Source organism: Lutra lutra, chromosome 16 (genome assembly GCF_902655055.1).
Source record: "Lutra lutra chromosome 16, mLutLut1.2, whole genome shotgun sequence".
NCBI classification, from domain to species: Eukaryota; Metazoa; Chordata; class Mammalia; order Carnivora; family Mustelidae; genus Lutra; species Lutra lutra.
The window spans coordinates 48,559,768-48,623,347 of NC_062293.1; the positions used below are offsets into that span (position 1 = coordinate 48,559,768).

Sequence of the window (63,580 nt, forward strand, 5' to 3'; positions counted from 1 at the left end):
GCAGGCAGAGAGAGAGGGGGAAGCAGGCTCCCTGCTGAGCAGAGAGCCCCATGCGGGGCTTGATCCCAGGACCCTGAGATCATGACCTGAGCCAAAGGCAGAGACTTAACCCACTAAGCCACCCAGGCGCCCCTGCAAACTGGAGCCTTAAGGAGCTTGCTGGCCAGTCCCCTCACCTTACAGGAGGCCTAGACAGGGGAAGAGATCTCCCCCCCCCCCCCCGCCCCCGTGAGTTAAGGCTCACCACAATTGAGAATAGATTTTTGTCCTGAGGTCCTCCTTACAACTCTCTCCAGGGACCCCTCCCCATCTCAGCCCTGAGCATTGTCTCCTGACCCTGATCAGCTAGTGTCCATATCATCTGCATCCCTGGACATTTTCTGTTACCTTGTGCCCCCACACAGCTGACTTGCCAGCTCCTGTCTTAGTTTGGGACCAGGCTAGGGGCTGTTTGTACCCTTAGGACGTATTCCAGGGTATGGTCCACTCACAGCCTCACAAACCGATCCTGTTTGTTTTACCTGGCCACTTGCCGTTCCACATTGGTGAGAGAATACAGAGATGAAGAGCTTATTAGTAGCTATAAAGTCTCCTTTTTTCTCCAGTAAGTATTCCCCAGGACTCTCTGGCAGCTTATTTCTGGGGAAAATGCCACCTGACATCCCCATCAGTTAGCTGGTCTGGAAGGAGAGTATATTAGTTTTCTGCGGGCTGTAACAAAGTACTAAAATTTGGTGACTTCAAACACAAGTTAATCCCCCTGAGAATATTTCTGGAGACCAGAAGTCTGAAGTGGGTTTCACCGGGCTACAGCCAGGGTGTTGGCAGGGCAGGCTCTTTCTAGAGGCTCTAGGTGGGAATTTGTGTCCTTGCTTTTCAGCTTCTAATAACCGACTGCATCCTTTGGCTCATGGCCCGTTCTCATCATCACCATTTCTTCCAATACTATCTCCTACTATTATCTGACCCTCCTGCTTCCCCCTTAAAGGACTCTGGTGAGTCCTAGACTCACCTGGATATCCAGAATCCTCTTCCATCTCAAGGCCCTGCAGATTGAAATATGAATATCTTTGGGGGTTATTATTCACCTCATCATTCTGGTGCACTTTGGAGTTCCAGGAACTAGTGAGAATTCTTGCCCTTTTCTTATTACCTTGCGTTCTGAACTCTTTCTTTGAAAGGGAGACAAATAATACCTATAATTTCATTAAATAAAATTAAGTGAGATGATATCTATAAATACCCAGTCCAGTATCTGGCACACATCAGACCCTGACACATATCGGGTTTCCTTCATCTCCACATCCTTTTGTTGGCTTCCAAACTGACCACTTCCCCAAGCTTACAGCCTATTTCCCAGTGTGGGAGACAGCCTGATGATGCCATTAGTACTGGCCTCACCTGGCGATCCCTGGTGTCTTAGCAGGGCTCTGCACACAGGAAGGCACTATTTTTGTTTGTTGAATCAAACTTCAAGTAGAAAGGCTGGGAAGATGGCAGAGTAGGAGGACCCTAAGTTTGCCTCATCCCATGAACACAAGCAGATAACACTCACTGCAAAAATAGCCCAGAAAATGAACTAAAGAACAAATTCTATAACCGAAGATAGAAAAGAGACCACATTGAAGAAAGTAGGAGGGGGAACGATGTGGTTTGAGAGTTGAAAGGACCTTGACTGTGCATTATCAGGAGAGAGCAAGTGTCATGGAGAAAGGCAAGAAACAGACTATCACACTGGGGAGCCTGCACAGGAAAAATGAATCCCTGTAATATATGGATTTGAAAGCAAGAGGGGCCAAATCTTCTGAGGGGGCTTAAACCCTGGAATTTAAAAAATCAGCAGGGTTGCCTGTGGGAGAGCTGGGAGGGCATTAGGAAGCTGAGTCCCTGCCCTTAAAGTGACAGCACAACAAACAGCCTGTGGAGATAAAGCATGGAAGCAGTAGTTTGAAAAATGCCTGTGGCCCATGGGAGGGATAATGATTTACTCATCTCAGAGTGTGGCCTAGAGAGGCAGGAATCATGGAGAGAACCTTCCAGGAACAAAGGAGCTGGCAGGCACCATTTCCCTCCCCAACCACTCAGCATAAACAGCCAGCTACCTGCAGAACCAGCAGTGCCAGGACTCGCTAACTAACTCATTTATATAAACCAACCCCATGGGATGGGCAGATCTGTCCTTTCTACTCAAGTTTGTCTAAGGCATAAAGTTGCAGGCCCCCACCCCAAGAAGACCTGCAAACCCCATCAACACCTTGTCTCTTGACCCATGCCTTTTGTGGTGCCTCCCTCTGGCAGTGACAGTGCCAGGTCTTATTTTGAAAGCAGACCAGTTCATACCCTGTTAAAAGACACCCCACCCGGGCAGGGAGTAAACACTGCCTAAAATAGCAAAGAGAACCTCTCAGAAAACTGGATTATAAGAAAAAGCAGCCAGGACTCAACAGCAGGGCACATGTACACACACAGGAGACACTCTCTATGTGTGTCTCCTACACAGGTCCTGGGGCAGAGGGGACACTGCACTGCAGGGCCCTACAAGACCTCTTCTTCATAACATCATTACCTTCGAGAGGAGGAGATGTAACTGACTTTTCTAACACTGAGAAACAGACACAGAGAATTAGACAGAAGAATATGTTCCAAATGAAAGAACAGGACAAAACCACAGCAAGAGACCTAACTGGAATGCATATAAGTGATATGCTGGATAAAGAATTTAAAGTAATGATCATAAACATACTCACTGGACTTTAGAAAAGAGTAGAGGACATCATGAGAGCCTTAACAAAGAGATTTTTAAAAAAAAGAACCAATCAGAGATGAAGAACACAATAAATGAAATTAGAAATGCACTCAATGGAATAAATGTCAGGCTAGAGGAAGCAGAAGAATGAATTAACGACCCAGAATACAGAGTAGTGGCAAGTAATCAAGCTGAGCAAAAGAAAGAAAAAAGAATTAGGCAAAATAACAACAGACTTAGAGAATTCAACAACATCATCAAGCTTAAAAACATTTGCATTATAGGGATCCCAGATGAAGAAAAAGAAAGAGAAAGGGAGGGGCGCCTGGGTGACTCAGTGGGTTAAGCCTCTGCCTTCGGCTCAGGTCATGATCCCAGGGTCCTGGGATCGAGCCCCACATCAGACTCTCTGCTCAGTGGGGAGCCTGCTTCCCCCTCTCTCTCTGCCTGCCTCTCTGGCTACTTGTGATCTCTGTCTGTCAAATAAATGGATAAAATCTTAAAAAAATATGATCTCCCTGATATGAGGGAGAGGAGATACAACATGGGGGGTTAAGGGGGTAGGAGAAGAGTAAATGAAACAAGATGGGATTGGGAGGGAGACAAACCATAAGTGACTCTCAATCTCACAAAACAAACTGAGGGTTGATGGGGGGAGGGGGGTTGGAAGGGGGGGTGGGGTTATGGACATTGGGGAGGGTATGTGCTATGGTGAGTGCTGTGAAGTGTGTAAACCTGGCGATTCACAGACCTGTACTCCTGGGGATAAAAATATATTATATGTTTATAAAAAATAATAAAAAATAAAAAAGTAAAAAAAAATCTTAAAAAAAAGATTTAGTTCTAAAAAAAAAAAAGAAAGAAAGAAAGAGAAATGGGTAGAAATTGATTTGAAGAAATAAGAGGTGAAAAATTCCCTAATCTGAGGAAGAAAACAGATATTCAGAACCAGGAGGCACAGATATTCCCCCTCCCCCAAATTAACCAAAGGATGCCCACACCAAGACACATAGCAAGTAAAAGAACAAAAAGTAGTGATTTAAAAAAAATTTTTAAAGCAGAAAGAGAAAAGAAGACAGTTACATATAAGAGAAACTCCATAAGGCTGGCAGTGGATTTTTCAGCAGAAACCCTGCAGGTGTGAAGAGAGTGGCACGATATTTTCAAAGAGCTGAGTGGGAAAACTCGTAGTCAAGAATACTTTACCTAGCAAAGCTATTTTTCAGAATAGACAGAGAGATAAAGAGTTTCCCAGACAAACAAGAACTAAAGGAATTCATTACAACTAAACCAGCCCTACAACAAATGTTTTTTTGTTTTGTTTTGTTTTGTTTTTCCTACAACAAATGTCTAAGGAGACTCTTTGAGTGGAAAGGAAAGACCATAAATGAGAGTATAAAAAGTTGGAAGCACAAAAGCAGTAAAAATAAGTATATCTGTGACATAGAAGGGAGAGGAACAAAGAATGGGTTCAAACCTAAGGAACCATCAACTTAATATATACTGCTATATGCAGAAGATATTGTATATAGATGTAATGGTTAACCACAGATCAAAACCCAGTAATAGATATGCAAAGAACGCCAACAAACCATGAAAAAGAACAAGAGAAGAAAGGATCAGAGAAAATCTATAGAAACTACTATAAAACACATAATAAAATGGCAATAAATATACATCTACCAACAATTACTTTGAGTATAAGTGAATTAACACTCCAATCCAAAGACATAGGGTGGCAGAGTGGATAAAAAAACAAGATCCATCTGTATGTCTGCCTATAAGAGACTCAAATCAGACCTAAAGACACTTTGCAGACTGAAAGTGAGGGAATGGAGTAGCATGTATTATGCAAGTAGATGTCAAAAGAAAGCAGAGTAGCAATACTTACACCAGACAGAATGGACTTCAAAACACGCAGTAACAAAAGACGAAGAAGGACACTACATAATAGTAAAGGGGATAATCTAACAAGAAGATATAACAATTGTAAATATTTATACAACTAACATGAGAGCACCCAAATGCATAAAACAGTTAATAATACACATAAAGGATATAATATTCTACTATTAGTAGGATAATAATAGTAGGGGATTTAACATCCCAAATAACATCAATGGACAGATCATCGGACAGAAAATCAATAAGAAAACAGGGATTTTAAAGGATACTCCGCACTAGATGGACTTAACATATTCAGAACATTCCATCCTAAAACAGCAGAATACACATTCTTTACAACTGCACACGAAACATTCTTCAGAACAGATCACATATAAGCCCTGAAGCAAGTTTCAACAAATTAAAAAGATCAAAGTCATACCATGCATATTTTCTGACCACAATGCTATGAAACTAGAACTCAACGACAGGAAAGATCTGGAAAGAAGACAAATACATGGACGTTAAATCATATGCTACCAATAATGAATGCATCAGTGAAGAAATAAAAAGTTACATGGAAACGAATGAAATGAAAACATAACAATCCAAAATCTGCAGGATGCAGCAAAAGCAGTTCTAGGAAGAAAGTTTATAGCAATAAAGTCTACCTCAAGAAGTAAGAAAAATATCAAATAAACAACTTAACCCTACACCTGAACAAGCTAGAAAAAGAACAAACGATACCCAAAACCAGTAGAGGGAAGGAAATAATACAGATTAGAGCAGACATAAATGATATAGAAACTATTAAAAAACAACAAAACAGATCAATGAAACCGAGAGCTGATTCTTTGAAAAGATCAACAAAATTGATAACCCTTTAATCAGACTTGAAACAAAACTGAGGAGGACTCAAGTAAACAAAATCACAAATGAAAGAGGAGAAATAACAACCAACACCGTAAGAGAATATTATGAAAAATTATATACCAACAGCTTGGACAACATAGGAGGAGTGGATAAATGCCTGGAAAGAGATAACCTCCCAAAACTAAATCCAGAAGAAATAGAAAATTTGGACAGATTGATTATCAGTAATGACGTTGAATCAGTCATCAAAAAACTCCTAACAGGGGGCGCCTGGGTGGCTCAGTGGGTTAAGGCCTCTGCCTTTGGTTCGGGTCGTGATCCCAGGGTCCTGGGATCGAGCCCCACATCGGGCTCTCTGCTTAGCAGGGAGCCTGCTTCCTCCTCTCTCTCTCTGCCTGCCTCTCTGCCTACTTGTGATCTCTGTCTGTCAAATAAATAAATAAAATCTTAAAAAAAAAAAAAAAAAACTCCTAACAGAAATAAAGTCCAGGACCAAACAGCTTCACAGGTGAAATCTAGCAAACATTTAAAGAAGAGTTAATACCTAGTCTTCTTAAACTATTCCAAAAATAGACGAGGAAAGAAAACTTCCAAATTCATTCTATGAGGCCAGCATTACCCTGGTACCAAAACTACATAAAGACACCACAAAAGGGGCGCCTGGGTGGCTCAGTGGGTTAAGCCGCTGCCTTCGGCTCAGGTCATGATCCCAGGTCCTGGGTTCGAGCCCCACATCGGGCTTTCTGCTCAGCAGGGAGCCTGCTTCCTCCTCTCTCTCTGCCTGCCTCTCTGCCTACTTGTGATTTTTCTCTGTCAAATAAATAAATAAAATCTTTAAAAAAAAAAAAAGACACCACAAAAAAAGAGAATTACGGGCCGATATCTTTGAAGAACACAGAGGCAAAAATCCTCAACAAAATACTAGAAACGGAATCCAACAGTACATTAAAGTAATCACTCACCTTTTAGTCAGAAGGGCTAAAATAAACCCAAGAAACAAAGGAGTTGGAGAGGATGTGGAGAAAAAGGAACTCTCTTGCACTGTTGATGGGAATGTAAATTGGTGCAGCCACTCTGGAAAACAGTATGGAAGTTCCTCAAGAAGTTGAAAATAGGGGCACCTGGGTGGCTCTGCCTTCAGCCTGAAGGCCTCTGCCTTCAGCAGCTCAGGTCATGATCCCGGGGTCCTGGGTTCAAGCCCTGAATCCAGTCCTGGGATCGAACCCTGCATCAGGCTCTCTGCTCAGCAGGGAGCCTGCTTCCTTCTTTCTCTCTGCCTGCCTCTCTGCTTACTTGTGATCTCTGTCAAATAAATAAAATCTTAAAAAAAAAAAAAGAAGTTGAAAATAGAACTACCTTATGATCCAGTAATCACACTACTGGGTAGTTACAAAAAAAAAAAAAAATCAAACACTAGGAATACCTGGGTGGCTCAGTCGGTTAAACACCTGCCTTGGGCTCAGTTCGTGATCCCAGGGTTCTGGGATCAACTCCAACATCGGATTTCTTGCTCAGCAGGCAGTCTGCTTCTCTCTCTGCCTGCCATTCCCCCTGCTTGTGCTCTCTCTCACAAATAAATAAAACTGGAAAAAAAATCAAAAACACTAATTCAAAGGGATACATGCACCCCTACATTTACTGCATTATTTACAATAGGCAAATTATGGAAGCAGCCCTAGTGTCCTTCAATAGACAAATGAATAAAGAAGATGTGGTGTATGTACAATGGAAAAAAAATTATTCAGCCATAAGAAGAATGAAATCTTGCCATTTGCAAAAACGTGGATGGAGCTAGAGAGTAGAATGCTAAGTGGAATGTCAGAGAAAGACAAATAGCATAGGATTTCACTCATATGCAGAATTTAAGAAACAAATGAGCGAAGGAAAAAGAGAGACAGAGAGACAACCAAGAAATAGACTCTTAACTGTAGACAACAGACTGACCGGTGACCAGAGGGGAAGTGGGTGGGGGGATGGGTGAAGCAGGTGATGGGGACTGAGGACACTTAGCACGATGAGCACTGAGTAATGTAGAGAAATATTAAATCACTATATCATACACCCTAAACTCATGTAACACGGCATGTTAAGTATGCCAGAATTAGAATGAAAAACTTAATAAAAATAGTGTACCTTTAAAAAATAAATAAAAATAATGAAAAAATTTTCAAAAGTTTTAAGAATGAACAACAGTCATGCATTCATTCAACAAACATTATCTAAGGTCTATGAATTAGCAGGTATAGGTGCTTTTGAACCACAGTGACATATTAAGATGATTTGAGGCGCTTAAAAAATATATGCATGCCTCTTCCTTGCCCCAGAACGACTAAAAGGAGTTTGAAGGGCACGGGGTGGGGACGTGAGTCCTTCATTAAAAAGTTCCCTGGTGATCTTGAAGAGAAGCGGGAGCTGCAGACGGCTGGTCTGCACCAGGACTCCCACTCCGTGCTCTCCTACCCTCACAGAAGGGGACACGGACCTTGAGAAAAGATCTGGTGCTAGGAACAAAATGAAGCAGGGCACCATGCTGGGTGTCTGCGGGGGGCAGAGTGGCTTGTGCCACATGAGGTGTGACTGCTGAGTGCCCATCTGAGGGATAGTAAAAATGGAGGGGTGTGGCGAGGAGGGGTAGGGGGAGGAGCTAGTGCCGCTCCCTTGAGGCGGGAGTGAGGCAGGCAGGGGTCACCGAGGACCCCCCAAAGGGCGTGGTTAAGGCGTTTGGATTTTATTCCAAGGGCAACAGAAACTAATGGAGAGATGTGATCTGATTTGTACATATCCAGGATCGCTCATAATGGGAGCAAGAGGCTGGGTCACTGGCAGGAGAGAACTCAGGACTGGGTGTTGGATGTGGAAGGGAAGAAAATAGATTTTTCTTTGAGGGAAGAGTGAGAAGGGCTTAATGATAGACAAAAAGGAAGAGGCACATGAAAGCACAGGGTGGGCTCCTCAGGCCCAAAGAAGAGCAGGGCAGGGGTCGGGAGGAGGAGGGGTCACAGGACAGGGAGAGAGGGTGCAAAGGGGAGGGGTGGGCAGGCCGGCTGCTGGGCAAGTGTAGTGATACAGGCACAAGTATTTCTGAGTGTTGGGCACGGGTTAGGTCCTGGGTACACATCAGTTTAAAAAAAAAAAAAATCTTACCTGCAAGGAGCTTGCATCCTGGTACAGGGAGAGAGGAAAATCAACGTGATAAAAAAAAAATAATGTGATATGCAAAACTATAAAACAGACTAAGAAGCATCTGAAATGCCGAGTGAGGAGATGTTTGCAATTTTAAGTAGAACAATCAAGAACTGCTCACTGACCAAGACTGGGTGAGGGAGCCAGCCATATCTGGAGAAGAACTGTCCAGGACTTCAACAGCAGGTGCAAAGGTCCTGAGGCAGAAGTACTCCTGGTGTGTTAGAGGGCCTGGAAGGAGCTGAGGGTGGCTGGGGCGGAAGGGCAAGAAGACAGCAGGAGGAAAGAGCTGTGGAGGGATGACACGTGGAAAAGATTTAATTTGTTTTCTTGCGTGTGTGGTAAAACACACAAAACATACCATTTATCACTTTAGCCACTTTTATTATCTTGATGTAACATTTTAAAAATGTTTTATCAAGACGAAACTCACATAACATAGAAATTAACCATTTAAAGTGTACCATTCAGCAACATGATGTGCATGCATACTGTCATGCAATAACCATCCCCATCTAGTTCCAGAACATTTTTGCTGTGCCAAACGGAAACCCCATTCCCCAAACCCCAGGAAGCAGTCACTCTCGGTTCTTCCCTCCTTGAAGCCCCTGGCAAGCACTGATCTACTTTCTATCTCTATGGGTTTACCTCTTCTGGACATTTCACAGAAATGGAATCATATGATATGCGGTCTTTTGTGTCTGGCCTTTCTCCCTTAGCATAAAACTTCAGGCTTCATGAATGTTTTAACATTTAGAATGTTTTAGAATTCAGGCCTTTCTATAGCTGAGCAATAGGCCATTGGGTAGACGTACCACAATTTTTTGACTGGACCATTGCTCTGTTATTGGACTTTGGTTGTTTCAAGGACCAAGCTTTGCTTCTGAGTGAGGTGCCAGCCACTGCTCTGAGCAGAGGACAGGACCCGGTTTCTGTTCTGACAGGATCTCTTTGACTGCTAGAGGAGAGCAGACAGGGAGGGACACCTGTTGGGGTTCGGAGCCATCAACCAGGGAAGAGAGGGTGGTGGGTTGGCCCAGAGTGCTAGCAGTAGAGGTGCTGCTGCACCACCCCCGACCCCACCACCACCTGCACCGCCTTCTGGAAGCCACAAAGGGCAGGAGGATAGAGGGCAGGGTGAGCACCCTGCTGACAAGCCCTTTCACACTCTCTGTGAGGCCTCTGTCAGTGGCCAGCTTTGCTCGCTGTCCTGCTAGGTGTCTAAAGCACCAGAAGGCCACCTGGGTGTGCAGGAGAGATCGTCTTCAAACAATAGGGAGCAGTGGAAGACAAATGAAGGACAGAGCCCTTTATCAACCAAGCAAGAAAACTCAGTGCCCTGAAAAGCACCTGTGCAGAAGAGAGATAAGAACCACGGGCTCCAGCCCCCATCCCAGAATTACCTGACTTGAGTGTTAAGGGGTGGCCAAGGGGTGTTCCTCCTCCTCCCGGCTCTGCAGCTGCCACCTGGACTGCGATGACCCTGAAAGCATCTATCACAGCCACCACGGCTTGGCTTTTATCATCCTTGGGGCTCAGGCATCCCAATGCCACAAGGACAGGCACTCCATGTAGCGCTCTGCCTTTGGGGATCCCAGCAGAAGTGAGCAGAGAGCTGTCTTCCCATCTCGTCGGCACTCCTAGGTCCCTTGGAAAAACTTACAGCCCAGCACACAAAGGTGTCACAGGATGGCTGGATCCTGCTTCCCGCTGAGCAGCACTTCTCCGTGTCCCACTATCCAAGTGTCAAGGACACATTGAGAAGGACTGCAGGGTGGACCAGGGATTGATTTCTAATTTCCCGCCCGGTTGCCACTCATGGGGCTAGAGCCCAGGGAAGTGTGCGGTTTGCTGAATTTGGCCTTGATAGACACATTCTTCCTCTATTCCTAGCCCTCCACACTTCTCGGTTGGACAGGCAGCCACTCCTTCCTTCTCCCTCTCTTACCAGAAGCTGATGGGGTTAGTATGCTTAACGCAATCCCTATTTGTTTTATTGTGGGACAATAACAGAATTAACAGGAAGAATGAAAATCAGAGCGAGACTCCACTTGTGGTCCACTATGTGGACGTTGCTGCAGGGCACCACGGGAAGTGAGGAGAGAATAATGAGAGGCACTAAACATTTTAAACATTTAAACCAAACACTTTAATTCAGCTCAAACCATTTTTTGGGTTGAGGAACCCCTTCCCAAACCACAAGTATGGTATAGACTGCCCAGTGCGGGCCGGTGGGGGGTGCACAACGCAATGGCCCAATAGGAGCCGGGTCCCACGATCCCCAGGGTCAGGGCATAAGTTAGGGGCTATGAAAGAATGTCACCCTCTGACTCCCCTTTCTGCACCTGGCAATCACCAGCCCAAACATCCTGCTCCTCCCTCATCCCATGACCCACCCCTGCTGTGCCTGCACGTAGGGGGAGAATGCAAGCCTGCTGTGAGATAGTTGCCATCCCTTTGTGCTCCTTTCCCACGCTTGGAGGCATCTGTTCTTGCTTTTCTGATAAAACAAGAAACAAAACACAAAACACAAAAGTGATGTGCAGTGTTCAACTGCTGCTGTGCTCCCAGGCAGCCCTGCTCGGCCGCTCAGAGGAGCGTCTGAGGACTTTGTTTCACTGCATAATGACAGGAAGAATTCGCCTTGGGGATTGGATGGCATGTGACCTTGGGCAGGTGACGAAACTTGTCTAGTCCCAAGCCCTTCCATCCCAAAAGGGGGTTAAGAGCACCTCCCTCATATGACCAGGATGATGCCCAGCGCACAGTAGGTATGTAATCAACGCATTAGTAATGATGTCCTTCGCTTCTATGCAATCCCACCTGGTCTGTGTCTCTGTGCTTCCAGATGGTTGAGCCAAATGCTGGCTCAAGTTTACCACGTTCTGGGCATAGTCCTAAATTCTTCACTCATTTATTTAATCCTCACAACAGGTCTTTGAGGTGGATGCTGTTGTCATCCCTGTGTTACAAATGAGGAAACTGAGGCACGATTAATTTGCTGGAAATCACACACCCATAAGGACTGGAGACGGGGTTGAACCTAGGTGGTCTGGCTCCAGACCTATGCCCTTACCCTCTGTGCTCTGCCACCTCTGCTCAGGATAGAGTGGGAAGTGGGGACAGAAAAAAGATCAGGTGAAAGCCCAGAGGGTAAGCAGCAACGTGATAGGGACAGTAAAAGGAGACAAGGATTTTCTGGCTCACGCATTCAGTGACCTGTATGTAAATGTGCCTTGGTGTACACACACACACACACACACACACACACACACACACGTATCTCCTTTCTTGGAAGGGGGCAGGGGAGCCTTAGGCACTTGGGGAAGAAGACAAGGCTAGCCCAGCGCTGAGCTGTCCTTCCCTCCCTGGCTGCAAGGCTTCATCGGTTTTCAAAAATGCCAGCCCCTCGCTTGTGAGGGACCATAGAGATAACATGGAGACAGGAGTACAGAACAGAAGAGAGAAAGGCAAAGAGGAGAGAGAGAGCGAGAGAGAGGAGGGGCTGGCTGCCTTATGAAGGAAGAGCCATTGTTCCTCTGCCATCTCTTGGCAAAGGACAAGGACACTGTTGCTAGGCGACGGGGCGTCCAGCCTAGCGCGCTGCGTGTTCAGACTGGTAAAGGGGTCACAGCCCTGGGCAGAGGCAGGTCATGACACAGCACAGGGTGGTCCCGTCACCAGAGCCTGGAGACCAGCCAGGAACTACAATTTGCTTTTTGGAGTCTCTAGCAGGCTGGTGAGCGACAGACCACAGTGGTGAAAAAGAACTTCTCACTAAGGAGATAAACATACATCAAGTTCTGAATCGGTGGCTGCAATTTCTGACACAGACTGTCATATTTTGCCCCTTTTAGAGATGTACACTCCCAGCTATTTTTTAAAAAAAGATTTTATTTCTTTATTTGAGAGAGAGAGAGAGAGCATGACCGGGGGTGGGGGTAGGTGGGTAGGTGGTGGGGGTGGGGAGAGACAGAGGGAGAGGGAGAAGCAGACCCCCACCCCCCACAGCAGACTCAATCCTTTTTTTTTTTTTTTTTAACTTCTTTTCAGCGTAACAGTATTCATTGTTTTTGCACCACATCCAGGGCTCCATGCAATACGTGCCCTCTCTAGTACCCACCACCTGGTTCCCCCAACCTCCCACCCCCCACCCCTTCAAAACCCTCAGGTTGTTTTTCAGAGTCCATAGTCTCTCATGGTTCATCTCCCCTTCCAATTTCCCTCAACTCCCTTCTCCTCTTCATCTCCCCATGTCCTCCATGTTATTTGTTATGCTCCACAAATAAGTGAAACCATGTGATACTTGACTCTCTCTGTTTGACTTATTTCACTCAGCATAATCTCTTCCAGTCCCGTCCACGTTGCTACAAAAGTTGGGTATTCATCCTTTCTGATGGAGGCATAATACTCCATAGTGTATATGGACCACATCTTCCTTATCCATTTGTCCGTTGAAGGGCATCTTGGTTCGTTCCACAGTTTGGTGACTGTGGCCATTGCTGCTATAAACATTGGGGTACAGATGGCTCTTCTTTTCACTACATCTGTATCTTTGGGGCAAATACCCAGTAACGCAATTGCAGGGTCATAGCGAAGCTCTATTTTTAATTTCTTGAGGAATCTACACACTGTTCTCCAAAGTGGCTGCACCAACTTGCATTCCTACCAACAGTATAAGAGGGTTCCCCTTTCTCCACATCCTCTCCAACACATGTTGTTTCCTGTCTTGCTAATTTTGGCCATTCTAACTGGCGTAAGGTGGTATCTCAATGTGGTTTTAATTTGAATCTCTCTGATGGCTAGTGATGATGAAGACATACAAATGGCTATCAGACACATGAAAAAATGTTCATCATCACTAGCAGACTCAATCCTGAGAACCCTGGGATCAAGACCGGAGCCGAAGGCAGAGGCTTAACCAACTGAGCCACCCGTGTGCTCCTACTCCTGGCTATTTTAGAAAAAAAAAAAAAAAAAAAAAAAAAAAAAAAAAAAAAAAAAAACTTTCTTCTGCCCTTTCTTCTATACAGAGGAGATTTTAATAGCCAAGGTATTTCAAGAGGTCCCAGTTTGCTAGGACAAATGAGCAAGATTTTCATTTTGTGAAACCGAATAAGCAACAAAACAACAAAGATGACAAGAGGCTATGAGGCAGCAAGGCTGTGGCCAGAGCCACGTCCTCACTGACTTCAGGACTCCTTCAAATTTCATTCCATGCAAATGACACACTCCACATTCACTGTGACCTTGAGGAAGTGACTTAAGTTCCCTGAGGCTCAGGTTACTTAATTCTAAGAAAATGAGATAAAACCACACTATCTCATAGGCTAATGACAAGGTCAAATGAGACGATACCTGTAGAAGCCCTTTGAAATCTATAAAGGATAACACAGAAGGTTGGTAATATTTCTCTTCACTGCTTTTTTCCTGTTACTAGAAATTATTATCCCAAGTGATATAGACCAATCTCTAATTTGGCAATTTGGATGACTCACTGCAGAAGAAATGATCTAACAATACATTTGTGTGATCAGAAATATTATTCAAAGCTTAGAAACAAAGTGAAGGGGGCACCTGGGTGGCTTAGTCAGTTACGCGTCGGATTCTTGATTTCAGGGAAGGTCGTGATCTCAGGATTGTGAGATTGAGCCCTGCGTAAGATTCTCTCTCTCCCTCTCCTTCTGACCCTAAACACCCCCGCCCTTAGGTCTCACTCCAGACCTAAGAATCACAAACTCTAGAAGAGAAGCCCAGCATCCCAGGTTTCCTCTGTCGTATGCTCCAGTTTGAGAACCATTGCTCTAGGACATTAACCAAGTTTTAAAGTAATAATTAGAAAACCTTAACTCATTGTTCCCTTTTCTCCCACTGACCAAAAAAATCCCATTTTCCCATGTGATCTTTTGTCTTTTCTATATCTTCCTGTTGTTCCCTTGTTAATAAGTTAAATAAAACCTTACTGTGTGCTATTTTTATTGTCGTTAAATTGACATATTTGACATATAACCTTAATTTTCAGTGTATAATAAAATGATTTGGTGTAAGTATATATTGCAGAATGAGTATGATAATATGTTTCATGAATATCTATCACCATAAAAATTTGTCAATCCTCCATCCCCGATTCTGGTAAGTACCAATCTAATCTCTGTATCTGTGAGTTTTTTGTTTTTGTTTTTTTTAATTTTCTGGTTTTTTTTTTCATACCCCTATAAATGAGATCATATGATATTTGTCCTTTCTGATTTATTTCACTTAGCATAATGCCCTCAGGGTCCATCCATGTTTTTGTAGATGACAGGATTTCCTTTTTAAGGGCTGAATAGTATTCCATTGAACACAGCAAAAATGTGGCGCATCTCTACAAATATAATGGAATATTATTCAGCCATAAAAAAGAAATCCTGGGGCAGCTGGGTGGCTCAGTCAGTTAAGCATCTGGCTCTTGGCTTCAGTTCAGGTCATGATCTCATGGGTCATGGGATCCAGCCCTGGGACCCACGAGTCTCCTCGAGAGTCTCAACCTTTGCCCTCCCCCACTTGGGTGCATGCTCTCTATCTAATAAATAAATAAATATTTTCTAAAAAAAAAAAAAAAGAAATCCTGACTTTTGCAATACTTAAGTGTCTTTCGGTACTTTTTTTCAATGTTGTTCCACTGTCTTCTGGCTTCCAAGTTTTCCAATTTAAAAAATACATCATTGTTCTCCTGTATATAATGTCTTATTTTTCTCAGATGCTATCAAGATTTCCTCTTTATTATTTGTTTTTAGTAAATTGTGTTGTGCCTCATCATGTTTTCTTCACATTTATTTTTTTGTTTCTATTTTATTTTTCTTTTAAGATTTTATTTATTTATTTGAGAGAGAGAGAGTGAGAGAGAGCACGAGAAGGGAGGAGGTCAGAGGGAGAAGCAGACACTCTGCCGAGCAGGGAGCCAGAAGTGGGGCTCGATCCCAGGACTGGACCTGAGCTGAAGGCAGACACTTAACTGACTGAGCCACCCAGGTGCCCCTTCACATTTATTTTACTTGGGATTCAATAGGGGTTTTGAATCTGTACATTTATATCCTTCATCAAACTGGGGAAAATTTCTGCCATGATTTCTTCAAATATATTTTCACTCTCATATTCTCCCACCTCTCCTTCTGGGACTTAAATCACACATACTTCAGGCCTTTTGATATTGTCTCACAGGTGTGTGAAGCTCTGATCAGTTTTTCAATATTTTTCTTTGTTTTGATTAGATCATTTCAATTGATCTATTTTCAAGTTTACTTAATAGTTCACTGCTGCTGTTTCCTGTCTTTTCGTTCATTTCAAGGATATCGTCCTTTACTTCACCAAGGACAGTTATCATAGCCACTTTGAAGTCCTCACCTGCTAATATTATTTTTATTTTTTAAAAGATTTTATTTATTTATTTGACGGAGAGAGAGATCACAAGTAGGCAGAGAGGCAGGCAGAGAGACAAGGAAGCAGGCTTCCTGCTGAGCAGAGAGCCCAAAGCAACACAGGGCTTGATTCCAAGACCCTGAGATCATGACCTGAGCTGAAGGCAGAGGCTTAATCCTCTGAGCTACCCAGGCCCCCCAACACCTGCTAATTTTAACACCTCATGCTTCTTAGGGTTGTTCACCACTGACTGTCTTATCTCTTGGCAATGAATCATATATTCACATTTTTCTTCATATGTCAAATAATTTTGGATCATAACTTGAATGTTATAAATGTTCTATTTCTTAATTATGGGTTTTGTTAAATACCTCCAAAGAGAGTTGATATTTTTGTTTTTAAAAGGCACTAACTTAGACTTTAACTCTTTCTTGGGCAGCAGCTTTAATCTCTGCTCACTTCTTTTGGTTCTACTTGGGTGGCTTGGAATTAGTCATGACTGGCTAAGTGGTCAAAGTGTAGTTCATGCATAGACTCTGGGGCCCCCCTTCTCTCTCCTCACTTTTCAGTGATTTATTCTGTACTCTTCTTCTGCTTCCTCAGTCCAGAAAGGGGAGGGGGTCTTTTGTTAGAGTTTTAGTCTCCCTACATGGGTTTCTCCAAATGTAGCCTGTCCTCAGTCCATAAGCCATAAAAAGTAGGTTACTTCCTTTGGGCAAATCCTGTCTTCCAAGGGTCTGCTCCCTCCTGAATCTGCTTGATTTGGTTTATTCTCCGATGTTTTCAGGTGTTTATTTTTGTATCCTGTACAGAGATCATAGTTGTTATCAGAGGGAGAATTCACGTAGGCTATTACTTGACCATCTTGGAAGCACAACTCCATGGGTGTTTTAAATTCCTTTAAGCTGGAAAACAAAAATTTAAAAAAATAGAGAGAGACTAACATTTTAGACTATGTTAGTCCCATGGATGGTGGGAAATATGGCTTAAGGCAAATCCCTCACCATGTCAATTATTTTTGAAAATTGGCCAACTCCTACTCATCGTTTTATGCTTATGTAAGGCATACTAAACATTTCTGGATCCCCTCCACTATGACTTCCAGGCAGGGTTAGGGTGAATGTGTCTTGGAATGTTTTCATGTTACCTGGACTTTCCTTTATCTCTGCAATCTCATATTACTGTAATTGCCTGCTACTGTTCGTACTTACCCCACTACTTTGTGGGATTTTTTTTTCATTCAAGCAGAGTTGACACGCAATGTTACATTAGTTTCAGGCATACAACATAATGATTCCACAACTCTATCCATTATGCCATGGTCACCACTAGTGTAGCTACCCTCTGCCACTATACTGACCCTATTACAATACCATTAACTGTTCCCTATGCTGTAACTTTCATCCCCATAACTGGAAGCCTGTACCTCCCATTTCCATTCACCCCTTTTTGCACTTCCCCTCCCATCTCCCACTCTCTTCTGGCGACCCCTAGATTGTTGTCTGTGTTTATGGGTCTGTTTCTTTGTCTATTCATTTTGTTTTTTAGATTCCACAAATAAGTGAAATCATATAGTATTTGTCTTTCTGTCTGACTTACTTCACTTAGCCTAATACCTTCTTGGTCCATCCATGCTGTCCCAAATGGCAAGCTCTTATGCTTTTTTTTTTTTTTCTAAGATTTTATTTTATTTATTTGACAGAGACACAGCAAGAAAGGGAACATAAGCAGGGGGAGTGGGAGTGGACAAAGCAGGCTTCCCGCTGATCAGGCAGCCCATGTGGGGCTCGATGGCAGGATCTTGGGATCGTGACCTGAGCCAAAAGCGGAGGCTTAAGGACTGAGCCACCCAGGTGTCCTCTAACTCTTCTTTATGGCCGTAATACTCTATTGTGTATATATACCACATCTTTACCCAGTCATCATTCATCTTTATCCAATCAAGTATTGATTGACTTCTAGGTTGCTTCTTATCATGTCTATTATAAATAATGCTACAATAAACAGAGGGGTGCATATATCCCTGAGTTAGTGTTATTTTCTTCCGGTAGATACCCAGTAGTGGGATTACTGGCTCATGTGGTATTTCTATTTTTAATGTTTGAGGTACCTCCATACTGTTTTCCACAGTGACTGCATCAACTGACATTCCACTCTGGGATTTTTTTCTTATTGAAGTATAATTAACATAAAATGTTATATTAGGGGGCACCTGGGTGTCTCAGTGGATTAAGCCTCTGCCTTCCGCTCAGGTCATGATCTCAGGGTCCTCTGATCGAGTCCTGCGTGGGCCTCTCCGCTCGGCAGGGAGCCTGCTTCCTCCCTTCTCTCTCTCTGCCTGCCTCTCTGCCTACTTGTGATCTCTGTGAAATAAATAAAATCTTTTTAAAAATGTTATATTAGTTTCACATGTACAATCCAATTACTCAACAATTCTATACATTTCTCAGTGCTCATCAGTTTAAGTATATTCTTATTCCCTTTTATTTCACCCAAGCACCCAACCTACCCTCCCTCGGGCACCTGCCAGTTTTTTCTAAGAGTCTGGGGTTTTGGGGTTTGTGGGGTTCCCCCCCCCACCCCTTTGTTCATTTGTTTCTTCAATTCTGAGTGAGCGAAATCATATGGCATCCATTCTGGATTCCTCACAGTAGAATATGGTCGTAATCATTTCCATGCTCAGCAACTCCCAGACAGGCCATAAACATGGGAGAGGCCTGCAGAGCCCCAGATGAGGGACTCCCGTCGCCAACAAAACTGACTGCGAGCCAGCACAGCATCGCCTGGGGTGGGAAAGCCCAGGTTAGGGCTCAGCACGGATCCGGAGGCCCAGAGAGACTGCACGGATTTGCAAGGCCCCGCCCGTTGCTCCGCCTCTCTGCGGCAGAGCTCAGGCCAGTGCAAACCGGTTCAGTGCCCCGACGGACAGTCCGCGTCGCCCAATCCTCGGCTGCCCCCCGCCTCCGCAGTTCTCCGAGGGGACCGGGAAGGACAAGTGGCCAGCTTCCCGGGAGGCCTCTCTGAACCCGGCGGCCCGTACTGACAGCTAACGAACCCCGCTGGCCTAAGCGCGGGGGCGGGCCCCGGCCGTCTGCACTCCCTCGCCCTGCGCTCGGCGCGGATCGCCCCGCAGCCTGCGGGCGCCAGGTGTCGGGGGCGGGGGGGCGGACGGCGGGGCGGGCCCGGGAGCGGCTAGAGCCTGCGCAGTGCGGCGCCCGCGGCCGGCCGGGGATGACGTAACCTCCGCCTGCGGCCTCCGCGCCCCGCCCCGCGCCGCGCTCCGCGAACCGCGCGAGCGCTGCGCGGGCGGCGCCTGGATCGCCGCCGCCTCCCCTTGGGCGTCCGCGCAGCCGGGTCTTTGTCCGCCGGCCCGGCGGCCGCCCGCGCTTTGTTCCCCGCGCTCGTGGGCTGGGGCGCGCCGCCGAGCAGCCCCCCGCGCAGCGCTGGCGTCGTCCTCGTCCCCCTCGCCGCCCCCCGCGCGCGGCCGGGCCTTGCCCCCCATGGTCTCCCGGCCCGAGCCGGAGACCGAGGCCATGGACGCGGAGCTGGTGGTGACGCCGCCGGGCTGCTCGCACCTGAGCAGCTTCAAGGTGGACAACTGGAAGCAGAACCTGCGGGCCATCTATCAGTGCTTCGTGTGGAGCGGCACGGCGGAGGCTCGCAAGCGCAAGGTGCGACCCCCTCTCTCCCCGGGAAACTGCGAGCTGACCTAGGAGCCGGGGAGCAGCTCTTTTGCAGCGTTGCCCAGCAAGTGGGGGGGGGGGGGCTTCTGGGCCCTGTTGGGGGCGAGGAGAAGGAAGGGAGGGCTTGTTAGCCTCCTGCGTACCCTCCTCGGGCTGCGCTCGCTGGCGGTGGGGGCGGGGGGGGCCGCCGAGAGGGCTCTTCTCCTTTCTTATTCCCTGCCCTCTTTCCCCCTCCCCCTTCCTTTACCCCTCCTCCTCCCCTTCGCCGCCGCCTCGGTGCTCCCGCGGCCTCTCCTCCCCTCCCCCGTCTTCCTCCCCCGCTCCACTGTGGGGGTGGGGACGGAGCAGGGGCGGGGTTTGGGGCGGGTCCAGTTCTGGAGGTGGGCAAGGGCAGCTCTAGGAAGGGGGCGGTTTTCTCCTCCGGGTGGCGGTGGAAACCTGGTACGGAGGACGAAGGTGTCCGAGGTTCCAGCACTAGCCCTTACCCAGGAACCCTCCGGCGCGGGGGAGGGTTCGGCGGGGGGCAGGGAATGGGGGCAATGAGAAGACTTGGGACAGAGAAAAGGGACAAAGACTCCGGGGCATGTTGGGTGGTTTGCTGTGGGTCCGTCCCCTGCCACCATACTGAGCACCCATTAATGTGGAGTGTGAATGAAGGCTTACCTGCGTCAGGGAAACGGAACCGTGTGTCTCGGCCGGGAGTTGTTAGGGTGAAGCTACAACTGTGTGGTGCTTGGGCAGAGCACACCACGGGCTCCAGGGTCTGCAGGAGCAAATGCAGCGAGATGGCATCGCCCCGCCCCATTTCAGATCCGGACGTAGGTGGAGGGGTGAGAAGTGCTGAGTGGTTGGAAAGAGAGCAAGTCGAGCCACCTGTATCTGGGAAAGCCATTTCGTTACCAGCACGATGTGTTTTTGGAGAATTGCTTGTAGCTACGGAGGAGTGGATTTTTAACCCATTGAGCCACCCAGGCGCCCCATGGAGGAGTGGGTTTTTAAAAGATCGGTTTGATGGAAAGGTTGGACAGTGGCGTGCCTTCTCCGTTAAGAGGCTTTACTAAGAAACTGATCACCTCCGTGAGACGTTGAGGAAATTACATTTAGTGTTACCATTTTCAGGTAAACGTCCCATTAAGCTTATTAATGATGTGGAAGTCAGAAAGTAATGGTATTATCTGAATCTTGTTACAGTGTAGCGCGATTTTGCAGTTCAGTGAGGCTGAAAGGTGTGTTACGCTCTTTCTACCTTGCAGCTTTTTTAACATTTTTTTTTTAAACTAACATCCACTGAGATTGTAGGGATTGAGCAACCAGTTTTCTTTCTTTTTATTAATGATGGTGTTGGGAAGCATTACCTCTTAGAATGAATTAAAATCAGAGATGATTTCTGTTAAGATCAAAGGGAGATTCTTGCTAATGGAATTGAGTGGTCCTTAAAAAACACCGTGGCTGAAGCCGGTGGTCTTCGGCCGATAATCTTGTTACTGCTCCATGTCTTTAGTGTATTGGTTTAGGTTTATATGGTGTGTGTAAGAGTCCTCACCACATTGGATTCCTAACTTTAGGAATCCCCTGCGTTTTTCTTATCTCTCCCCTCCCCTTCTCCTGTAAATTTTTAACAAAGCTGAAAGAGTCAAAGGTCATTATTAACTTGTCTTTGTTCCTAAAGGAAGGAATCACTTTTGTTTGCTGTAATGTCTTGCATTAATCCTTTAATCTCAGTTACTCAGTTTGGAAGCTGTTGAAGCACATCTCTGTTACTCACTTGAAGGGACTTGAGCTGTTGACAGACAAGAGGTGGTGATAAATACTTACTTCAAACTCCACATCTGTCAGTGTTGCAAAATCTTCTGGTGGTATACCAGGCAGGAATCCTAATGCCCTTTGTCTTCTCTGCTCCAGATTTTGGGGGGGGGGAGGGCGTGTAATTTTTTTTCACTTGGTCCTGTGTAACTGTATGTCTAGCACTCTCTAGTGGCCCAGCCAAGGAAGAGCTGGTTTGACAAACGGTTTAACCCTGATGTTTAACAATGAACAATTCGCCTTTCACGGTGTGTAGGAGTCTCAGTAGATCTGTAGGCTTAGTATATTTTGGTTTTAATAATATGAAGTCTCCTATAAAAATATTTCAGTTTGAGTTGTAATCTCCATAAATAAACAAAGGTGCCTTTTGAGGTTGAAGTCTCAGCGACAGTGTGACCATAGGAATGAAGCCTTGGATAACAGGAGAGCTTTCTCTAAATAGAAATGGGTTATGGTTTTTGTATCCACCTTTTTCTTCTTTTGGTAGGCACAGAGTAAGAAGAACATGATCAGATTTGGTAACTTTCTGTCCAGTTTAGCCTTGAATTGCAGTAAGACTTGGTACTACAGAATATAAAAATGTTCCTGTGTTCCCATGATTTAGGACTCCGTGCTGTCACAGTGGGCCCTGCTTTTATTGCATGTGTTGAATATAGCAAATACCTTATCATTTTAGGGTTTGTGTGTGAAAAAGAAACTGACAATGAAAACATCAAGGTTTTACAGTGCTATCCGTTATTATGACATAACAAGGTCTACATTGTATTGTGAACATAGAGATACTTGAGAGGACAGGAAATATTTTTTTTTTAATTTTTTTATTTTTTTCAGCATAGCAGTATTCATTATTTTTGCACCACACCCAGTGCTCCATGCAATCCGTGCCCTCTACAATACCCACCACCTGGTGCCCCCAACCTCCCACCCCCCACCCCTTCAAAATTCTCAGATCGTTTTTCAGAGTCCATAGTCTCTCATGGTTCACCTCCCCTTCCAATTTCCCTCAACTCCCTTCTCCTCTCCATCTCCCCTTGTCCTCCATGCTATTTGTTGTGCTCCACAAATAAGTGAAACCATATGATAATTGACTCTCTCTGCTTGACTTATTTCACTCAGCATAATCTCTTCCAGTCCCAGAGAGGACAGGAAATATTTTAAATAATCATTCCTCTCTTTTTTTTTTAACGGTTTCTGTGACTCTGAAATTTTGCAGCAGTTTGTCCTCAAAGTACAACCCTCTTGGAACACCTGGGTGACTCAGTCAGTTAAGTGTCTGCCTTTGGCTCAGGCCATGATCCCATGTTCTGGGATCCTGTTCCACATGGGGCTCCTTGCTCAGCGGGGAGCCTGCTTCTCCCTCTGCCTGCCCCTCCCCCTGCTTTTGTGTGCGCTCTTGCTCTCTCTCTCTCTGAGACAAATAAAGAAAATCTTAAAAAAAAACAAAAAACAAAAAACAAAAACACAGTCCTCTTTGTAGCTGTAGTAAGTACTTTTACCAGATAAACTTTGACACAAATGAAGAAGAATTGTCAAGCCTCCTGTAATTTTGGATCATTGCGGATTTTGGTTTAATTTGGTCAGTAATCTGGAGGACATTAAACTGCCTTTGAAGGTTTCTATGTGAGGCACAAAATTTGGGGCCTAAAACAATCTTTTGGTTAGAAATTCTTAGGGAAATACTTTGTTTGAGAAAGGAGCTAGAGAGAAGGAAACTTACCTGGGAAATAATAAGTGAGAGGCCGGAGGGCTCTAAGATCCCGTAGTCATACCTTTCTTACTCTAACATTTTGTTGTTTGACCTTTGTGGTCTTTGCACCACAGTTTAAATGTGGAATTGGATACCCTTTGGAAGAAAGTGGAATGATTCCCTGTTTGTTTGAAACTCTCATTCTCTCTTCATCCCAGAGTCCGCTCTGGAGCCCTGGGCTTCTCTCTTGAGGAATGGAAATGATAATTGTCAAAAGGCAATTAAATAGGAGGTGTCACACAGCCAGAAAATAAATATCTGCCTTAAAATTTAGACTATTTGTAGATGCCCAGTGCTAATTCTTACATGTAGGGTAATTAGAGCCTGAACACATACAGGAATGTGTAAATAAGTCTAGATGCTTGTCAGTCAGTCTTACTGAGGAAGAGTAAAATGCATGAATGAATCTGTGTATTTTTTTTTTAAATTGCAGAGGTGACAATATGAACTTCTTTCTTAAAGATTTTGTCAGAGAGCGAGAGCACACAAGCAGGCAGAGTGGCAGGCAGAGGAAGAAGCAGGCTCTCTGTCGAGCAGGGAGTGTGATGTGGGAGTCCATCCCATGAGCTGAAGGCAGCCACTCAACTGACTGAGCCCCCCAGACCTCCCAATATGAATATATTCTTCATGTGTAAAGTAAAACACCCTATAGGCACATAGAATGTATACAGTGATTCTTTTCTGACCCCACACAACTACTGTTAAGATATGTTTGCTGCCTGGGTCTTCAGAGATTTCTTTAAAAATTACAGGTTCACCAGGGTGGCTCAGTTGGTTAAGCATCTGCCTTGGCCTCAGGTCAGGATCCCACCATGTGGAACAGAGCCCTGCATTAGGCTACCTGCTCAGTGGGGAGCTGCTTCTCCCTCTCCCTCTGCCTACTACTCTGCCTACTTGTGGTGTCTCTCCCTCTCTCTCTGTGAAGTAAATAAATAAATCTTTTAAAAAATTATAAATCTGTGTATAAAGCAAAGTTACGTGTTTCTATTTATGTAAACATATATGCTGTGTATCTTGTTTCCGTCTTTCACTTACTGCCCGTGCATACGGATCTGTTGAGCTGTGCCCTTAATATTCCATTGGATGCAAACAGTACTGTGTATTTTCCCCTTTCTTTCAAGCTTTCGGTTTGGAGGATTTACTAAGAATTTGTAAAACTTTAGCCTGGTAATCAGTTTAAAGAAGGAATAATCTTCAGCAAGTCATTTTTACATATGTTTTTGTTGCCAAGGGATCAAAATGTGATTTGTCTACTTAACATTAAACCTGAGATGCCTTTAAAAAGCACTTTTTTGTGTGGAAAAACATGGAGAGGGAGGTGGCCAAAAGGAGACAAGTACAAAAACTAAGTATGAAAGATAAAAGCTTATTTGTTTTAAATATGTATTTATTTATTTATTTATTTGAAAGTGAGAGAGAGCATTAGAGGGGGGAAAGTCAGAGGGAGAAGCGGACTCCCCACTGAGCAGGGAGCCTGAAGTGGGCCTCAATCCTGGGACTCTAGGTTCATGACCTGAGCTGAAGGCAGTTGCTTAACCCACTGAGCCCCCCGGGTGCCTGAAACATAAAAATTTAAGGTAGTATAGTTTCAGAGAGTACAAGTGTAATGCCCTTTCATTATGAATCTTTACCAAGCAACAAACACAGATCACTAGCCAGTGGACGCTTGCCTCGACGAGAGGAGCTCTTAAAAGTCAGGTTGTACAAGTGTGGCTCAGGTGTTTGGTTGTCCTGTGGAAACAGAAGTCATTGCAGCTGGAAAATGGTCTTACTTCTATTGAGTCAGTCAGTGGTACTTTGTCATGTGTTTCAGAAAAAGATATACTAGTCCAGGATGTGCACTGGTCATGTCTTTTTAAAGTGCTGTTTTAGTTCTGGAGTCCCAAGATCTATACCTTCAGATCTGAATAAATCTCTTCGATTCGTTTGAACTTTTTAGTAGAAATCATACTTGGGGGAAAACAGTTCTGCCATTGGTGCCTTACAGGACACACTGGGAGATCGTGAACTGAGAACCGTTAGATGTTCGTGTGTTGCTGGCTTCACCTTTGAGACAGGTTGATTAGTCCTCATTGACTCAGCCTGGCACCTAACCATGACGTTGAGAATGGCTGAGCCCACTCTGGGTTTTTTGTTTTCTTTCTTTCTTTCTTTCAGTTCAGTTCATTTTTGGGGTGTGTCTTTTTTTTTTTAAGATTTTTAAAAATTTATTTGACAGAGAGAGAGATCACAAGTAGGCAGAGAGAGAGGGGAAGCAGGCTCCCTGCCCAGCAGAGCGCCCCATGTGGGACTTGATCCCAGGACCCTGAGATCATGACCTGAGCTGAAGGCAGAGGCTTAACCCACTGAGCCACCCAGGCACCACAGTATGTCTTTTTTTTTTTAAGGTACACTTTTTCCTTCAAACTCTGTTCTCTTGAGGAATTAACTTCCGCTTTATTTATTGATGCCTTGAATCTCTCAAATCCTTACAGCAAGATATCATACAATTCATACTAAGCAGGGGACAGGTCATTCCAAGTAAAAGTCCAGAATGGGGAAAAAAATTTCTTTTGAGATAATCATAGATTGACATGCTATTGTAAAAAATAATTCATAGAGATCCCTGTACCCTTCACACAGTTCCCCCCAATGGTAACATCTTGCAGACTGTAATAAAATATTAACAATGTCCATCTTTGATGACAATGCACCCATTTTATTCAGACCAACCCCCCCTCCAGTTTCCCTGATTGTTAACCTCTTATTGTTACCAATGACAAAGCTTGATACATTGTTATTAACTGAAAGTCCTACTTCATTCAGATCCCATTAGTTTTTCCCTGGTCTCCTTTTTCTTTCTCAGAATCCCGTTCAGGATTCCACATTACATTTCATAGTCATGTCTGCGTTGGCTCCTCTGGATTGTGACATTTGCTTACACTTTCTTTGTTTTCGATGACTTTAGAGGCTTTGAGGCTTCTAAGTACCTGTTGCTATTCTAAAATACCTATCGCTCAGGTATTTCATAGAACGACCCTTAGTTTGGGCTTGTCTGATTTCCTCATGGTTCATAGCTGTGGTTATGGGTTTTGGGAAGACCAGAGAGGTGTTATGCCCTTACCAAGCTCTGTCAAGGGTGAAGGGGTCGACACGACTTTCAAATATAGGTGGTAAGCTTGACCACGTGGCTCTCATCCTGCTCAGCAGTAAAGTGACTCTTTTCTCCTCCTTTCCATAGTATCCTCTTGGGAGCAGAGTCACTTGCACAGGTCTCGCTTAAGGAGTGAGCAATTATGCTCTACCTCTTGAGGTCAGGGTAACTACAGAAATTATTTGGACTTTTTCTGTGAGAAATATCTGTCCTTTCTCACTCATTTAGTATTTACTCAGTGTTTTGTGTTGGCATAGATTTACAGATACTTCATACCATGGGTTATAATCCAGTATTCTGTTTTGTTGCCCAGACTGTTCCAGCTTTAGCTGATGGGAGCTCTTCCAGTTGTCTTCTCTGTCACTCTGACATACCCTTACCAGTGTTTGTTTGGTTTATGGTTATTTTTGAGGACTTCCTTACTTTCTGGTACTGTGAGTTTCTAAGCTTATATTGTATATTTTCTGCCCTGGTGTTAGAATCTGCCATTTCTCCAAGGGGCCCTAGTTCTTTTATTGGAGACTAGAGTTAGAATTTATGATTTGGGCCATGGCTGTACCTGTTGATACCAGTGATGTGGATTCCCAGCCCTCAGGGGACAGAACTAAAAAACAAACGTGTGTATATAGGTTCGTGTACACACATGTCTGTGGTTGTTCATCCCCAGCCTTATTAAACTAGACCTGAGTTCATAGTGACGTCTCCAACTCTAATCCAGTACTATGTGGATTATTCTAGCCTTCTCCTCTTGCTTACCCGTAGCTTCTCTGAAACTGCCCGCCATCCATGTACTTACCTGTTTTATTTCAGTTTACTTGTATAGTGGTATAGGGACAAAGGTAGTCTGCTGCCTGATGTGACACTTCCTCATATTGTCTATTCCGAATGAAAAGTTCCTTTAAAAAGGCCCATGAAAGGGGCGCCTGGGTGGCTCAGTGGGTTAAACCTCTGCCTTCAGCTCAGGTCGTGATCTCAGGGTCCTGGGATCGAGCCCCCCCCCCCCCCCCAAAATCCGGCTTTGTGCTCAGCAGGGAGCCTGCTTCCCGGTCTTTCTCTGCCTGCCTCTGGCTACTTGTGATCTCTCTCTCTCTCTCTGTGTCAACTAAATAAATAAAATCTTTAAAAAAAAAAAAAAGGCCCATGAAAGAACACTCTGGCAGAGATAGCGGTTTTAGAACCGAGAAAGCTGTATAACCTTTATTACTTTTTACCAGTTTCAGGCCCAGCCCCAAATCTGTGTTTAATTCCTTATTAATTGCAGGTTCTGAACATAGTGTCCTGTCAGTTCCACTCAGATTTTATTGTCTCTCTGCCAGCTTTTGTCATTTCTTTGGAAGGCAGCTATCCTCACCACTGTACCACCAACGCTTGTCATTTCTTTGGGTCTTAATGTCAGTATTGGTCTCCGTGTGCACATAATTTTTTTTTTTTTTTTTTTTTGCTTTTGTTAGTCTGTCTCACATTGATTTAAATCTTAGGCCCCTTGGAAGAATCTTGGAGGGTAGAGGAAAAAATTTCCCCTCCCAGCAGCGGTTTCAGAATTGTTGCTCTTCCCCTCCTTGGGGAGCAGTGTTATCACCTGGCTTACATGTGGCTCCTTTTGCCTTTCATTTTACACCCTACGCTCATTTCCATGTTACTTAGGCATGTTGTCTCATACACTCTACATACATGGGCATTATCACATACATTTATTTGTCATACAGTCAGATTTTTTGGTCATGGCCTGCTTTGCATTCTGGCATCTTCTGACCGGCTAACTGGTTACTTACAGATTTGCATATATTACGGTTTCCCTTTGTGCTGTTAAAGTTAAGAAGATTAAGTTAAACTCAGTTTTCAGGTACTGGAATGACCTACCTTAAGCAGATATCTGAGGTTTGTTTCTTGCTGCTCACCTTATGTTGACAGATTCCTGCAGCGGAGACTGAAATTGAGCCAGAATCAGTAGCTTTTATTACTACTTATCAGCAGCTCTGGTAAAAGACTTTGGGGAATAAAGTGGAAAAAGGTTAAAATTAGGGTTTTGGATAATCTGATTACTCCCTATACACAGTTACACTGAGAGTTGGGAGGCGATGTGGAATTTGAATTGAGAATAGCCCAAGGGAAAGAAAAACTAGCCCAAGCTGGTCAGTACCGTGGGGATTTTGCCCTTGCTTCTCCCCAAAAGTGTGACTCACCCAGGTCCCCCCAGTCTCTCTTGAGTGTCTCTGATTTCTCACTTATGATAATAGTGCTTTATATTTACAAAGAATTTTGTATTCTGTAAAGCATTTTTCATACATAATTTCACTTGATGTTGGTACTCACGATATATGTTTTAAGTCGGTGTGGCAGGTGAGTCTCCTAACCTGTGTAAGGGTACTGATCGGGAACAAATTTGGGCCTTGAAATTAGGTTACTTTGAGTCTGCAGTTTGTGCTCCCACTGATTTATTCTGGAATGTTTTACAATATCACCAAGTAATTCTCTAATCTCTCAGACAGCAACTGTATGTTGTACAAATTAGACTCAACTCGGACACTTCCTGGAGGCATGTAAGATTATACAGGTTAACGGTTCCGATCCAGAGCACTGCTCCTGCTTCACACACCAGTACCAAGTCCAGACTGGCACCTGTGCTTGCAGCTGATTAGGATGCCTTCCTTGGATTTGGGAGTTTGTTAAAATGGTTCACAGAACTGGGGCACCTGGGTGGCTCAGTTGTTTGAGTGTCTGCCTTCGGCTGGGGTCATGATCTCAGGGTCCTGGGATCGAGTCCCGTATCAGGCTCCCTCCTCAGTAAGAGTCGGCTTCTCCCTCTCGCTCTGCCCCTGCCTTCTCCCTGCTCATTCTCACTTGCTCACTCTCCCAAAGTGTTAAAAAAAAAAAAAAAGTTCACAAAACTCAGGGAAACATTTACTTTTGCTTACCAATTTACTGTAAAAGATACTATAAAGTGTAAGACGAACAGCCAGATGAAGAGGTACATAGGAAAGGGTCTGGGAGGACCCTGGGCATGGCAGCTTTGTTCCAGTGGAGTCGGGATGCACCACACTCCCAGTGCATATGAGTAGGAAAGATGAGAGGGTTTGAAGCCAGTGGCCAAGAAAGAATTCTTGAATTGTCTTTGGGGGCAGAAAGGTGATTTTATTAAAGCACAGGGACAGGACAGAAAGAGCTGTACTGGGGTCATGAGGAGTGGCCCATTATATACTTTCAAGGTGGGTGGGGGTTAGGGACAGCGTTACGTCCCTAAGGAATTTTGGAAGCAGGGTTTCTAGCACCTTGAGGGGTCTAGCTGTTGTTGGGAAAAGATTATTTATTACTGTCTAATAAAACCTTAGCCTGGAGATCCTGCAGATGTAATAATCTGTGGGTCATATGCTTGAGGGATGATTGCCAATATATATTTTGGGGGGTAGAGATAAAGGAAATTTCCAAAGGAATTTTTTAAATTATTTAATTTATTTTTAAAGATTTTATTTATTCATTTGAGAGAGACAGAGACAGCACAAGCAGGAGGAGAGACTGAGGGAGAGGGAGAAGTAGACTCCCTGCCAAGCAGGGACCCCACCCCACCCCAACCCCTCCCCACACACCATGTGACACAGGGCTTGATCCCAAGATCATGACCTGAGCCAAAGTCAGACACCCAACTGAGCCATCCAGACACCCGAGGAATTTTTTTTGGAGAGTGGGTGTGCACTTACACATGAGCAGAGGGGAGGGTCAGAGGGGGAAAGGGAGAAGCAGACTCCTTGCTGAGCAGGGAGCACAACAGGGGGGCTCCATTCCTGGATCCTGAGATCATGACCTGAGCTGAAGGCAGCTGCTTAACCAACTGAGCTACCCAGGTGCCCCCAAAAGGAATTTTTTTTGTTAAAGTAGACTTAAAGGATCCTGGGGGTCAGGTAGCCTAAGATTGCCTTTTGCCCCTAGCAAAGTATTAACATTGAAGCACCTGAGTTCCTGGAGGAGTGTCACTGTTTCAAGGATTTTGTCAGTGGGCTGTGAAGTAGTAAGGAAATTTAATAATTTTTCTTCTGCCTTTGTTTCTTTCCCACATCACATGGATGCATTAACCAACCCAGAAGCCCTCTGAACCATGTTCTGTAGCATTTTTACGAAGGCTTCATTACATAGTTCTGATCGATTAAGCAGACGCTGATTAGACTGTTACAGAGGCATGATCGATTAAATCATTGGCGACTGGTGGAGGTCGACAGTGGGGCTGAGAGTTCCAGGTCTCTAATGGCCTGGTCGGCTCCCTGGCACCCTGACCCCATCCAGAGGCTCTCCAGAAGCCTTTCAGAAATCAGCTCATTAACATAAACTTCAGCCGTGTTGAAAGGGACTTGTTTGAATAACAAAAGACACATTTATCAATAAGGTCACTTAAATTCCAAGGGTTTTAAGACCTTTGTTCTTGGAACTTGGAAGGAAGACCAAACTGTGTATTTCTTCCTTCCAGTTGACTCACTTTCCCTTTTGTACCAGAGGGAGTGGAGTAAACAGATCTATTGGAGCAGAGATTCCGAGACCCGAGTGTAGCTTTCTGAGGTTGGGACATTGGAGGAGATTGTTTCATTTAAGTATTTGCCTTTTAGTGCCACAGTTTGCGTGGAAAATGGAATACTTATTCCTGTCCCTTTGCTCATACCAGAGTCTGTGATGGTAGAAGAGTATTTTGAGCCCTTGAAAAAGTTATTGAAGAGAATAAGAAACAATTAAACTTACCTCCTTAGAGTTGTCAGGTGTTAATAGACTAGTGGTGGTGGGAAGTCGTGCGTTAGCTCGCAAGGTGCTGTGTTGTGGTTGTCGCTTTCTTTCTTTAAGCTGAGCTCAAAATTCACAGTACAACTGAGTCATCCCCCATTTCATAGGCCCTGTCTGCCCCCGCCCCATCCTTCTTGGGGTGGGGAGGAGGGTATGAGAAGGAAGATCATAGAGATTAGGGTATCCAGGGAAATAGTATTAGGGCTGAATGAATGGACTTTCTCTGCATTTCTTACACTATGTAAGCTCAGAACTGTTTTCTTTTCTTTTCTTTCTTTTTTTTTTTTTTTTAAGATTTTATTTGTTTGACAGGAAGAGAGAGTACAAGTAGGCAGACCAGCAGGCAGAGAGAGAGGGAGAAGCGGGCTCTCCGTCAAGCAGGGAGCCCTATGTGGGGCTGGATCCCAGGACCTTGGGATCATGACCCAAGTGGAAGACAGAGGCTTAACCCACTGAGCCACTCAGGCACCCCATTCTTTAAGTTTTTATTTAAAATCCAGTTAACATATACCATAATACTAATTTCAGATCTATAATACAGTGAGGCAGTCCTTCCATACAACTCCCATGTTTATCACAAGTGCCCCCTTAATCCCCATCCCCCCACCCCTGTCCCTCTGGTAACCCCTGGTTCATTCTCTGTACTTGTCTGTTTCTTGGTCTGCCTCTCCCCCTGACTTGTTCATTTGTTTTGTTTCTTAAATTCCACACAGGAGTGAAATCATAGGGTATTTGTCTTTTTTTGATTGACTTATTTCATTTAGCATAATCCTCTCTAGCTTTATCCATGTGGATGCAAACAGAACTATCAATTATTGACCCCTGTCTGCTTTTCCTGTCAGTAAAATCCTAGCTGTGTTTCAGGATTTCCTTGCAGGCTACTGAATCTACTTGAATTAATATATGGGAGAAAGGGAATTAATACAGAAATACTTGTAAGAACTCCAGGAGCAGTAGACTCCAGATAGAGTTTCCCCGAACCTCCGCCAGCCTCCAGAATTCTGCTGCCTCTCCCGATCCAGGACAGTGGCCAGTGCTGCCTCCGCAACAGGATGAGCTGAGGGAGGAACCCTGGCACCCCTGTGCCTCTCCCTGGCCCATTCAGACCAGTAGTGTGTGGTGCACAGGTGTCCTAAACTTTTCAGTGTCAGTAGGAGTGGATTAGAGTCCTACTAGCTAACAAGAACTCTGTATTCTTTCCTACAGCTGCTTTAACAGGTGACCACAAACTGGGGGGGGTTAGAACAAGTACTGGAGGCCAAAAGCCCACAAAAGCCCCTGGCGTTGGCAGGACCACGCCGTCCAGAGGCTCAAAGGGAGGAACAATTCTGGCCTGTGCCAGCTCCAGCCCCCCACCTTCCAGTGTCTGCCTCCTTCACCTGGCCTTCATTCCTTTGCCCAAGGTCTTTGTGACCTTCCCAAGGACACTCAGGCTGGCATTTAGGGCCCACCACCCTAATCAAGTGTAATCTCATCTCAGCACCCTTAACTTAATTACATATGCAGAATTTCCCACCTAAGGTAACATTCTCAGGTTCTGGAGATTAAGACGGGGACACACCTTTTGGGGAGCCACCGTGAGCCCATTGCTAATCCCAAACACATACAGGCACTGTCCTCAGTACACTAAAAAGCATCAGATCATTCAACCATGGTGGTAGCCTGTGTGAGGTAGAAAAGTCACCGCATGGAGGTGGGGAGAATCCTGTAACTTGCTGTATCTCACACCGAGGTGGTGGAAGCTGGAAGTGAGCCCCTCCTGTGCCCTTGAACCGATGTTGAGTGGGCCACAGCTGAATGCAAGATCTTTAAAGAATTAATTGGGAGCTGGCTGTGAGGAAATAATGGACATCTACCTAATTATTTTCACTCATACTTGGCAGGACTAAGCACTTGCCTTTATTTTATCGTTCTGAGATTTGGTGTCAGACCTGCAAACGTGGGTACCGCATCTGCTGCTTCTCGGGGCGTCCAGGGTTATGTCCAGCCGCTCTGGGTTCTGTGCTCCACATTCGGGGTCAATGAACTCAGGACACAGATCTTACGAACTCCTCGTGGGAGTCAGTGATGGCTTGTTGTAGGATCTGGAGCTGTGCTGTCCCGAACTCCAGGCACTAGCCACGTGTGTTGTTTGTAATGACTTTGCAGTAGAATAAAAAACCCAGTTTCCTGGTTGCCTGCGTGAGTTCGACCTGTAATGGACCGTGCTGATACAAATGACAAAAGTCGGCGTCAGAGAGTTTCCAGCTCTCCGTGGTTAGTGTCTGGTTGGTTGGCGGGCTGCTTGATGACTGTTGGAGAATTGGTTTCACAGCTGTTGCATCTGTCAGCTCAGTAACAGCCCTTCAGTGGCAAGCGCTCAGCCGCCTCCAGAAGAGCTTCCTTGGTGTTCTTTAGAGGTGTTGAACCTGGTCACCCAGAGGAGGAAGTGAGGTCCGTCCTTACACACTTTACTTCTTGTTCTTCGGAAGAGCAGGTCTTCCCACTTGGAGTTAGTTCTCTTCTCCAGCTGAACTGAAGTCATACCCCTTGTAAGAAACATTTATCTTACAGAATTCCGTGGAATTTGAGCAGAAATTGTGTACAGACTTCTCAGAGTTCTCTCCTCATCCTCAATCAGGTGTGGCGGTTCTCCTTTTAAATTGCACAGCATTTGGTTTATGTCTCTCAGTATGACCGCAAACTGCATATGTTATCGGTGTGTTTACTATTTTGTGTTATGGCTTTTTATCCCTCCTGTTAAGGCACACTCCTGGTGAGTTTTTCTAAAGTGAACACACTCCTGTCCTTGTGGACTGCACCCAGCACTCCACATGATGTCCCCTGCAAGCCCTTTCCTGCCGCTGCCCCCATCCGCCCTTCCATAACCAGCCGGTGACCTTTGCCTGCCTCAGTACTTCATATGACCGAAACCTGCAGTGCGTGCTTCTCAGTGGCGGGCTTCCTCTGTGTTTGCTTCTGGGATTCGTCCTACTGTGAGTTCCTTCAGTGCTCTGGTCATTCCCCTCACTGTCTGTACCACAGTTTATTCTTTTTGCTTCTGCCAAGTATTTTTCTTTTCAGGTTTGGGTATTACAGTTATGATATTCCTTTGTGTGTCTTCTGGTGTCCTCGGTATATGCACTTCTCTCATGTATGTCGGTTTCTTTGGGGGATGTTAAGGTTTGGATGAGGTGGTGCTTGTTGGCCGGAGTTCTCTGTTCTAAAGGTAATCTTTTCTCTTTTAATCAACAAAAGTAGTCTCTGGGGTGATACTTTGAAACTAAATATCCTCTGCTCCATTGTACAGACACCCGGACATATGTAGACACGTACACACATGTACATGTGCATATAAGAAATTTAATGTATTTTTTTATTGAGGTGAAATTCACATAAAAATTAACTTTGAAATGAACAATTCAAAAATAAATAAAACGAACAAGTCACTGTGTTCATGATGTTGTACGATCATCACCCATCTGCCAAGTTTCAGATCACTTTTTTTTTTTAAGATTTTATTTTTAACTGATCTCTGCACCCAGCATGGGGCTCAAATTCAACCCTGAGATCAAGAGTGGCATGGTCCTCCTATTGAGCCAGCCAGGTGCCCCCAGGTAACTTTTATCTCCTCCCCGTTCCATCTTCAGTCCTTGGTGGCAGCCTCTGATTTCTGTTCTGTCTCTACAAAGAACTAATATTCTTCGTATTTCATGTGAATGGAATCACACTACATGACTTTCAGTGTCAGCTGCTTTCACTAGCTTTATGTTCTCAAGGTTCATCTGTGTTGTTGCAGTTTCATTCCTTTTTTATGGCTGAGTAATACTCCAATATGTGGATGTACTATATTTGCATATTCGTTCATTCATTGATTGAAATTTGGGCTTTTTCTTCTCCCTTTTAGCTATTGTGAATGACAGTACTTTTCTCTCTGTGGTTTTAGCATCTGGTGATCATTGCCTGAATCCATTATTACGGCGTTGATTAGAAAATGAAGATTTTGCGTGTGTATTTTTGTCTTTCCTACTACATTGATTAGATGGAATTCTCCGGGGAAGAAGACCATTAAGACTGTGTGTGTGTGTGTGTGTGTGTGTGTAGTATTTGTATCAGAATGGACTTGAGAATTCTTTTTTATTTAGTATATAATCTGTTCTTGTTGTTACTCATTTTTATGCTCAAATTGTACCAAAATTGTCTAGTGGGAATCCCTTAAGCAGGCTCCCATTGTTCCTCACGTGTCTCTCTTGGTGTTGGACTCAGTGGCTTATAAGAGGTATCCATTTATGTTCATTCTTGTATAGGAAGCATGAATTAATTAATTGTTCGTGGCTAGGGTGTGTGGCAGGTCATTGGTGTTTATGGGTAATAGATTCATGACCTATATCCACGGTGAACGTGACAGGGGAGCTCCAGTTAGTAAAATCTAATGTGTGCCTTAACATGAGTATCGAGCATGGGCTTTATTTATTTATTTTAAAATTATTTTATTTATTTATTTATTTGAGAGAGAGTGTGTGCACATGTACACGCATGCAGGGGGAGAGGGAGAGAGAGAATCCCAGGCAGATTCCACACCCAGTGCAGAGCCCAAGACGGGGATCTCTCACGAGAGATCACGACCTGACTCAAAATCTAGAATCAGATGCTTAACCGACTGAGCCACCCAGGTGCCCCGACCATGGGCTTTATTTAAATGAAAAATACCTAGCTGAAGTGTGAGTATGTGTGTGCATTTATTTATATTTGAGGCTTTCTTCCCCTGACCCGGTGGCTTCAGGACATGATCGGTTTCTGTGTTTTCCATTGGAGCTCTCTGCTTCCTTATAGTTGCTGTAGTGTTTGTGCAGCTGACTTCTGGAGGATCTTTTTCCTCAGGCAGATTTCTCTTCCATGAAATTCTGCACAAGAACAGTTGATATATTTTTATATTGAAAGTTCAGGGCTTACCTTTTATCTTTTTAAAAAACTTGATCCAGGTTTTGGGGCGCCTGGCTGGCTCTCTTGGCTGAATATCCAGATCTTGATTTCAGTTCTCATCGTGAGATGGAGGACCAAGTCGGGCTCCGTGCTCAGGAGCATGAGCTTGAGTCTGCTTGAGGACTCTCTCCCTCTGACCCTACCCCTCTCTCTCTCTCTCTAAATAAATTTTTTTAAAGTTTTTTTGTGTTTTAAGGAAAAATTGTGTCAGTTATGTAATTATCCAATAAGCTTATATTTTCAAGGTAATGGTACTCTGGAATTTTTTTTGTTATATAAATAGAATTGGATTTACTGTTTTAAGTACATGGAGGAATTTTTTTTTAAGATTTTTTATTTATTTATTTGACAGAGAGAGAGATCACAAGTAGGCAGATAGGCAGGCAGAGAGAGAGGGAGAAACCGGCTCCCCGCTGAGCAGAGAGCCAGTCGTGGGGCTTGATCCCAGGACCCTGAGACCATGACCTGAACCCAAGGCAGAGACTTATCCCACTGAGCCACCCAGGTGTCCCATGGAGGAATTTTAAATATCAATTTTTTAAAATATCCTGAGTGATGGGATGCCCAGGTGGCTTAGTTGGTTAGTGTCTGCCTTTGGCTTGGGTCATGATCCTAGCATCCTGGGACCAGAGTCCACATGGGGGTATTTGCTCCGCAGGGAGCCTGCCTCTCCCTCTGCCTGCTGCTCCCCCTGCTTGTGCATGCTCTTTCTCTCTGGAATATAAATAAATAAAATCTTTAAAAATAACTTAAAAAATATCCTGAGTGATAAAAATAAAAGACACCTCTTAATCTTTCCTTTTAATCATTCTTTTGTGTCTGTAATTGTAGTGAATAGTAAATGGATTCTCACTCATGGTTATAACTAAATCTCCAGGAATCTCTCACTTACAGTATTTATAGCTAAAGGGAAATTTTTCCATGATGCCTGGAAGTATCACTTGCTTACATCAACTATAGCTATATGTGTAATTTAAAAATGTCCCCTATATTCCTAAAAACAATTATGGTTATCTAATTTCTTTGATTTATCATTAGAAGAATCAATAGATGATATAACTACTATTTCTACTAATACGGCATTTTATTCATTTATTTTTTTGTTTTTGTCTTGAGGATTTATTTATTTGAGAGAGTGCACGAGGTGGGGACGGGCCAGGGAGAGGAGCTCGTCTAGTTTGTCTTCTGACTTTGGTCTTTGGCCACAGGGCTCTGTGCTGGTTGAGGCGCCATCCCTGCCCAGCTGATGTGCACTTGCTCTGCTTCCCCCGGTTTCCGCTCGGGGCTTCCCTGCAGGCAGTTACCAGCTAGGTGAAAACAGTGATTCATGTTTTAGGTAAATATGATTTGAGCCTGGTCCCCAGAGCCTCTCCTCCCTCTGTGCCACCCATTCGAGGTGATTGCACAGCCTGTCACTGCAGGGCTTGGCACCTGACTTGATCTTGTGTGTGCAGTGGGAAGCTTGGGGCTGCCTCCAGGCTGAGGGGCCGCTTGGGGTTTAGGCACGTCCTTGTGCACATTCTAACTGTGTGTATCACAAACACACACACACACACACACACACACAGGCTCAGTGGTCAAACATATACACTAGTAACTTCCAGAAGAGCCCAGAACCATCCCCAGCGGGCGGTGGTGAGCCTTGACTGGGGTGTGGCATCTTTCAGATGTGGCCGCTTTCAGCCCCGCGGCCCGGTGTCTGGTGCCTTCAGCGGGTAGTGTGGAGTGTGTGTCCACAGCGTGCTCTGTCTTTACCTTCCCCTTCCCGGTACCCAGTTTATTTCCTCCTGGCCCAGCTCCATGCCCCCCCATCACAGAGGAAAATCCGACACCAGGGTGTCCTCTCAGAGGCCGGAAATTCACTTTGATGCCTGCAGGGAGTTTAGAGTTACTACTACAGTGTCGAGGTCATATTGTGCTGGAAACAGTGGTGTTTTGGGGTGGTTTGGGTGTGTAAGAATTATCACTGGTCACATTGGCTGAGATTACAAATTCAGGTTTCTGCGGTCTAACTCTTGGCAACAAAGTTTCTTTTTCTTGTTATTCTGTATCACTTTGACTCACATCCTCTCTACTGGTTGATGGATGGCTGCTGAATTGGCTTTGGTGGTGGGAGCTGGAATAGCAAACGTACAGTGATGTCCACAGCAGGGGTTGGCAAGGCTGCGGGTTGCTGGTCTGAAACGGGGACAGGAGCCGAGAGTGTTGGTGGCTCCCCGTCGGGGCTCAGGCGGAGACTCCTAAAGCTTCATGTGGCAAACCTCTGAGCAGCCTGCTCGGTTTGGTAGTTGAGGCTGTCGGCTGAGCTTTCTTACGTGGAGCTGATAGTTTTGAGCTAAATGAGCTGGAGTACCCTTCGGAGCCGTTGAAAGGATTAGCAAGGTGACCTCTTGTTGAGTGAGGCTGATGATACCGTGATTTCTGATACCGTGATTTCGCTTCCTCCCGTCACCATGTCCGTTACCCATCACTTTGCTTGGCCACTTTCTCTCCGAGGGCACCTGGTTTCTAACTCTCTGCTCTCAATTTCAGGCGAAGTCGTGCGTCTGTCATGTCTGCGGCGTCCACCTGAACCGGCTTCACTCCTGCCTACACTGTGTCTTCTTCGGCTGCTTCACAAAGAAACACATCCATGAACATGCCAAGTCCAAGCGGCACAACCTGGGTGAGCCCCCCTCCCCCTACGCATGTCCCTGGTGCAGCATCCCCTACTGGCCCTTCTGATCCCTGCCCTGGGGCTCGCAGCAGCCCTCTTCCCAGGGGCTGCTGTGAAGTTCCGCTGAAAGTCGGGGCCGCTGAAACACGTGGGACTCCCAGGGCCAATGGACCTACTAGCTTGCTTTCAGGCATCGGAGTTGAAGTTCATATTCTGTGTAACTTGAAATGATAAACTACAAAGGCTCACTGTTCCGGATCTTTCTTTTTAACGCAGCCTCAGAGCCATCTTTCCCTCTGAAAAGCATGGTTAGATACTTGATGAGCTGAAAATTTGCAAAGAAAGATCTTGGATGCAGTGTTGGGTTATTGATGTCGGCATGGACAACGACCCAGCCTAGTGGCTTTTACTGCTTTCTGTGATGGATTCTCACTGTTCTTGATAACCCAGAGCCATGGAAAGGCTAACAGTAGGGTGGTGTCGAGATAAACTTAATGTTTCTTATACTTAGAAGTTCCAACTGTCCCACATTCTGGAAGTTACATAAAGCAAAGTTTTGTCCTTGGCTTTATTTCCGTGCTCCTTAAATGTTTCTCTGCTTCAGAATCATGTTTTAGGTGATGGTGAGGTTAGGTCCAGGCCAGAGAAACTTCATGGGGGCTCAGCAACTCCAGTTAAAGCTCTTTTCCGGCCTTTTTAAATAGTACAAATGGAATGTACTAACGGAGTCCTCCCTCCGGGACAGCCCCACTTGTCACGAGAACTCATAGAAAGCGCCGGTGAGAAGGCTGCTTGCTGCTTGGAACGAGGGGCTCGAGTTATGATGATGAGCTGATTGGCCTTTTTGGAAAGAGAGCTAATGGGGCCAGTAGTGCTCTCATGAATTACGTCCCACAGAGGAATGAGGTCGCCGGTGATCTCTTACACTGGCTAACCCGATGGAAAAGACCCTCCTCAGGACAGTGTGGAGGTGTTAAAGTTGTCTAGTATTCACTTAATGTACATGCGTGCTTTTACAATACAGATGAAGACTATTTCTGCCGTGTCTGATTCTCGCACCAGACCTGCTCGGGCCACGCTGCTGTCATGCCTGGGATGTGATTTCGTGTGGGTAAAGGGTTGTGGAAGATTGCATATACATTTGCACTTAGAAAAGCTATCTGAAGAATCTTACTGTTACCCGGAGTCATCTATAAAAGTCACTTTAGAAATTTATTCATTTCGTTGTCCTGATTGATAAACCCTGCCTCTACTTTTCCAGGATGAATAAGTTTTAGAAAGTTTGCTTTCAGAAACAAAACCTTGAAAGGGGAGAAAGGTCCAGTTCTTTGCTGTATTAAGTCCATGAATTTATTGAAGATTCTGTGTCTGTGTGTTTAACCAAGGTAGAAATTAGTTTTCTGTCGGGGTAGAGAGGAGGGCACAGGAGAGGGAAGCTGAAGTGAGGAAGTGACCTGGGGCAGCCCGACTCCCACCTCGTCCTCTGGTCTCTGTCTTTCCAACTTGTGGGAGCACCTGCCCACCCTCCACTCTGGGCATCTCACTGCCGCTCCTGCCCATCATCTCCTGAGCAGCTTCTAGGCTGTCAACATTTTGGGCGTCATTTTATACAGAGTATTTTGTCGGATGTCCAAGGGCAGGATAATGGAGCAGTGCTGTGAGGCCTGAGGAACCCTGATTTCCTTGTGGTCAGGTTCTTCCCCTCCCAGGGGACACTCAGTAGTACAGTGTTGGGACTGGAAATGGATTATTGGGAAAATTCTCAGCAGGCGTCTGGTTTTTAGTTGGAGTAGCGAAAGAGGCCTAAACGGAGTCTTCTCCGAATATTGTGGGTGATGCACTTAAGAACAGTGTTAGTAGCAGTAAGGTCATTGTCAGAGGTCTTGCGGAGGGACGGACGAGTAAGGTGTGGGATGAGGAGGGTCTGACGGCAGTCTGATGGAAGGTTCTACTTCTTTATCCATCCTGCCCTATAAAGTTGCCTAAATTCGATGTAATAGATACACACTTCAGGCAAGAGAGCTTCTGCTCATTCGGGATAGTCCCTCCAATAGGCTGGTGTCCTTCCACCGGGACTGGTCCGTGTGCTTAGCCGGCTGCTACAATTCCAGTGGACTGTGGGGCCTGCTGCGGGAGTGTGGGCAACCAACTCGGAGCTGTTGGATTTCATACCTTCTAGTTTCTCAGTTTCTCTAGTTTCTTTTTATGGCAAGTCACACGGTACTTAGATTTTGCCACCATGAGCCACAAAGGTACAAAAGTAATGCCTTTAGCCTCATTCCGTGTGTCTTAGAAGAGTTACTGTAGTTGCCCCTGGAAGAGCACGTGCTGGTGGGGGCGGGATTTCAGCCCACTTAGCACTGGGTAGTGTCACCCTCCATTCCCTAGTCACCCTGTGACGCAGGGAGAAGGCCCTCACGTGGTGCCTGCAGGCGTGATACCTGTGTCGGCCGTGGCTTCGGGCATTCCCAAGGAGGCCAGCGTACCCCGATCTTGACAGTAAAATAATTTTCAAAGGGAACTACCTTGCCTGTAGGTGTTGCTTTTACATTTTATTTTGAGGTGGGATTCACACAGTGTACAGTCCAGCTATTTAAAGTGTGAGGCTCGGTGGCATTCATTCACCCACCACATTGTGCAGCTGCCGTGTCTCCACTTTCCATCTTCTCAGAAGAACACACTGCCTCCAGGAATGAATTCTCCCCCAACCCCGCCGCCAGAGATAGCCAGTCTGCTTTTCGTCTCTCTGGATTTGCCTATTCTGAGTATTTTATAAAAGGAATGATACAGTAGATGACCCTTTGTGTCTCGCTTTGTTCCCTTAGCAGGTTTTCGGGTCGCGTCTGTGCTGCGGTGGGCATCAGGAACTCGTTCTTTGGTGTGTGTTTGAGTAATCACTCATCACGTGGATCTTCCATATTCTGTTCATCTTTTTGTCCGTTAATGGACATTCAGGTGGTTCCCACCTTTTGGCTCTTCCGAGTAATGCCACGCAAATGCTCATGTACAAGTTTCTGTGTGGACAGACGTTTTCACTTCTTTTAGGTCTGTTCCTAGGAGTGAAACAGCAGGGTCATGTGGTAAGTCTGCTGAGTGTTTGTGAGGCCGCCAGACTTTCCCACAGTGGCTGCACGGTTTTCTGTTCCCACCAGCCTTGTATGAAGGTTCCAGTTTCTCCACATGCTGGCCAACACTTGCTTTCTTTTTTTTTATAGTAACTCTGGCCATTATGATGGTTGTGAAGTAGTATCTTACTGTAGCTCTGATAGGCATTTTCTCAATGACCAGGGATGTTAAATGTTTTTTTCATGTGCTTCTTGGTCCTTTGCATACCTTCTTTGGAGAAATATCTATTCAAGTCATCTGGTCATGTTTTTAATTGGGTTGGGTTTTGTTGTTGTACTTTGAGGTAAATATATATGTATATATATTTTTATTTTGGAAATCTGTCTCTTCACACACCCTCACACACACCTCTTGGAGATAGCTATCTCTCTCTCTCTCCTGGATACTGAACTCTTAGCAGATACATGCTTTGCAGATATTTCCTCCCATTCTGTGGGGTGTTTTTTCACTTTATTAATAATGTCCTTTGAGGGGCGCCTGGGTGGCTCAGTGGGTTAAGCCGCTGCCTTCGGCTCAGATCATGATCTCAGGGTCCTGGGATCGAGCCCCGCATCGGGCTCTCTGCTCAGCAGGGAGCCTGCTTCCTCCTCTCTCTCTACCTGCCTCTCTGCCTGCTTGTGATCTCTCTCTGTCAAATAAATAAATAAAATCTTAAAAAAAAAAATTAAAAAAAATTAAAAAAAAAAGTCCTTTGAGGCACAAAGTCCACTTTTGATGAAGCCCAATTTTTTTTTTTCTTTAGTTGCTCATGTTTTTGGTGTCACATCTGAGTCCATTGCCAAATCAGATCATGAAGACTTGACCCCATTGGGTTTTCTTCTAAAAGTTTTTACTTGTAGCGATTTATTGTAGTTGCTAACCCATTCTGAGTCCGTGTTTGTATGACAGGCAGGTAAGGATTGAGCTTCCCGCTTCTGTTGGTGGGTGTCTGGTCGTCCCATCACTGTTGGTGGAGGAGGTTGGTCTCCCCCCACTGAGTGGTCTTGGCGTCCGGTTGGCTCCATTAGCCTCACACAGTGAGTAGTGGTGCATTGGGTGTGGAAAGGTGCCTTGAAGAGGAGCTTATTTAGGGAGACTTGAACATACATTAAATAGTTACATGCCTTCCCCAGGCTGGTAGTTGTGCTGTTGGCCGTATGGCCGTATGCCTGCTTTTTTTTTCTTTTTTTCTTTTTTTGAGACTGACTGACTTATTTAAAGGCGGGAAGGGGCAGGTGGAGAGGGAAGGAGAGAGAATCTGGAGCAGACTCCCCGCCGAGTACAGAGCCCGCTGTGCTGTGCCGTTCGCTTCTCGTGTGTGTCAGCAAATGCGTCTGCTTTCCTGAAAATGCCTGGCGCCCTCACTGTAGTCTGCCTCGGGCTCTGCTGCCCCCATGCTGGGAGCTCTCCCGTGCAAGGCATATAGTGCCGAGGCGCAGCTGCGCTCCCTGTGACAGCTTTGATGGGGACTTTGAAGGAATTTGTAGGAATTTTGTCGGTTTGGGGGTGAGAGGTGAGGGGTGGATGTGGGAACCTTGAGCTTTAACACGGCTGCTTTAGGGGACTTTGAAGATCCATCAGAGAGTGACTGATCTGTGTCCTGGCAGCTGAAGACTCGGAGTACGATATAGGCGGCGATCGTGAAGACCGTGTGCTAGGCGTGCTGTAACATTATAAAAGCGCCACACGAACCTCTGAGCTGTTTGTGCTGTAACCATCACCACGTACCAGAGGGAAGCTGAGGCCTGGGGAAGTAGAGTGATTGGTCACAGGCGGGATCCATCCCGGTACTCTAAATCTGTGCTCTCTCTGCTCCACTGCCCCTCAGACACCTTCCACTGTGTGGTGAATCCAAGCCAGAAAATATTATTTTTATTTATTGAATTGAGACACCTTTCTTCCGGGTGCTTAAAGTAAAGGACTTTATCTTACTTTATAATGAAGTAACTAGAAGCCAGTTTTTATGGATGATGCAGTTGAGAAAATGCATAAGATCCACTCAAAGGTGGGCAGGAGTCACCTGTGTGGGTCAAGAAGTGAAGATTATCTGGGTAGAGGATATTTTACCACTGTCCTTAAAGTAAGAGTAGGAAGTAGATGTTTCATTCATTTTTGTAATCACATCAGGAGTCGTAGATGTAGTAAAATAGTTAAAGCAGTCCAGGTGGCTTAGAATCCTTATGGGCTGATTACACTCAGTGAAAGGTTTCCCCCCCCTTTTTTTTTTTTTTTCCATTTTACAGCACGAGCAGAAGTGGGGGATGTGTGGGAGGGGTGCTGAGCTCAAGGCAGACGCTTACCTGGCTAAGCCACCTGGGCGCCCCTTCCCTTACTTTCAGAGACTAGGCGGAGGGTCCTGATACTTGAGATCCTTTGTAAAATACAGGTGTGATGCCTCCCATTTGCAGTCCGATCCCCTCAGCCTCGGAAGTCCCAAGCTCCCAGGGAAAATACACATCCTTCGCCTGCTTAGGGTAAAGGTCTGAAATGAGAGAGTGGGGACGTGGTAGAAACAGTAAAATGTCCAAACACTCAGATGTTTCATATGTGACCTTAAGCGTTACCTTTAAGTTCTTAATCCAGTGTGATCTCTCTCCCCCACTTCTCTCTCCAGCCATAGAGCTCATGTATGGCGGCATCTACTGCTTTCTGTGCCACGACTACATATATGACAAGGACATGGAAATCATTGCCAAAGAGGAGCAGCGCAGAGCTTGGAAACTGCAAGGTTTGGTTGTGCCTAGATTTACGTGTCTGCTTTGTCTCTTAGATGACTGTCAAGGACAGAGCTTATCAGGAAAAAGGTCAACATCTAGGGAGAAGGTCAGGGTTGGGAGATAAGACAGCTGTGGGGGAGGTTTTGCAGTTTGGACTTGCTTTGCTGGGAAGAATCCCCCACACCTGCTCGCTTCCTCTTGTAGGCGCCACCTGAGGATCCGGGAGAAGCAGATGAGGTGACTGACCAGACAGGAGCTCAGGCTCCCTCTGCAGGGGCCAGGGGGTGGGGGGGGGTCAAGGCTGGAAATGCCAAGCCTCTCTTGGTGTGGTCTTTCTGGCAACCGGTCCCTCTCCAGGAGCCCCTCCAGGAGTCACCTCATTGGAATAAAGATGCTCCTAGTGCTCTTATCACTTAGGAAATCATAAGGGTTTAAGGAGCTCTGTGCCAGGAACCAGGGGGCAGAGACCAGTATGTTTTCTGGCAGTAGCTCTGGTACCAGCGTGGGGCTCTCTGGTGCTTTCCCCTCCCTGTCCTCCCATGTGGTCACATGCTTTCTTCATCGGATGCATAGTCGGGGAGACACACAGAAATACGTGGCTGTTTTCCCTATTGTTCATTTCTTATTGTTTCCTTGGTGGTTTTCTAGTTTTCATTTTCAGCAGATGCTGGAACCGTAAGAGGGTTTCAACAGTGGGAGGTACGGTTGACCCCACTTGACCAGTGAGCATCTCTCCATGAATATAGCTTCCACTGTTCACAGAGAGAACATAGAAACCCGGTCTCTGCTTCACAGTTTTTGTCATTAATTGCTCTGCTTTTAAGCAGCTCCATATTTTGAGAATGGAACAATAGGAACAGGTGCTCTGCGTGATCACAATTGTAACAGATCTTTTCTGGAGAACAGTCTCTAACCAACCTCCTGTTCTTTTCTCCCCCAAAAATTTAGTAACATTGCAACTAAGTCTGAATATATTATTTCTCTGGGAAGAACATTTCACTTACAGGAGCTCAGAAATGCATGACCCAGAATAAAACAACTCTTCTAAAATCATTCTATAACTTCATGTGTCAGTGAGATAGAATGTTTTTTCAAGTTCATTGAATGTTGCAGAAATGTTAAGTCACATGGAACAGTTGTATGTATTAGGATGAGTTGTGACCGTTAGCATCCGCACCATTGTCTGTGGTGCAGATCGTTTATGGGTACAGCTGTTTAACACGAGGTGTTTTCAAACTGTGTTTCGGCAAGTGCGTTTTTTCCCTGTCACTTTCAGTCTTTTCACGGAGACCCCTCACCTCAATGCCAAGTGTAGCCCTTTCCGCCGGGGCTGCTGCAGTCTCTCTGCTCAAGGGTTAAAGGCTTGGCGGAAAAACCCCATATTAGCATTAGCACTATGGTAGTGTTAATGGGAGGCGTTGCCCTTCACACAGGAAACTGCTTATTCACCACACATTTTCCAAAAGAAACTCCCTTTAAGTGTTCTTTCTAGCCTGTTGCAATATAACATGGTCTGGAAAGACCTCGCGTTGTGGCTTCGAAACACGCTGATCTAAGTGTTCTGTCACCATCGCTTTTATGTATAAACACACTTGATGAAAACTGGGCTTATGGCACCGGGACCTGTCTTTCATCTGCTTAGGCGTTGGGGAAAAGTTTTCAACTTGGGAACCTACCAAACGGGAGCTCGAGCTGCTGAAGCACAACCCGAAAAGGCGAAAGATCACCTCCAACTGCACCATAGGTAAGTGGGAGACAGTGCTCGGAGCGGGGCTTTGTGACTACTGCCAGCAAGGCTGGCTTCTCTGGGTTTAAAAGTAGATGTAAACGGGAGGATTTCTTGGTGTGCTTCTCTTTAAGCCCTTGTATAAGGCCTTTATCATTTGCCATCCCCCCCCCCAACTACTTCTGGAGCACCTGCAGCCCCCGGGGGAGGTGTGCTAGGTTTAGGGGGCCTCGTGGTAATGGACAGAAACAGTCCCTGCCCCGGGGCCGTGACAGTCCGTCCTGTAAGTGGACTCACGTTTATCCTGCCCAGGTCTGCGAGGGCTGATCAACCTTGGCAACACCTGCTTCATGAACTGCATCGTCCAGGCGCTCACCCACACGCCGCTGCTGCGAGACTTCTTCCTCTCCGATAGGCACAGGTGTGAGATGCAGAGCCCCAGCTCCTGTCTGGTCTGCGAGATGTCGTCGCTTTTTCAGGAGGTGAGCACTATTGGCGTGGGCGGCGTACCATTTCTGTAACTGCTTGTTGTGTTTTTCCTTTAAATAAAATCATGTTGACACAGGAAAGGAAGGCAGGTTTCTGAAACCTTTTTTTTTTTTTTTTAAAGATTTTATTTATCTATTTGACAGACAGAGATCACAAGTAGACAGAGAGGCAGGCAGAGAGAGAGAGGGAAGCAGGCTCTCTGCTGAGCAGAGAGCCCGATGTGGGACTCGATCCCAGGACCCTGAGATCATGACCTGAGCCGAAGGCAGCGGCTTAACCCACTGAGCCTTACACAGTGAATAATGCGTGCGTTTCTTATGGGACGTTTTTCCCAAAGGGAATTGTCAGGGACCGTTGGCGTTGCTTAGAGGCAGCGTGCCGACTTGGAGGATGAGAAGAGCCTTTTGGAAGGGGACAGCCGGTGGAAGACATTTGTCTGTGAATGCTGGGGTCTTTTCACCTTTCCCTCATTGCCTGCTGTCCTCTGTTCTCAAGGAAAGTGGCCCTTTTGCCAGGCCTCCGTATGCTTCACTAGAACGCCTCTGTCTTTGTAGCCCTCCACCCCGAACAGTAGGTTCTGTTCTGCTTGGATCCTAGGCTGCTCTCAGGCCCTGCCCGGGCTTGTGTCTGCATCAGGCACTCCGAGTTCATCATTTTGGCTTATCCGTAGAAAACCGGCAGTGGGAAAGGACAAAATGATTTTAAAAGTCCCAGTGAGTCCACATAAAAAATACATTTTCCAAAAAAAAAAAAGGAAGGAGTTAAACAGAATCCTTTTTTGTCAGAGTAGCTGCAAGAAATTCTAGGTGGTTGTTAACAGATTTTTTATCGTGTGTGGTACTTCCTGCTGACAGTTGTTCCCCTTCCCCTCCTGTCTCTGGGAGCAGTTCTACTCCGGGCACCGCTCCCCCCACATCCCCTACAAGTTGCTGCACCTGGTGTGGACTCACGCGCGGCACCTGGCGGGGTACGAGCAGCAGGACGCGCACGAGTTCCTCATTGCCGCCCTAGACGTCCTGCACCGACACTGCAAAGGTGAGGCTCCGTGCCCCCTACTTCTACCCTCCCCCCACCCAGTAGAGGTAGGGGGCACTGTCGCACAATGGCAGGGGCAGGGAATCTTGTATATGGCACTTGTGTTCTAACTGTGTTGTTTTTCACCTTTAATACCCCAGAGAGGTTCTTCATAATTTGTCTTAAGAGGGGAGGGAACAGTTTGGAGGTGTTGTCTTCCGACCTTGCTGGGAGGAGAGGAGCATGGTGGTCAGTCCTGTAAAACCCGTAACAGTGAACAGAGCTCTCCGTCCTTGATGGCCCTGTACCTCAAGTCCTTTGCTGCCGGCTTCCTCTCGGCCTGATTGTGAGGGGGCTGGTGTGCGGCTCCTCCAGGTTATCGTGGCCCCTGGTAGGCCAGAAACTTCCACATATGCTCCAAGTGCAGCTGTACTGTCAGCACTGGCTCCCTCCTTTCGTGGGGTCTCCAGAAGGACTGGTTGTGGCTCTGCAGTCGCCGGAATGAGCTGAGAATACAAAACGGGACCTGCATGCTTGCCACTGCTTCCGTGACCCCAAGTCCTGTTCATTTTGGGGTCCAGCCAAGGGATTTTTAAAAGTCTCTCTGGATCTCACTGGGTCTTGACTTCTTTCCCACAGCCTGGCCCCCAGAGCGGGGCAGCCTCCCCAGGGGTCTCACACGTGGGTAGGTTTGGATAGTCTGGGGAAGGGGACATCGGGCAGCAGCTCTTCGGGCTCGGGGCAGGAGGTTAGGACTGAATAACAAGGCCCCAGGTCCCTCCTCCTGCCCTCCCTGTGGCGGGGCTCCCCGTCTGGAGGCCCTGTGCCCAAGTGTGCTGACACAGGATCAGGTGAGGGGGACTCTCGACCTTGAGTGTGGCTCAGAGTCCCCTGGAGGGCATGCTGTTGTTTCTGTTCAGTGGGTGTGGCGAGGGTCAGCAGTTGTCCTGCTGGGTCCCCGGTAATGCTCGTGTACCGGTTCATGGAGCACACTCAGGTGTAGCTGACGTGTGTCGGGGTGACCAAGTCAACTGCTTACCTGTGGCCCCTGGGTTGGAACAGTGGGTTTTGGTTATTCTTTTGGACCACAGTTCTGTTTTCCAGGCCACCTCCTGCTCCTGCTCAGCCTCTGTCCAGTTGCAGGGCTGCTCTCCCAAATGCCCCTTGTGGTCTGACATTACAACCTCGAAGCAAGCCAAACTCCAAATAAGATGGCTTGTTCTCATCAGCTGTGTGGCTTTGAGTTCTGGCTTTTTTATGTACTCTTTTCCTGAAAAACACATCCTTTCAGTGCTCGCCCAAGGAACCCAATGAACAGTGCTTAATAGTTTAGGTGAGGTTTGGCTTTTTAGTGGGAAGTATAGCACGCAGACCGAAAAGAGCCGCTGTGTAAGACTGTTAAGTTATCATTCCAAGCCCTTCAGGATAATCACGAGACTTCTGTAACCAGCAGGAGTCTGTCTTGAAAATCAGCTGCTTCAGATGCATTGCTGTGCAAACGTTCATCGGACAGAAACACGATACAGTGATTGGGACCCACTCGTCTGACGTACTCCGTTCCACAGGTCTCACGTGCGTGGCTCCTCCTGCCAGAGTAGGGTGTTCTGAGTCCTTCGGCCTTGCTGGCTGACTTGGCTGGGTCATCCTCCTGTGTGACTGCAAGCGTCGGGGACCTTTTGGCTTCTCTTCCTTTGTGGCTTCCTATATGTATTTTCCTGTGTCCTGACATTTTCTCCTATGAATTTGAAATCTTCCTGGATATGATTTTCTGCCTAATCTCTCTAGGCAGTGTGCTGTCAAAAGACCCAATGGGCATCCTTTATTCCTAGGTAATAATTGCACTTTTTTGAGAAGAAACGTACATACAGATAGACCCAGTCTCTCCCCTTCGTCTGGTTCAATGGAAGTTCTATAATATGTACTTAACGGTACAAATGAACACGTGTCGTGTTCTCCATGTAAGCACTGTGTTCCTGTATCTGCACCCGAAGATATAAATAAAACCCGTACTGAGCTAGAGAGGATGGGAGTGGTACTTCTCTGGGGGCAGCTTCTTGGAAAGCGGAGCTGTTCGTGAGGTTGCAGAGCGCAGGAGCTGATGGGGAAAACAACCCGGCGGGAGTCCTGCAGAGACGCTTTCTGAAGTCGGGCACCTGACTATGCAGTACAGGGGGAGAGCAGGCACGGCAGCGTGGGGTGCCCGCCATGGTAGGGCTGCTCAGTTGTCCTATGCAGGCAGACGGGAATCCTTAACTCTCCCCCGTAACTGGGCGTTAGCTATATCTTGGTACCTAGATAGGAGCCCAGCGGATGGTAGGGAGTGGAGAAAAAAGAGCATTGAAAATAAGCTAGCTGGGTTGTTACCTCCTTTCCCGCCAAGCCTCCCTGTTTGCATAAGGGTCCTTCTGCGCCCGTGTGATCATATCGGGCTTTGTGAGCCTCTGCCCGCGAATGGCCTTGCACCTTGGGCCCGTGGCACTTGGAAGCCTGCAGACTCGGGCACAGGTGCATGTCACAGCTACAATCTTTCCCCAGGTGACGATAACGGGAAGAAGGCCAACAACCCCAACCACTGCAACTGCATCATCGACCAGATCTTCACGGGTGGGCTGCAGTCCGACGTCACCTGCCAAGTCTGCCAGTAAGTGTGAGGCTCCCTGCGTAGCCCCGAGCGTTCTTCTGGAACACAAGGGCCCACCTCGTCTGTGCTGACCAGACCTCGATGTGGGACCCTAGGTGCTGCTTATTGAACATCCTGGGAAGTTTTCAACCAACAACACGGCTGTGTTCTGAGCAGCTTTTAAAAGTTTAACTTTTAGAGCCGGAAGTTCAGTTGGTGCCCCACGGCTGTGCCTCCTTGGTGAGGTGGGATGGACCAGGGGTTTGGCTCTTACGGAGGAGCCTGTGCAGCGGCAGCCAGATGTGAAGCAGGACGAGTTGAATTTCGGCAGCCAAGCCATCAGCTGTGTTGAGATGAAACAGTTCTGGCAGAGAAGACCCAGGGGGGAGCGTAGCAGGTCGCCTGGAGCAGGGTCCCCAGGGCCATCTTTATTCCCATCCCCCCCATCTCTGCCCTACAGGAGCCACATAAGCGAGCCCTGCCTTTCAGAGGGACTGGCGCACATGTGGGCGATCCTTGGCGCCCGTGCTCCCAAGTGTGTTGCAGTTCACATCATGGTTTCTGTTTCCATGTTGTCCAGCGTGGGCTCCCTGATTGATGACAGCTGTAGGCTTGGTTCAGCATGCAAGAGCTTTGATTTCCTGGAGGAGGCAGCGTTGACCAGTGAGGTGGCAGGAACCTTCCCTCCCGACCTCCACACACGCTCCTCTGTTTTTTATTCCATCTCAAGGTTTTTAAAAACCTTGGTCACGATCCACTCAAGTTATTTCGGAACCTCTGCCAGGTTCCCCCATGCGGTTGGTAGAGGATAGAGGAGATGGCGGCAAGGGAGTAACTTGGCCTGGGTCATGCACACAGCGTTCTGTGACGGAGACGCCGTCGTGGGCAGCGCTCCAGTGTTTAGAGACTCCGTTTTAAAGAAGCTCCTTGTCGGCTCTGTGCTGCTGGATTCCGGCAGCAGGAGGTGGTCTCAGGTTTATGTCCTGTTTAAGTATCTGGAATGAAGCTCCCAGCCTGTCCTTTCAAGGGCCCGTTTCTGCTCGGCCTTTTCTCCATGGGCAGCGCGCCTGGGGCTCTAGATTCCTACCGGACTCAGATGCTGCTGAGTTAGGCTCATCAGTTCAGAACTAACGGACACGGGCCAGGTTTTCAGAAAACCCCAAAATAACCATGAGGATCTTCTGGGTTCGGAAACTGTTGCTTTCAGAGCAGCCTTTGCGTGAAGTGGTTTACCTCCTCTTCCTCCGTAGGGCCTCTGGGGAGCCACAACACGTTGGGTGGGAGCTGTCTTTCGATGTCTGACCTTTATGTCCTTTGGGTGGACGAGCAGGGCTGTGTCAGGCTGCGGCTGCCGTGGGCCAGCTGCTGCCTTGGAGGCTGCGTGGCCATCTGCTCTCACCTGCATCTTTGTCTCCTCTTGCTTCTAGTGGAGTCTCTACCACCATAGACCCCTTCTGGGACATCAGTTTGGATCTGCCTGGCTCTTCCACCCCATTCTGGCCCCTGAGCCCCGGGAGCGAGGGCAGTGTGGTGAATGGGGAGAGCCACGTAGCGGGAACCACTACACTCACGGACTGCCTGCGAAGGTAAGAAACCGCCGGCACCTCTGGGGATGGAGAACAGTCTTTCTTGGCCAGCACTTGTCTCTCTTGCCTTCAGGCTCTTGGAGGTACTGGTTGGTCAGGGGAGAGTCCGAAGAAATTCAGGACCGTCTGGGGCCCAGTAGAATTTTCTCTCACGTGTTGGGTACAGAAAATGAGATAGGACAGCCTGCAGGCGGCTGTAGGTGGTGCCCAGTGGCTCGGACAGTCTGTCCTGGCTCTGAAAGCCTGGCAGGGAGCCTGTGTGTGTTATAGCTGTGCTCCACCGCGCTGGGTGACCAACCCAAGAGCTGAGGGGACAGCTCGGTAACGGTCACCATGTGTGGCTGATAACCTGCCCTGGTGTCGGGCAGGGCCCTCTCTGTGGGCAACAGGCCTGTTGTGGTGCCATGCCTGTCCGGTCACCTCTTCTCTGCCTGACACGAGTGCTGGGTGTAGGGTACCACTGCTGTCACCATGCTCAGGAAGCTCTCACGCAATGGCAGGGAGACTAGAGACCTTCCCTAAACTGTTCTAATGGTGTTTAGTGTTTTACAGCCTTTATTTTCTTTTACATTAATTAAAGGTCACTGCAGGCGTGTCCTTGGGCAGAGGGGCAGGCTTCTGGGTCTTTATCTTGCTCTGTGTAGTCAGCAGGCTCAAAGGTGCATGCTAAGAATTTTTACTTTATTTATTTTAAATTTTTTTTCAAAAACTTTGTTTATTTGACAGAGATCACAATTAGGCAGAGAGGCAGGTGGGGAGGGGGAGGGGGGGAAGCAGGCTCCCTACTGAACAGAGAGCCCCATGCGGGGCTCGATCCCAGGACCCTGAGATCATGACCTGAGCCGAAGGCAGAGGCTTAACCCACTGAGCCACGCAGGCACCCCTGCTAAGAATTTTTAAACGCATCAGCTCCATCACACTGATACTCCAGTTGTAAATGGGGCATCAGACTTGTAATTTGGAAACCAGATTTTGCTTTGGAAACCATGCGAAATATCGGAACTGAAAAGCCCACCATTTTCAAAGGGAGTGTTTACAGCTCTGTTAACACTCAGTCCTATGTTTCGGTGACCTGCAGCTCTGCCCACCAAGCAGGCACAGAGGGGGCAGCCACAGTTGGCCCACGGAGCTGTCCGGTTGGGGGCCACATGGGGCTGGGTCAGTGGCCGAGTGGCTGGGGAAGGGCAGAGAATGTGCATCTTGAGTTTGTGCTAACGGCAAAGGGACCCTTTCCGAGTTAGGCTGAGAGCAGATTGCAGACCTGGCAGGAAGAAGTCAAGGTAGATGGAATTCCATAGCTCCAGACCCTCGAGTCCTGTAGTGTTTCATGAGGGGGTAAGCAGTGGCCATCACCCTTCGGGAGCTGCCTCAAGGCAGTGCTCAGCCTGTATTCCTGGAGCCCTGCTGGCAGGAGGTGGACTCGGTGGGAGATAGAAGTGGCCCTGGTGATGGGGGGAGACCTCTGCCAAGCCAGTCGATATCCTTGGTGTCCATGCTCCTCCTGTGTTGGCCTCGGCTGGCTGATGCATGTGTACTCAGATAATTTATAATTATTTTCTGTCTTTTCCTCTCTTACCTCTCCATCTTTTTTTCTTCTTCTTCAACTGTGCTGTCCATGTGTCCTGTAGATTCACCAGACCGGAGCACTTAGGGAGCAGCGCCAAGATCAAGTGCAGCGGTTGCCACAGCTACCAGGAGTCCACAAAGCAGCTCACCATGAAGAAACTGCCCATTGTAGCCTGTTTTCATCTCAAAGTAAGTTTTCTAGAAAGCAGACTCCCGCAGCAGATTCCATTTTCAGTCCCTGGTACCACGGAGAGCCTGTCGGTTTGGTGTAGAGAAGCACATTGTACAACTGCCGTGACTCAGCGACGAGCACAGAAGGCGCAGGAGGGTTTACGCTGTAACTCTGCCCCGTCCTCCTTGCGCCGAGGGGTTTGTGGTGAACCAGACTGGTTACTTCATGATGACAGTAGGACATGAGTTACTCTCCTGGGGGCGGGGGTGAACAACCTCCTCCTCTTCTTCCTCCCCAGCTTCCCCACCTTCCCCCCAACACCAGAGTTTTCTGGTTTCCTTTTACTTCAAAGCAAATGAGACCATGAGCGTTATGCCCTAGTCCAGGAGTCAGTCAGCTTTCTCTATAAAGGGTCAGAGAGTAAATATTTCAGGCTTCATGGCCACATAGGATCTTTGTTTTATGGTCTTTATTTTATGGCCCTTTCAACAAAAACCCCCAGCCATTCCTGGCTTGCTGCATGGGTTTGGTGGCCCCAGTCTAGTCAGAGGAATGTCTTTGCCGAAAGGAACAGTAGGTCCGTTTTTGCTCCTGGAGCTCATGGATGTTTGTTCTATTTCCTTCCGCCTTGCCCTTCGCTGGGTTTGTTGTAAGATCACTTTTTTGCACACTTGGCGTCAGTCACTTTGAACAACCCCATCATTTCAAGACTCCATTTTTGAACCCCATAAATTAGATTTGTATAGATTAATACACTGTTACTGAGTCTGTAAGCTCTAGATGTGGCCGAAGGGCAAGTCAGAAAGGCCATGAAAAGCCCACTTTTGGGAGTGTCCAGAGAAGCACCATCAGAGGAAACCCCTATAGCTTAATCCCTTTCCTTCTCTCCCCTCTCCCGTTTCTGTAGCGATTCGAGCACTCGGCCAAGCTGAGGCGGAAGATCACCACATATGTGTCCTTTCCCCTGGAACTGGACATGACCCCCTTCATGGCGTCCAGGTATGAAAGGGTTTGGGCCGCTGTGTGATCAGGAGGGCTGCGGCTCCATAGGGTCCAGGATCGACTCCAGGTCTGCGATCAGCCGGTGTAGAGGCTACTAGAAGCGCATTTGCTGAAACTGAATCATTATCCTGGTCTTAACCCAGGACACAGAGGAGTTTCCTCAGCTTCGGGTTTCCCCGGTGCTCCTTTAGCAGCCCTCAGTCGTGGTGAGCGGTCGCGGTGGGATCCCGGCAGGCCGCGCTGCCACTGATGGGACTGATTTTGGATACACTAAGCAGTTTGTGTTGCAGTTATAGATTCAGATCTTGATATCCCAGACCACTTAAAATGTGCCCTCCGAACCACCACGACACTCGCGCGTACGTGAAATGTGCATTATCTCCTACAGCCTCTCTGACAGATTACCACAGCTTGGCTGGAAGCAGCCAAGGGGAGTCCAGTCTATCTGGGCCGGCTCTGCGCCTCATGGCTCTGTGCAGCTTGGTTCTCTAGCTCCAGCCTCCGCTTCCTCACCTTCCCCTAGAAAGCAGAGCTGCTGGAAGAATTAGAAAGCATGTCTAAAGTGCACCGAGTGCCACGTCTGGCAAAGGAGGCCCCAGCAGTAGTACCCAGGGGTACCGTCATTCGAGCCAGGCATCTGCGTGGTTAATTATTTTATTTTAAGATTTTATTTGTTTATTTGACAGACAGAGATCACAAGTAGGCAGAGAAGCAGGCAGAGAGAGAGGAGGAAGCAGGCTCCCCGCTGAGCAGAGAGCCTGATGCAGGACTCGATCGCAGGACTCTGGGATCATGACCTGAGCCGAAGGCAGAGGCTTTAACCCACTGAGCCACCCAGGTGTCCCTGGTTAATTATTTTAAATGATGCTGAGGAAGTACTGTTTTTTGTTACAGCAAAGAGAGCAGGATGAACGGACAGTACCAGCAGCCAGCAGACAGTCTCAACAATGACAATAAGTAAGTGGTGCCTCGTGGGTGGGCACGTCTCCAGCATGAGCAGGGAACATGGAACCACAGGTGGGCCGTGCGGGGAGGCCCCCAATGACACAGCTCCTCTTTGTTTTGGCCGCTGGCCTGCTGCCTGTCTTGCTGCTGCTCTGTCCCTGTTGAAAACACTGAAACCCTCTTGGGGAAGGATTTTCACAAGCGCACCGTAAAGCTGCCCGATGTAGGAGCCTGCCCCCTCTGCCCCAGGTCCTGCACGTGAGCAGGGTTCGCACTGGCCACGGCGCTGCTAGCATGAGAGCTCCGTGTCTGGATTTGGGGCCCTTTGGCCTCTGCCTCCACCGGCGCTGCAGTAAGGCCTCTGTTCTTCCCTTCACCCACTGCTTACCGTCGCTGTGGGGGAAAGAACAAAGGACTGTGGGCCTACAGCATCCCCAGTGCAGCTTGCTATCCCCGCTTCCACTGAATGTGGCTTCTGCAAAGAAGCTAAAGAGCTGGGTGGGCTGGATGGGCTGGGCAGGCCTGTGTGCCTGCTGGGCTCCCGCTGTCGTTCCTGGGGTGTTCCATTTGGGGTCCGTGGGCTACGGACCGTGCAGACTTCTGACTGCTTCTGATGGTGATTAGATTAAGTTCTCTGCTCATTCTCTCCCCACTCCCGCGCTCCCAAACTAGGTACTCCTTGTTTGCCGTAGTTAACCACCAAGGGACTCTGGAGAGTGGCCACTACACCAGCTTCATCCGGCAGCACAAGGACCAGTGGTTCAAGTGTGACGATGCCATCATCACCAAGGCCAGCATTGAGGACGTGCTGGATAGTGAGGGGTACGTCTGGGCCGGCAGCCGGCTCCCTGAGTGTACATCCATTCCCACATGGAGGCTTGTTCTGGACAGAGTGCCAGCCTGGGTGGGCGGGGTCGCTCTCCATGAACACCCTAACACCGGGAATGTGGGGGTGGTTATTTCTGTTCTCTGTGGCTTGAGTGGCCACGTGGGGTCTTGGGGAGCACCTTTCTTCCTGACCTGCTTCATTCCTCCCTGGCATTTTGCCCTCAAGTCCTTACTCGGCTTGAGACTGTCCATGGACCGCTCCCCGCCCCCACCAGAGATGGGCTCAGATAGGGCCCAGAGCACTCCTGAGGCGTGTGCACTTTGTATCGCCGCCAAGTAGTGGGGTGCCCCTTGAAAGCCTTGTAGAACAATTTGTGTGCGAGAGGATAGCTTTGTGGGCACAGAGGCGGCCAGAGGAGCCACCCAAAGGGGCGCATTTGGACTAGAAGCCTGGCAGCGAGGTGGACGGCGGGAGAAGCTTCAGGAGCTGTGGGGGCGGGACTAATGGATTCAGGCCATCCTGGCGGACGGGGAGGACGGGCACTCACCGTGGGCAGCCTGCTGCCTAGCCAAGGCCCCTCCTCCTCGGGGCCAGAACCCAGCCAGGCCAGCGGTCAGGCCGCCAGTGGGTTCTGAGACCCCCACGTGGGTGTCTCGGCGGTGAGGCGCGATGTTGCTTCTGCCTCCGGTAACGTGGAATGTCAGCGCGCTTCTTGTCTTTGCCCCCTCAGATACCTGCTGTTCTACCACAAACAGTTCCTGGAGTATGAGTAGCCTTACCTGCGGCTGGTCCCCCAAAATGAAGGCGATGAGTTGGCCAGCCTCCCAAGGTGATCTCCGCCCTCCCCGACTTCATGAAGCCACCCCCCACAGAAGTGCCCCCGAGAGCATCGGATTCCCCTGCAGCCTGGGCCCAGTGGCGGCCACACGGGTGCGCAGGGTCGCGGCATCCGCGTGCACGAGCGCTGCGCTCCGAAGGAGGCTCCGGGACCTGCGCAGCAGACGCAGCAGACGCAGCGACGTGGGGGGATGTGCCCTGCGTGGGGAGGAACCCCGGGGGTGCGTCCCTGGGCGTCTGCTGTGCTTCTCGAGACCACGTGCGGCGGAGGTGGGGGGATCAGCGTATCCCGGGGCTGCGGCTCAGCTGTGCAAGGGAGCAGTTTGAAAAGGCGCCAACCCGGTTTTCCATCATGGGTCCACTAAAACAGTGAGATACAGGAGCCAAAGACGTGGTGTGAGGACAGAGGACTTTGCGCGCACCTTCCTCGCTGCTGGTTTAGTATCAAACATAGATAGCGGAACTTAGCCTGCGTCTGGTCAGCAGATAGAGGAACGCTCCCACCCCCCCACCCCCACCGAGCTCGCGGAACCGGGGACTCCAGCGGGTTCCCAAGCTCGTCTGTTGCGCAGATCACTTAGCACCCAACTGCATGTGGAGGCGTCAGCCCAGGTGGTCTCTCTTGGTTTTTTTGTTTTTTTTATTAGAAATAGGCACTTTCATAGCTCTCTCCCCTTTTCTCTTTTTCCACAATGGTGACTTTCATCAATGTAATGGTAGTAACGTGAATGAATTATTGCATTTATACAGAAATTTAGATCATTTTCCTTTATTCTCGAGAGTGAATCTTGCTTTTTCATCGGTGCTGGTTTTGTTGCTTCCCCTACCCCCTTCCCCTTTGGAAGCATCCGCGTCCAGGTGAGGGCTGGCGGGGGCCGCGGCCGAGAGTCAGGCTGAGGCTAGTAAGTGTCTCTGTCCTGTTAATCTTTTGAGTAAGTGAAGTGTTTCCAGGGGCTTCGTTGTTCCTTCCTCCTATTTTCTTCCTGGCCCCTTGTCCCACTCGCTCTCCCTGTGGCCACGTGGCGGCTCGTGGGTCGGATGGAAGCTGGAGTGGCGTCCCGTGGAGCCTGCGGTTCCTACTGCTGCCTCCGCCCTACGTCTGGTGTAGTTAAAGCTGCAGCAGAGGCAGGCGGCTGGGCCAGCGAGCTGGTGGGAAGAGGGAGGAGCTGCTGGAGGAGACGGAACAGTTTGCCTTGGTCCTTGTAAGATACCCTGCATGCACTTGTCTGTCTAAACACAAACTTCCATTGTCTGTTTCTGAGAACTTAACCCAGACATGTGGGTGCGGAAAAGCTGTTTTAATGTCTTTTCGGGGAACAAGCAGTGCTTGTCCTAGGAGCTGGGTCTGCTTTTGAGCTGTGGAATGTTTGTTCCTGGAGAAGAGAATCCTCTGTTTCAAGTTCAGCATATTTACTTTCCTTTTTTTTTTTAATTTTTATGGAGCCAGATAGTAAATAATTTGAGGCTTTACAGGCCGTGGGGTCTCTGCCGTAGATAGTACAGAAACAGAATAGCATGGCTATGTTCCAGGAAGTCATCTTTCGGACACTGAAATTCGACAGTCTTCACCTGTTACGGAATTTGTTTTTTTTCTCTATTTAAAAATGTGCAAACAATGCTGAGCTGCTAGGCCATGCAGAAACAGTGGGCGTGATCTGGCTCATCAGCTAGTCAAGGTAGGAAGTGGGTAGGAACAGCAGCCGTTGAGTAGTTACCACTCCGTGTGGAACATGCTGGAATACATGAAACAGCAGTCGTGCCGCAGCAGCCTCCTGGATGACAAAGCCCTTAGTGACGCAGCTTTTAAGCACTTGCTCAGTTCATGCTCAGTGTATTTCTGCTTTTTTGGGAGTACGTGTTCTGTGATAGCAGGAATGATCAGGAACAAGGGTGGGTGCAGATTTTCAGAAATGGCCCCACGTGGCTGGGTTGTGTGTGTGATTGTAAGAGAGAAACTGTTGGGAAGGTTGCTTTGTGGGAGAGCTATTGCCCTTTAATAAGGAGCAAGTCAAGCAAGGAACTGGCTGACGCTGGCCTGCGGAGTTCGAGCTGTGAGCTCTGCTCCCTTGAGACCTGGCTATACTGGATGGTCCTGGGTTTTCTGGCAGGTTCCCTGTGGTCTGGCCAGCTCTGCTTTCCACATCTGTGTCTGCTCATGTTCAGGAGAGCTCAGCTGTTCCAAGAGCATGAGGTCTGGAGATAGATGATGAGGCCACGTTTCTCTTTTGTAGACATGACTCTAAGTTTTTGTATCCAAATTAACTGTTGTTATTCCCTGTTGACACCGGCATTGCAAGTTGTCACCTGTGTCTGCCGCTGGGAAGCTCCTGTGACTGTAGGAACCGTGCATGGGCAGTGTTGCCAGCAGGATGTCGGTCGCTGGGATTTACTTTGTTACTCACAAAATACTCCATGGTGGGCCTGGGAATGTTTCTTTTTGCTCCCAGGCCAGGCATTAAATTCAGGAACATAGCTCTCTTGTTTCCTTGTAAAGACCCCTGTTCACATGTTCAGGTCATTACCAAGTGCATCTGACACTAAAGGGATCATCGGGTGATCCCCACTGCCCCCCCCCCCACATTCCCATGAGTGGTTTTAAAATAATCTGTGTTTCTGAGACGTTGGCCGCCCTTTCACGGCATCGTAGGCAACCGGGCTTTCCATCTCCAGAGCTGTGACATGAGCTCTAAGCTGGGGCCGTGCCAGGAGAGTGGGGGTCCAGCGGGCAGCCCGAGCAGCCAGGCTGCCTCTCCAGGGCGCAGGGTCGTCTTAGGCCTCCTTCTTGCGGCAATGCCCCTGACCCCACAACACATAGCCCCTTGCTCTTGTCCTTCGGCTTGGTGTGTATGCTTTCCCTGGGCCAGATGGCCCTCCTTTTGACAATTCAAGTGATTGTTTCGTTTACTATAACCTTGAAAACAAAAATTGTAAGAAAAAGATTCCAATGATCGTGCTGTGGATTTTATTACCAAGATGTTTACACCTCCCTTTTACCTGTCATTTTGAGGACCTGTCAAGTCTTCTCCCTTAATGGCTTGTAGTCTTTCCTATGTCATAATAAAGCTACATTTTCTTCTGAACACGACTGGTCTCCCCTTATTACCGACAGCAGCCAGAGAGGGCGCTGCGGAGGCGAGGCCGCACTGCAGGGCTCCCAGGCCACAGCAGCCGCCCTGAGCTCAGCAGCTAGGGCTCTGGTACCAGGAAGTCTGCGCACCCTGCATTTCCTCACTTTCTCTGATTGGCTCACTGCTTCCCTGACCGCCTTCTCCTCTTTCCTGCTCTTGGCATAATGGTGACGCATCAGGGAGTCAGGACAACCATGCACTCTCAGAGTTGGTCGCTGTCACCGTCGTCACCTGAGGAGTTCTCGAAATGTAGGAGTCCTTGCCAGCGTTTGGCAACGAGACCCAGGGTGCAGTATAGCAATGTTCTCTTGCAGGGAGCGCCCCAGATGAGAAAAGAGCATGTGTGAGTCAGTACGGAGAAAATGTGCCATTAGCCCTGCCCTGGATTCTGTGATCGCTCACAGGACTGTAGTTGACTGTAGTTGACGTTTTTGACTCCCCTGCCACCCTCCACACTTCCTTTGTCCTCAGAACCTCCCTTACCTGGGTTTTACCTGGCTGACCCAAACCTTCATTGCTGAAGTGTCCTTTTCCAGAAACCTTGGTAGTGAGTTACTTCCCTTTGCTTTATTTCCCTTGGGTGGAGACACCAGGAGACACTGGAGAATCTCTCTGGATCTCAGGCTTAGTCCTCTATCACCACTGAGTGGCATTCTTCTTGGATTACCCAGAACCAGTATTGTGTCCCTCAGGGGAATACCCCCTTAGCATCTAAGACCGCCAAACCAACAAAGCCCAGATTTTCCAGGCCTGGAGTAAAAAAATTCTGTGAGGGGCACCTGGGTGGCTCAGTTGTTGGGCCTCTGCCTTCAGCTTGGGTCTTGATCCCAGGTCCTGAGCTCAAGCCTCATCCTGGGCTCCCTGCTCACCAGGAAGCCTGCTTCTGCCTCTCTCACTCCCCCTGCTTGTGTTCCCTCTCTCCCTGTGTGTGTCTCTCTCTCAAATAAAGATTCTGTGATTGGCTTATTAAGTGTAATACTGCAGAGTGCCAACCCCACTCCCACACCTTGATCTGCAGACCCGTATGTTCTGGCTGTTGGGGAATCCGCACCAGATCATGGTCTCTGGCTAAAGGCATGGAAGTCCTTGTGAGAGACGGCACCGCTTTCCTTCACCATAGCTGAGTCCTCAGTACGCCCAGCTGCTTCCTGGTGGGGGATGATGTAGTAATAACAGTTTGTTCCATGGACACAAGCCTGTTGTCATGAGTGTCCCTTGCTGTGATTTGGGTTCTGTGATCAACAGCTATTTGTGGAAAGTGACCATGGGTGGTGGTGCTGACAGGCGGGGTGGGGGTGTCCATGACTGGACTATCTGTTTATTCCAGTGGGGACCGGTCTCTGCCCCCTCCATGATGCAAGGGGCCCAGTGTAGTCTACCTGACACTAGTGGCTAGCTGGTCTTCGGAGGAAATGCCATTCTAGGAACTCGGTGTTCATTAGCTGGTTAGACCCTCAGCGGTAGTTGGCTCAGTGAGCCATGGGCAGGACAGGTTAAAGATACCGAGCCTGTTCTAGCCCCCACCCCTGTCTGGATGGCCCCTTGATTCGTGGGTCCGCCAAGCAAGCACGGTGGCTGGGGAAGGCAGCTGGCCGCGTCCACAGGGCAGGCCGTTCTGTCCCCCTGATCACTGAGAGCCTCTGGCAGGCACACGTGGATACAGATACCTTCATAGTCTGTGCCTGCCCATATTGAGACCTCTGTCCCCAGCTAGACCATGTCCCTAATCTTTGAATCCTGTTCCAGATTTTAGCCATCCAGCCAAGCTGCTAGCAGCTCACCACAAATCAGCGTGAATCAGTACTTCCGGCCCTGCCCCTCCAGGCAGCTGGGTAACCAGGGGTACGGCTCAAGTCTCCACTCAGGATTTTCCTCCATCCCGTTCTGTCGGCATCCTCAGTCACCTGGTCACAAAAAACACAGATGCCGTGCAGCAGGTGTCCGTTGACAGTCTGATACCTTCCGCGCACGCCTATGCTCTCTTCCACGTGCCCTTCCCACCGCGTGATCGATGGCTGCTGCCCACACCCAACCTTAAGGCCAAGAGGGTCAGGCCACTCATTTTGATGTGGGAGGCTCAGGCTGCCTGGTCAGCTCTTGTCCTGTGATTACACACCAGTCCGCTAAGTCCAAGAAACAAACTGGAGCTGTTTTAGAAAGGAGGATACGCATCTTGGAGGACGACAGAGCTGGAGCTGCTCTGAACTCCTGAGGGGCTATGCTGTTTCTCTTCTGCTGGCCCTTGCTAGAGGCTCTGTGAAGCATCTTTATTTGCTATGGACACTTTGAGTATCATTGGATCTTCTGGATCCTAGGATTTGAGCGGTTGTACAGCGTGTATGACGGCCTGAACGTAGTCCTCCTTGCAGCTGGGAGCTGATCGTGGTTCCTCCGGAGATGGGTTGAATGAATGCGCTCAGACCCGGTGTCTGCCACCTCCCAAGCCTGCAAGACCGGTCCGGCACTGCACCTCTTTCCACGTAGCAGGTGACTTGCAACCGTCTGTCCTTCTCCTTGACAAGGCTCTCCTGACAGGCTTCAGATCCCTGAGCTCCCCAGAAACGTCATTGTGTTGGGGGCCTGACTTCCGGGAAGCTTATTTCTCATGCTTTGGTTCTCTTGTTTCATTGAAGCCTTTGTAGAATTTACTGGTACCTGCTTATCAGGTCTAGTCAGCAGAATGCCCTCCGTATGGTGGACCAGAGCAATGAATGATGGAATATCGAGGTAGTCCGTGTCTATGTATGCTTTTTAAAGCAGAAAGCGGAATTAGCGTAGCCCCGAGTCTGCACTGGGAAAGTACACTGTGGACCCCGCCAAGTAAAAGCAAAGTGCCCCGCTGGCCTTTACAAATCGGCATGGGAGCGGAATGCACTGTCAGGTCACTGACTGCATAGTTCATGCCGGGAGCCATGGTGACTTGCTGCAGTGCTGGTGGCCCTGCCTCTGTGACCGTGGCTGTGATTGGGCAGGCCCTGATCGGCTTGTAGGAGTCTGATGGTGAGGGGGAAGGAG

The 63,580-nt window shown here is 47.5% G+C and overlaps 1 protein-coding gene across 1 annotated transcript; it reads left to right on the forward strand.

The window, feature by feature from the left end:
• Positions 1–19,246: 19,246 nt before the first annotated feature.
• USP22 (ubiquitin specific peptidase 22) lies at positions 19,247–60,517 on the forward strand. Its single transcript, XM_047706926.1, has 13 exons — positions 19,247–19,755; positions 38,706–38,838; positions 44,549–44,662; positions 46,294–46,395; positions 46,690–46,859; positions 47,754–47,901; positions 50,416–50,521; positions 51,928–52,086; positions 53,715–53,841; positions 54,732–54,823; positions 55,721–55,783; positions 56,444–56,593; positions 57,331–60,517. The coding sequence occupies exons 1-13, from the start codon at positions 19,585–19,587 to the stop codon at positions 57,371–57,373; spliced, it is 1,578 nt and encodes a 525-aa protein (XP_047562882.1). The 5' UTR covers positions 19,247–19,584; the 3' UTR covers positions 57,374–60,517.
• Positions 60,518–63,580: the final 3,063 nt, after the last annotated feature.

Excerpts from the sequence above, each read along its gene's own strand:
- USP22 (XM_047706926.1), top strand. The coding sequence starts at position 19,585 with ATGGTCTCCCGGCCCGAGCCGGAGACCGAGGCCATGGACGCGGAGCTG. Across the intron at positions 46,396-46,689 it reads CACCTCCAACTGCACCATAG|GTCTGCGAGGGCTGATCAAC; the intron begins GTAAGTGGGAGA and ends TATCCTGCCCAG. Across the intron at positions 47,902-50,415 it reads CCTGCACCGACACTGCAAAG|GTGACGATAACGGGAAGAAG; the intron begins GTGAGGCTCCGT and ends ATCTTTCCCCAG.